The sequence below is a fragment of the Gossypium arboreum genome, chromosome 4 (genome assembly GCF_025698485.1).
Source record: "Gossypium arboreum isolate Shixiya-1 chromosome 4, ASM2569848v2, whole genome shotgun sequence".
Taxonomy (NCBI): domain Eukaryota; kingdom Viridiplantae; phylum Streptophyta; class Magnoliopsida; order Malvales; family Malvaceae; genus Gossypium; species Gossypium arboreum.
In genome coordinates, this window is record NC_069073.1 from 3,556,317 (window position 1) to 3,628,405 (window position 72,089).

The 72,089-nt window shown below is 32.8% G+C and overlaps 4 protein-coding genes, 1 long non-coding RNA gene and 1 pseudogene across 10 annotated transcripts in view; 4 read left to right on the top strand and 2 right to left on the bottom strand.

The window, feature by feature from the left end:
• Nucleotides 1-6,089: 6,089 nt before the first annotated feature.
• On the bottom strand, nt 6,090-8,718 carry LOC108459239 (protein argonaute 4A-like; annotated as a pseudogene).
• A 21,682-nt stretch (nt 8,719-30,400) lies between these two features.
• LOC108459570 (AT-hook motif nuclear-localized protein 1-like) lies at nt 30,401-39,148 on the top strand. Of its 3 annotated transcripts, none has more exons than XR_008281493.1 (7): nt 30,401-30,539; nt 32,552-32,709; nt 33,288-33,494; nt 33,712-33,779; nt 33,938-34,060; nt 36,736-36,967; nt 38,774-39,148. XR_008281493.1 is itself a non-coding variant. In XM_017758957.2 (7 exons), exons 3-7 carry the CDS (start codon nt 33,302-33,304, stop codon nt 38,861-38,863), a joined length of 633 nt encoding a protein of 210 aa, XP_017614446.1. In that variant the 5' UTR covers nt 30,401-30,539; nt 32,552-32,709; nt 33,288-33,301; the 3' UTR covers nt 38,864-39,148. The 3 variants fall into 3 exon arrangements, 2 of the variants coding, with proteins under 2 accessions (XP_017614446.1, XP_017614447.1); XM_017758957.2 differs by having other exon boundaries at nt 36,736-36,894; XM_017758958.2 differs by lacking the exon at nt 32,552-32,709 and having other exon boundaries at nt 36,736-36,894.
• Nucleotides 39,149-43,400: 4,252 nt separating this feature from the next.
• LOC128291500 (uncharacterized) lies at nt 43,401-43,910 on the top strand. Its single transcript, XR_008281305.1, has 2 exons — nt 43,401-43,503; nt 43,575-43,910. It is a non-coding gene; the product is annotated as an uncharacterized LOC128291500 (long non-coding RNA).
• A 793-nt stretch (nt 43,911-44,703) lies between these two features.
• On the bottom strand, nt 44,704-47,743 carry LOC108459784 (GABA transporter 1-like). The gene is made up of 7 exons (XM_017759187.2): nt 47,498-47,743; nt 47,197-47,427; nt 46,680-46,777; nt 46,417-46,603; nt 46,204-46,334; nt 45,896-46,129; nt 44,704-45,305 (listed from the first exon to the last, which is right to left on the bottom strand). Exons 1-7 carry the CDS (start codon nt 47,610-47,612, stop codon nt 44,925-44,927), a joined length of 1,377 nt encoding a protein of 458 aa, XP_017614676.1. The 5' UTR covers nt 47,613-47,743; the 3' UTR covers nt 44,704-44,924.
• Nucleotides 47,744-54,600: 6,857 nt separating this feature from the next.
• On the top strand, nt 54,601-55,603 carry LOC108460069 (uncharacterized). Its single transcript, XM_017759449.2, has one exon. The coding sequence runs from the start codon at nt 54,786-54,788 to the stop codon at nt 55,176-55,178; it is 393 nt and encodes a 130-aa protein (XP_017614938.1). The 5' UTR covers nt 54,601-54,785; the 3' UTR covers nt 55,179-55,603.
• Nucleotides 55,604-71,722: 16,119 nt separating this feature from the next.
• LOC108457743 (phosphoglucan phosphatase DSP4, amyloplastic) overlaps nt 71,723-72,089 on the top strand; it is a 6,525-nt gene continuing 6,158 nt past the window's right edge. The window contains exons 1-2 of one of the 4 annotated variants that reach the window (XM_017756858.2): nt 71,723-71,874; nt 71,978-72,068. In XM_017756858.2, coding sequence (XP_017612347.1) covers nt 71,849-71,874; nt 71,978-72,068 — 117 coding nt within the window. In that variant the 5' untranslated portion in view covers nt 71,723-71,848. The remainder of the gene's footprint in view (nt 71,875-71,977; nt 72,069-72,089) is intronic. The other 3 variants (XM_017756861.2, XM_017756859.2, XM_017756862.2) reach the window with 3 other exon arrangements.

The following is a 72,089-nucleotide window of genomic DNA, read 5'->3' on the forward strand; positions in this document are numbered from 1 at the left end:
TGCATATCACATCTAAGATTGCATATCATTGAAGATTATATTTCCATATGAGTCAAACTTGTAGATGGACCTTAAATCTTTTCAAGTAATGGGCCATTCCGATCGGGCCAAATTATATTTGTAATTCTAGACTGAACTTGGACTTTGTTTTTTTTTTTGGGGTTTATTATTTTTGTTTTTGGACTTATTTCTGGGCCCGGGCAAAATTGAGTGTCTACAGCTGCCCCTCTTTGCTCATTACTGTGTAACAGGAATAGAGCAAAGACTATAAAAAGACCAATTTTGCCCGGTCTTGTCGAGTCTTGAGTTCTTGATCTTCTTTAAATGGCCACTTAACAGCTTCAATCTGCTTCTTGCAAACTCATGATTGTCATGTTGATATCTTCGATCTGCTCTCCATCGAACACAGAGACGCCAAATCTGCTTCTTCAATTTGTTCCCTGACAATACAGAGATGCCAAATCATCTTAGATTTGCTTCAGAGTAAACACGCGAAAGCCAAATCAGCTATGTCTTCGATTTGCTCCTTGTAAGCACAAGGATACCAAACCATCTTGGATCTGCTTCAGTCTAATCATCTGAAAGTTAGATTTGCTATATGTATGTCCTCCGTCGAATATGGAGACGCCACACTTCAATTTGTTCTCTGAAAATACAGAGATGCCAAATCATCTTAGACTTGCTTCAATGTAAACACGTGAAAGCCAAATCAGCTATGTCTTCGATTTGTTCCTTGTAAGCACAAGGATGCCAAACCATCTTAGATCTTGCTTCAGTATAAACATCTGAAGGCCAGATCTGCTATGTGTCTGCCCTCCGTCGAATATGGAGACGCCAAACTTTGATTTATTCTCTGACAATACAGATATGCCAAATCATCTTAGACTTGCTTCAACGTAAACACGTGAAAGCCAAATCAGCTATGTCTTCGATTTGTTCCTTGTAAGCACAAGGATGCCAAACCATCTTGGATCTTGCTTCAGTATAAACATCCGAAGGCGGATCGCTATGTGTCCGCCTCCGTCGAATATGGAGACGCCAAACTTCGATTTGTTCTCTGACAATACAGAGATGCCAAATCATCTTAGACTTGCTTTAACGTAAACACGTGAAAGCCAAATCAGCTATGTCTTCGATTTACTCCTTGTAAGCACAAGGATGCCAAACCATCTTGGATCTTACTTCAGTATAAACATCTGAAGGCCAGATCTGCTATGTGTCTGCCCTCCGTCGAATATGGAGATGCCAAACTTCGATTTGTTCTCTGACAATACAGAGATGCCAAATCATCTTAGATTTGCTTCATCATAAGCACATAAAAGCCAAATCAGCTATGTCTTTGATCTACTCTCCGTCGAATATGGAGATGCCAAATCTATTTCTTCGATTTGTTCTCTGACAATACAGAGACGCCAAATCACCTTGGATCTGCTTCAGTATGAACACCTGAAGGCCAGATCTGCTATACTTTAACCTGTTACCCTACTACTTAGGGGGTTAAGGCGCATCTTTGATCTACTCCACTACTGCTTAGGGAGATAAGATCCGCAATTTTGACCTGTTACCCTACTACTTAAGGGATTAAGGCGAGTCGTCGTTGATCTATTCCGCTACTGCTTAGGGAGATAAGATCTGTAATTTTAGCTTGTTACCCTACTGCTTAGGGGGTTAAGGCGAGTCGTCGTCAATTTGCTCCGCTACTGCTTAGGGAGATAAGATCTGTGAACCTGTTACCCTATTGCTTCGGGGATTAATGCGAGTCTTCGATCTGCTCCACTACTGCTTAGGGAGATAAGATCTGCAAATTTAACCTGTTACCCTACTGCTTAGGGGATTAAGGCGCTGAATTTTGTAATTTTCAATCAATCTTGCTACATTGTCCACTGGGGAATCGACTTATAGAATTAATTTCCTGGAATTTATGCTTATGCCAAATAATTAAGATGCCATGATCGAAATGAGTCAAATGCTCTTAATTAGACATATTATGATGCAAAATGTTTATGAAAATAACTCCTATTTCAGACGTCATCACTTATTCATCTATCGAGCTTTCCACCTCGTTCTTCTCGACATATCAATCATACTCTGCTCGTATGCCTCGAATCTTCTCCATTAATTTGGTCTACCGTACCATTCCCCGAATGTTACGACCCACTGAAGATGTTTATGAAATGATCCTTTCTTAAGATCAATATTGCTTAAAACGTCCAACCACATTTTGGACTGAAGAAGAAAATCTCTCGAGTATCTCCAACCCATACATATGAGAATTCCTTAAACAATTGTCTTGTTTCAGTTTCTTGTATTATCTAGAAATTTCCAGAGTAATATGCAAAACTTCATTTGTAAAGATATTTTAGTTCATCTATCATTATTTCAATGCAACATGCTTTATGAATAATGGGAGACAAATAAATGGATCCTGAGGATAATTAGATTTGGACAAATTATTGGAAGGAATTCGAAAATATTAACCTGAGAACATATCTTTGCAAAGAAAAAGAATTCAAAGATAGTAAATAGGACAGAAATCAGATGCCCTAGATATCGCCGTTTGAGCGTCTATACACCAGCTCCATGAAGACTTTTTTTGAGTTCAACATGTATTTAAAATATCCAAAGTAATTCGTTGATGCCTCGATATGTAACATACTTCACTTCGTCGAATCCAAAGATAGCAAGGTCATTGCATGACTTTCCAAATTTGAGTCGCCTTTCGGGTTTTCAACTCAAAACCCCTTTGGTCTCAAGGCGCCCTTTGCGGGTTTTCACCTTGGCCTCTCCATTTTTTCTTTTTTCTTTTTTCTCTTTTTTCTTTTTATTTTTTTCTCTTTTTCTTTTATTTTTTTGCCTTTTTTTTTGAAATAGAAGTCCCAAAGTGCCCTTTGCGGGTTTTCACCTTGGCTTTCCTTCTCCTTCATACAAAGTACTCCTTGACCGAGTCCAAATTCACTGGATCAGATAAATTCTTCCTATCCATTTGTAACATCCCGAAATAGGGCCTAAACGGAACAGTGGTTGCGAAACCACAAATCCGAGGTAGAATGTAACGGCTTAATTTTCCGTGGTGTCAAAAATGGTGATTTGAGATCACTAAATCGGACAAATAAGATTGAACAAGATAGTAACTTAATATTTATGAGTCAAGTAAGAATTTAGAAGAATTTGTGAAATGGTGAAATTAGTGAATTAAAATAATTTATTAGGTCAGACGGGTCAAAAACGAGGTATCGAGACCTCGAATTTGAAAATCGAGCTATAAATATTTTTATAAATATTTATGAAATGTCATTGAGTTAGTATTAAATTTTCGTTAGAAAATTTTGATGTTTGGATAGCTAATTAATTAAAAAGGACTAAACTAAAAATAGCTCAAAATTTGTTAAATTGTGAGTAAATAGCTTAAGTATTTAAAAAGATGGATTTAAAGAGCAATTAGACCCAAAGGTTAATGGCTGGACGGTTTGGGTATGAAATAAGCAAGAAAACAATGTGAACAAGGGACAAAATTGGAATTAGCATAAAAGTTAATAGTTAAAAAATGATGTAATTGAAAATCTAGACATTTCTTCATCTTTCTCAGCCGAAATGCCGTAGCAGGTCTCCTATGCTGGTTTTTCATATTTTGCACCATGTAAGTTCAATTTTACTATTTCTTAGTAATTTTTATGTTTTTGTGACTTTTACAATTAGGTCCAATCATCTAATTCATTAGTTTTTGATTTGGTGGGTGAAATTGGAAGTTACCCTGGCTGAGTAAGGGTAGTTTATGATTAATTATTATGAAATTGAAGTTCTAATTTCATATTAAGGTTGTTTTATTAAGTCATTTTGATAGAAAATGGTATTTAGGACCTAATTGTGAGCAAAATTGTGAATTAGATGTTGGTGTTGAAATTCAGAATATCAAAGGCTGTGAAATAGTTTATAATGATAAAATAAAAGTTTTAATTTAGAAAAATTAGTTCAATTGATGGGTGAATTGAGCAGGGACTAAATTGTAAAAACTGTAAATTTTGGGGTAAAAGTGCAATTTCGAATTTTGAACAGCATAAATTGTGAAGTGAAATAGAAATCAAATAAATGCTAATGAGTAGAAATATTTTATATTATAGATCAAGAATCCAAAGAAGAACGAGGAAAAGAAAAAGTAAAGGACTAAATTGTAAGGTTTAGTCACATTTTGTATCAAGGTAAGTTTACAGTAAATAAATGCAATATTCTTTTATTTTACATTATTATTGTCAATTTCAGCATTTATATATTTATGTTATGAAAATATTTAAAGTCTAATTTAAGGTGAAGTGACAGAGGAAAAGTGTTAGAAAGCCCGGTTGAACCCTAGGAATGTTAGGATATTAAGGTTGACAGGACAGAACAGAAATGAGCCATGTAAGTCCATATTAGAAATATGGCTTTGGAGACAGGATTGAGCCATGTAAGTCCATATTATATATGGCATTGGAGACAGGAATAATTCATGTAAGTCCATGTCAAAGATATGGCATTGGCGGGATATTGATGAGACAGAAGCGACCTAGTATCCTTAGTATTCCGAGTGGTTCAACGGGTCAGGATCTGAGTTAAATTACAGTGAATTAACAACAAAGGAAAGTAGATTATACTTATGAAAAGGAAAGGTCGTAAGAAAGAAGGTAAGGGAATAAAGAAGAAGATAGAAATTGAGAAGTAAAGAAATTTATGATGTTAGATGATATTATGCATAATTATCCATTATGTTGAATGTTGTGATTTATTTGCTTGTAAGCTTACTAAGCCTAGTGCTTAATCTCTTTATTTTCTTCTTCTTATAGTACTTATCTAGTCACTCGGGATCGAAGGAAATGTCGGAGGCCGATCACACTATCAAAGAAATAACTCGGTATAACTAGACGTTTTGTTTTGGGTATGGCATGTATAGAAACTTAGCTACTTTTGGTATAATATGAATAATGAATGATGTGTAAATACTTGCTAGTGATTAGCTAAGAAAATAGCTGATGATATACATGTTTATTAATATGTATGATTGAATGATGATTATCACATGAAAATTATGAAAATGTGAAAGTAACCTAAAAACAGATTCAAGTAACAGAAATGATGTAACTTTGAAAATCACTAAAAATTGTAGAAACATAGTTTGAAGATGAATAATATATGAAATTAAAGCTTATTATGTATATTTTCTTATGGAATAAGAAAAACAGGTAAAAGTATTATATTTTATGATATATCTGAGTTTTAGTGAAACAGGGTCAGAGCGATTTCTGGATCCCCTGTTTCAACTTTGGAAATTCACCATAAATTGTACAAAACTAATTAGAAGGTATAATTTATATGGTTAGAATTCTTGTTGAATCTAGTTTTGATTGAAACAAACGACTTAGTCATATGAATTTTGTACAGGAAGAAAAATGGTTCGTAGTAAGAAGAGGTCAGTGCAGTCGAGTTTTGAAACAGGGGAAACTTTAACTAATAAACTGTACTAATTGGCTAAGTCAAAAATTCTAGAAAAAAATTAGTAGATATATATATGAGTCTAGTTTCATGAAAAATTTACGGATCTTAATTTCGAGTTTTGAAACTCGAGAAATGAATTTTTAAGTAACCATGACGCAGAAAAACAGTTTATTCCGAAAATTAAAATAAGTGATTTAGAGTTGTTTAAAAGGTAAGATAAGTTTAGCAACACCTCAAGCTTGACTCCGGTGATGGTTTCGGGCATGGGGGCGTTACACCATTTCTTGTCAAAATCAGTTCACCTCTAGAGAAAGCCCTCTTCGCAACATATGACCATTCCCAATTCGGCATCCTTTTACATGGGAAGGATCTCTTTCAGCACAAGGTTTTCTTTATGAAATTCTTTTGGACGAACCTTCTTTGTCATAAGTCTGTGTCATCCATTCTTGGTACATTTGCTTAGGATGAATACTTTCAAGTTAAGTTTACTAGAGGTATTCAATTCTTGACTTCATCAAAGCTTGGAGGAAAAATCTTGATTCATAAACCCATGAAAGGGATTGCCCTAGCAGCAGTCCTGGCTGTTGTTTGTCAAACCCTACAAAAAGATGGTTCAATGATTCTCAGCAGACAAGAATGAAGTTGCTGACTTTAACCTTCAACCTGGAAAGCTGAGGTACAGAGATTACTCCTGAAGCATACATCCCACCATGACTCGATGATGTTTCTGAAGCATCCCTAATCTTCATAAATTGCCCCCAACTGTGAAGCTGCCAAATGAGCGTAGCAAATAGGAGCCACAAAAAATATGGCTGTGGTGCTCCTTTGATACATATAGGATAGAGAATGAATAAACTCTTGTAGATCATCAGCCGAAAACCCAGCCCGGTCTAAGAGAACATGATAGTGGGTCTGCCTCGTGATTCCAATCATTCCAGCATGGGTACCAAGGTAAAAATCATTGTTCTTTGGATGGCATACTTTGTTGTCAATGACAGTACCATGTAGCACATTGTCAGGAGATCCCTGCTGAAAAAACTTGGTATGATGGTTTTTCGTACAACAATAACAACAATCTTTAGGGTTCCACTTCTCGTCAAGGAACTTGGAAGCCTCAATAACTTGATCAAAACTTGATTGAATTGAGACTCACTAACCCCATCCCTGAAAATAATGATTTGATCAAGTTTCCTCTTCCCTGAACTTGTATAGAAGTCTAAGAGAGCTTCCTTCATGATACTGTCATCCACTTTGTCAGAAACTGGTTTTGAAGAAAGAATCTATCATTTTAAGCTTCAGAGACTATGTACGGCCTGATGCTCCATAGCTGGAAATCAATGGCCACCGCCTGGAGCTAACCGTCGCAGCTATTGACGGTACATCAGACTACTCAGGAAAGCCAAACAATGCACCCATTCCAAGGATGATGGTTGGAACCTTTGAAACAACTGGAATTGAAGGTGTTTGCCCCAGCGTAAGTATAGAGAGTAGGCGGTAGTTTCTTATTCCAATTTTTACCAGTCTCGATCTTCTTCTGTAATTTATTTTTTCCTTCTTTTTCTTTTCTTTTGGCAACCTTTGTTGTACTGTGGTATGGTGCATTATCTTTGAACAGACTGCAAACTTTTGGCATTGTGCAGTTATATATAATCTCTCTTTTTTTTTTTTTGAAATGGATGACTTTTGACTTGGTAATATTGGCATATGAAGCTATCTCCCCCTCTTAATGGAATAGTTGACATCCACAAAGATGAGTCATTGTCAGCTTGAAACTTTTGACGAGCTCAGGCCCATAACATACATGCCCCATAAGTCTTGACTCCTTTAAATTTGGCATTCATTGTACAACTGATGCGATCCCTTTTCATGGTGGACCAACAGTGCCCCAAAACCTCATGTTTATTCTGGCAATTGCAAATCCTCCTGCATGCGTTTTTGGACCACATTTTTGAATTCCCATAATAGTCTCAACAAGGTCTTGTATTGTCTCCTCAGCTAATTCCAATTTCACAATCTTTCCTTCCTCTAAGGCTATATTTCCTACCACCACTTCATGGGGTAAAAACCATTTTCAACAAAAACAAGTCACAATTTCTGTCACCTTCAAAGTACTAAGATTCCTCTAAACACATATCGCACTCAAAAGGAACTTTGAATCTGTAGTATCGTTGCTCGTGTCATTGATATCTAGGGATCTATGATAGGCACACAAAATAATATACAAGGAATAAATGAATTCAAAAATGACTATTTACATGAAATAAAAATTTATAAAGAATGTCAAAGGTCAAAAGAATCAGAATGAAAGGGTATTTACTCGGATAAATAATAAAAGTTTGTTTTATTGAAAATAAAAATGTCTGAACATGAGCCCACTTCTCAAAAGAAATCTCATTACTCCTAGGTTTTAGAGCAATAAGAGTGTTCTGAATATTACTCTGTAAAATTCCTAAAGATTACAGGAAGTTCTTCTGCAGTCCAATTGTTTAAAGAACTTCTCGGTTCGTAAGGGTGAATGCCCTCAAGGTTTCTTTGCTCAGTGCCTTCCTCATGTATGACATTGATGGGATGATTTTCATCTCCAAACACCCTCTTCTCCTGGTAAGCTATCCCTCCTAACACAAAATTCGAGGATATGTAAGGGAACGTCATTAATTCCCCCTCAATTTCTTTTTCACTCAGCCGTGACCCTCTTCTTTCGCTCTCTTTTTCTTTCTCTTTTTAATAACTTTAACTAATTAGGGTCTTTCTATAACTTCGAATGCATATGATGTGATGAAATGCTATGAGATGCAAATGCATGAATGCAAAAGGATATCGATTCTAATTCAGTTTCATTTTAAAAAACGTTATTTAAGGAACAAAAATATTTTCATAAAATGAATTACAAATACGCTTTCACCCGTAGGCCCAGAGTCTTAACCCTATCTAATAACAAAGCTAACTTTCGACCACGATCTGACTGTAGCTCATATTGGTGCTCAACATGCTTGCCCTTTCTACCAATATCTATAAATGATCAGCTATCTCTTGAATTTGAATTACGGCTTCACTTATGAAGTAAGCTCTACAGCCAAAGACACCTCCTCCAATGTCTGTGAAGTTGCTCTGATTACCTTGAAAGAAAGATTGGCGAACAAGTAGGCATTCCAGCTTCGCAGCATATTGCCTTAAAATGATATCAAACATCCTCGGTGCTTCTTGAGAGTCTTTAAATTTCTGCCTCCACAGAACATTTCGAATTGCTTGCATGGGTATCTTCGCAGCATAGCTAATCTCCACTTTAAAGGTCTTTAAACGATACGATCTTCTTTAATCTCTTTCTTTCATGCTCATTTGGGCTGTCCCGGCCATCAGGGCTTGCATTTCCATTATTTCTGATAAGTACAACATCCTAAAGTACCACAGTAAATTCCAGCTTGTTGTTTGGTAGCGGTCCTATAGTAAGTGAGCCTTTCTATCATCATAAGTAAAATTCTTTCCATCCAATTCAATTTTGTAAGTCTTAAACCCTTACCATCCACGAGGTGACTATCTTCATCTGTAATGGTAGAAGTGTTCATCAATACTCCCCACGCTCACCTTGAATTGTTCATCTATCTTCATGTCAAGCAAATACTGCAATTCCCCATAACTGTTGTAGAACAACTACTTGGCTTCGTTACTCCATTAATCCCATATTTCCTTTAACTCTTGGAGGTTATTTTGCATCACACTAATGAGAGTGTAGTCCATAATTCTGATGTGTATCCTTCGATGACACTATTTCCTTTTTCTATCTGGGTTTTCTCTGACCAAGCACAAACGAAAGAGTTGTCCTCCACTTTATTAAGATATTCGTTCCCCATTACAAAACTTTCTAACTCAGAAATCAAACCTTGAATCGACACCTTTTAATGATAAATGACATGCAATGATAGCAAAATAAGAAAAACAAGTCAGTGTCACATATATAAAAAAAATATAATAAATAAGAACTTATAAAGGTAGGCACTAAAGGTCATCATCATACTACCTGGGGCAAGCACTTAAAGTTCACTATATGTAGTTCGGTTCTAAAGCAAGGGTACCTGAACCAGCAGATTCCTCGATCTTCACCAATTATAGGCTTATATGGACCAAGTTCGGTTCAGGGGGACACATTTCCCTATGGCCATGCGGAGATGAAAATCTCACGAAGACATAGGTACGGATGTATCTTGGAATCAATCCACTAGCCCATGCGGAGGTGAAAACCTCACGAAAGCATAGCTTCTCACTCTCACTTAAGGGTGTGACCACAACGGTCATGCAAATGCAATGTGTGCGTAAACAATAACAAACATATGCAACTAACACATGTAAAAATGACATATTTTAAAAATTTTCCAAATTTCCGACATTAAGACAGAATATAATCAATTTTCGGCTTGACTCTCTTATAGGTCCCCAGCGGAGTTGCCAAGCTGTCGAAACCATTTTTTAAAGGGAGGTTTGAAAAACGGGGATCGGCTTTTGGAACACGAAAACGGGAGTCGCTACCAATCTTTTAAGGTGTGATTAGATCACCTTATAAAATGTTTTGTTTTAAAACATTAATTTTGGTTTACGAAATTATGAGAAAAATAGGTTCGGGAGTCGGTTATGTATGAGGAAGGATTAGCACCCTCGTAACGCCCAAAATTGGTACCAAATTGAATAATTTTTTGTCTTAATGTCAGAAAATTTGAAAAGATTTTAAAACTTGAACAATTTAAAGTTGAAACTTGAGATTCCTTTGTTCCGAAAGTATACAAACATCACATCCAGCATGTTAGGACACGATGTTTTAAATCTTCGTAACTAAAATTATCTCATGATTTTGAAAATTTATTAAAAGGATATTTGGTTATTTAGTCAAACGAAAAAATCGCAACCCAGCATGTTAGGGCACTATTTTTCGAATTTCTAAACACCAAACATTGCCTTATTTAAGAAAAACTTTTTCAATTAAATGAAATATATTTTTTAAAAACAATGAATAATATATAATTTAATAAAAAATAATTTGATATAATACTAAAATTATTAAAAATAAAATATAAAAGTGAATTAAAAATCAAGGAGATAGGGATTAAATAAAAAGGTTGAAAACGAAGATGAAAAAGAATAAATAAGAACAAACCGTAGAAAATAAGAACGCAAGAGGGAGAGAAATTTGAGTGAATGCTCTCAAGAATTCTTATTGCTTCCCAAAACTCAAGTGTAGTCAAGTTGTTTTACAATGAGGGGAGAGGCCTCTATTTATAGTTGAGCCTCCCTAAATCTAACGGTACAGATCAATTACATCAACGGTTAAGATTAAAAGATATCTACAAATTAAATCTCCAAGATTACAAAATCATATCTTTTAAGATTGTATATCATATCTAAGATTGCAATCATATCTAGGATTGTATTATATCTAAGATTACAATCATATCTAAGATTGTATCATATCTAAGATTGCATATCACATCTAAGATTGCATATCATTGAAGATTATATTTCCATATGAGTCAAACTTGTAGATGGACCTTAAATCTTTTCAAGTAATGGGCCATTCCAATCGGGCCAAATTAAAATTTCATTTCGACTACCCGTAAAAATTTCACGCCTGCAACCATAGAATACCCAAGTAATGGTTGCAAGCTACTCACAACAGCCGTCAATAATGGATACGAGGTTCATCCACAGAATATTGTGGCATTGAATAAGATTTTTCAAAATTATCCTCATTTTGTTGAAAATTTTTTACTGAACTATCCAGAGTTTCAGAGCAACTTTATGAATATAGTTGCTGAAATTCATCAGAAATTTGAAAGTAATCTGTATGAGCTTGAGCTAACCAAGATAGATGATATGCTACTGAAAGTGAAAGATGCAGAGTTCATCGGTCTAGAACTCTCGTGGCTGAAGGAAAAATTGAGAAAATCTCATAAAAAATTAAAAGTTGAAACAAAGATAAAGATGTTGGAAGAAACCATCCGAGAAGCCAGTCTAGAGTTGGCAAAGTTAAGGAAGAAACGACGGTTGGACTAGCATATATGATCGAGACAAAAAATTGTCATCGAAGAGCGGATTGTTTCAAAATTGAAACAAAATTGCTTAAAGTAGGTTTGCTCAAAAGTGAAAATGCTAAGAGCCTTTTTTGTCATTATACATTTATATAATTATGCACTATAAAATAAGAAACTTATATCAAATGAAACAACTATACATTTTTGAATAATGGAAAAATTCTATGTTTATGAAAAAATATAACTTACATTCAATTTTTATTAGTAGAATCATTATACTTTAAAGGAGACTTGATTATGAGTCAGATCATTTGTCTAAACTCGAAAGTTTGTCTGAAAAGTGGAAGGGTTTAAAAAAAATATAGACTTAAAAAATGGGTTTAAACAAAGAATAAGGTTTGTTGCTCGACCCAAATTTACCTATTGTTTACTATTGTTTGTTATTATATTGCTACCATTTTGTTATTATTGTTTGTATATTGTAGAACTCTTATTTTATTATTAATTTTGCTACTATTCTAGAGACATTTACTTGTTAAGTTGCAACTATTTTAGTGCTATTTAAATATAAAGATTTAAAAATAATATATATTTTTAATTTGTTGAGAAACATTTATTTTAATGTTTTTAGTGTAGACGATGTAGTATATTTTTAAATTTATTTTATATAAATTATTTTTAATATGAGTAAATTTGAGTCGATCAATCTCGAATTTATTATATTTTATCTAGGCCAAATTTAGGTAAAATTTAAGCCCAATTTTTGAGCCTAAAATTATGCATTTGCCCAACCTGATACATAGCAAGTCTATTTTGAAGTAACATGAAATTTTGATAAAATATAATACTAAATAATAAAACATAATTGTCAAAACCATTTTTTTGAAAACGGGAAATCGACTTTTGAAAACGAAAAGTTGGGAGTCGCCACCAATCTTTTTTAATAGGGTGTGATTGGATCACCTCAAAACACGGTCGTTTTTAATAAATAAATAAAATTTTCAAAACGACGATTTTGGTCTGCGAAAATAGAAAATCGGTTCGGGAGTCAGTTACGTACGAGGAAGGATTAACACCCTCGACACGCCCAAAATTGGTACTTGATAGATTATTTAGTGTCTTAATGTCGAAAATTAAAGATTTGGAGAGAGTTCAAAACGCGATCCTCCTTTTATTGGCTTTTAAAAATTAGGTAAGTCAAATGTGTATTAAAGACCATCTCACCTCAAGGTAAAACATTACATCCAATACGTTAGGACATAACATTTTTGACCCTCAATTGTGAGCTTGGCTTTAAAACTTGCGTTTTAGCCTTAAGAGGATATTCGAATTTTCAAAACAAACAAAGAAAGCGAAACCCAGTACGTTAGGGCACGAATCTTCAAATTCTTTAAATACCGAACATTGCCTTTATTTTGAAAATTTTTTAGAGTGAACTGGTAAGAGGATATTCGAATATTCAAGACAAACAAAGAAAGTGAAACCCAGTACGTTAGGGCACAATTCTTCGAATTCTTTAAATACCGAACATTGCCTTTATTTTGAAAAATTTTGAGAGAAGATCAACGGATAAATGAATTAAGGACATAGATTTTTTTAAAAATGATGATAATAGACAACATGAAAATAATAATATAAGAATAATGCTAACCATATATAAATAATAAAAAATAATAGTAATAGTAATTAATAGAAATAATTAATAAAACAACAGTAATAATAAATACAATAATGTAATAAACATTGTGCTAATAGTATTAATAATAATATTAAAAACATGATGATAATAACAAAAAATATGTTGACGATAACATTAAATATGGGGATAATAGTAAAAAAAATTGGAATAACAATGTTAAATTAGTAATAGTGAAAATTGTAAATAATAATAATTTGATATAAAAATGGTAACCGATAATAAACAATGGTATAAAAAATAATATAATAAGTCTATGTATGATAGAAATTTATATTTAAAATAATTAACTTCGCTTAAAAATATATATATTTACATAATAAATATATAATAATAAATAAATAATATAATAATATGAAACATAACTCAAATTAATTAAATTAATAGAAAATAATAAAAAAACAAATATAAAAATAATGAGAATAAAGCTCAAATTAATTAATTTAACAGTAAAATAACAAAAATAAAAAAAAGGGTTAAATTGAATTAAAAATAAAAACTTTGGGGCCAAATCAGAAAGGAAATAAAATCAGAAGTAAACTCCCTCTCTTTTCCCTTCTTTCGTTTGTGTAAAGAAAAAATGTGAACGCCAAAGTAAACAAAATTGAATAATATAAAAAGTTACTTTAAAAATATGATTTGTATTCTCTTTAATTTCGTATGTGTATTCTCCAAAAAATTCCTCCCCTTACAATAGTTTTTCCATGGCTTTTATAGCCAAATTTTACAACTTATAACAAGTAGGGTGATGGAGTTAGTGGGGGTGATGGAGGTAGTGGATGGTTTAGTAGGGTGTGGGGGTGATGAAGGTAGTGGATGGTTTAGTAGGGTGATGGAGTTAGTGGTTGGTTTAGTGGGGTGTTTAATTTGGGCTGGTTTGATTGGGCTCGGGTAGAAATTGGGCTCAACAATTGCCCCTCTTTGCTCGTTGTCATGTAATGGGAACGAAGCAAAGATTACAAAGGCCAATTTTGCCCGGTCTTGCTGAATCTTGACCCTTGACGCTCATCTTCTTCGAGTAGCCTTATTCCAATCCATTGCGTCCTTCAGAGTAAGGAATAGGTATTTTGATATGTTTTAGTGGCTCTGCTCTGCTCTTGCTCTGCGAAGATAAGATTTGCTATAATTTTTAGCCTGTTACCCTACTGCTTAGGGATGAGATCTGCTATATTTAGCCTGTTCCACTCCTGCTCAGTGGGATAAGGCTTGTCGAAATCTGTAATTTTAATCAATCTTGCTACACTGTCCACTGGGGAATCCATCTGTAGAAGTGATTTCCTGTGGTTTATGCTTATTCTAAATGATTAGGATGCTATAATCAACATGAATCAAATGCCCCTAACTAAATGTATTATGAATGACATTTGTACGAATGCAGAATGTCATGAAAATAATCCCATTTTAATGCTTGGGCTACCATTACTCGCTGTCTGTTAAGGCTATCGCTTCACTAACATGAGTCTTTCTTGTTCAGCTGCTACTTTCCAACAGAAAACTCATAGAAACAATCCATTTTGTTCAACTGGTTTGCCCCACTATAATTTCAAGGTCCAGTCCACTGTACTTCATGGGATATAAGGCTCGCACCATCTTCAAACTCTCCTACTGCAACTCGGGGGCAACTCGGGGGAATATAATCTGATTCCTCTTCAATTCATTCCCCCCGCAATTTTAAGGGTACAGGATTTGACTCTTCTTCCATTAATTTGGTCTGCTACACCATTCCTTAGGTGTCATGACCAGATGTATATGCTTAATATTTGCATGGATACAAAATACCATCTTTCTCTCGAGAATGATCCCCTTTTAAAGCTTGGGTTGACATTCCTTGCTATTCGTCAAGATTGTACCTTCGATGCAATATTTGTCTCTGATATATTTGACAGAAAATCTTAAAGGGTAGTCCCTCAGACAATTCCAACCCTTAGGCTCGGTAAATTCTAAACAACAGTCCTATTTCAGGTTCCCGTATTATTTAGAAACTTCTAGAGTCATAAGCAGAATCTCCTTTGTGGAAATATTTTAATCTATATTTCAATGTGAAATGCTTGAAAGAGATCATGGCAAGGGATCAGAATGAAATTAATTAAGAGCATAGCTCGCAACAATTAAAGTAATCGGAGATATCTAAGGTAATAAAATAAAAATGATTGGGGCGTATCTCGAAAAGAATAAGGCAACCAAGGATAGTAAACATGGGTAAGATAGAAAATTAAGTGCCCCAGATATCGCAGCCTCTCTGTACAAACTTCTTGATGACCATTTGAGCTCAACATGTGTTTAGGTGATCCGAAGTACTTTGTCAATGCCTCAAGATGTAGCATACTTCCTCATTGTTAACTCAGGCATGTAAGACTACTGTATGCCCCACTTTCAATTCAAATTTAAGCCGCCCTTTTCGGGTTTTCAACTCAAATCCCCTTTGGTCTCAAAGCGCCCTTTGCAGGTTTTCGCCTTGGCCTCTCATTTGCTTTTCTTTTCTTTCTCTTTTTTGTTTTTCTCTTCTTTTTCCTTTTCCTTTTTTTCTCTTTCCTTTTTCTCTTTTTTTTTTTTGAAAGTGAAATATTCTTCGATTAAATCCAAGTTCACAGAGTCAGGCAAGTTCTTGCTATTTATCTTAATCAACATCAATGCCCCCACCAGGGATAAGGTCATTCCTAATTTGACATTCATTTTCACTGAGATCCTTTTGTATGGGAAGGATCCTTCTCAAAACTAAGTTTCTTTGATGAAATTTTCTGGAATGATCTTTCCATCATCACTTCATATCATTTGACCGTAACGGATAATTTTTGACCTTCTTTTTCAATCAGGTTCACTTGATCATCGGAATTGGATTTACTCAACTCTGACGAAACTTGTGAAGAAGAGACCTTGCCAAAATTGCATTCATTCCATAAATCAACGAAAAATGTTGCCCCGGTGGAGGTTCTGATAGAGGCTCCCATGATCCTTTTTTTTTGCACCATTCATTTTCGGGCGATATGGTATTTAATAGTGAACAACCTGGATGCTTCAGATATCGTACTGCTATTTAAATTTAGTACATCGTCAGATATGGTCCCTTTCGGTACTCCATACTAACATAGAAAATACTGGCTATTTACCTCGCATCATTGACATATGAGGCAGCTTCTGTCCACTTGGCAACATAATCGACGACCACAAAAAGAATCGATACTCGTCAGAGGCTTTTGGTGAAATCAGCCTGACGGCACACATGCCCCATATAGAAGAAGATTATGGGTTTCACTGATTCTTTGCAACATGAGGTTTGCTTCTCATCTTGTTCACCGTCATCAATAGATCAGGAGATAAGCTACAATCTTAGTCATCTTCAAAGTCTTAAGGTCCCACTAAACACATATCTCACTCAAAAGGAGATTCTAAGTTAACAACAGTGTCACTCATATCATTGATATCTGGAGACCTGTTATAAGGATGAAAGAAAATTTGAAGAACAAGAGAAACCAAGAATATTTACTCGTGTGGTATGATCATGAATGAAATGGTAAAGAACAGATGTTTGAAATAAGAAACAAAAGAATGTATTTCATTGAAATAAAGACGCTAGACATAAGCCTATTTCACAAAAGGATTCTTATTGTCTCTAGGCTTAAAGCAACAAGTGTGTTTTGAATATGACTCTATATTAGCCCTAAAAAATACAGGGATCTCTTCCACCGTCCCATCGTTTAAAACACTCCCAAGTATGCAAAGGTGAATGCCTTTCAAATTCTTTTCTCCGCATCATTGATTATTACGTTTACCCATCATCAGCATGGTTGGGTAACAAATTTTCTACGCCAGACCTGTTGTCGAACTTCACAATACCCATTTCAACGAGCCTTTCGACTAACTTCTTAAAAGGGATGCAATTTTCTATCGACTGCCCCGTGATTCCCGCGTGGTATTCACATTGGGCATTTTCATTGTACCACTTAGGGTATGGAGGTTGCACGGGTTTTGAGTAGAACGGTGCTACAACATGTGCATCAAATAATCTTTTGTATAGCTCATTATATGTCACTAGGATAGGGGTAAACTGTACCATCTCCGTATTTCTCTTTGTGCTGGGCTCCTACCTTGGTGCAACTTGCTGGCCTGTGACTACCGTTCTCGATTGATTAACAATGAAAGGCTTTGAATATCCTGAGCTCACATTACTCACTTCGTTTTCTCTCTTATTCGGAGCTGACCCCCTCGTGCTTTCTCCAGCTTCTATTTTCCCTCACCTTATTGCATTCTCAATCATTTCACCAGAGATCACTATATCTGCGAAGCTCTTAGTTGCGCTCCCCAACATGTGATTGATGACAGGTGCCTTCAAGGTATTGATGAAGAGCATGGTTTTTTTTTCTAGCAACGGTGGTTGGACTTGTGTAGCAACCTCCCTCCACCTCTGAGCGTACTACCGAAAACTTTCGCTTGACTTCTTCTCCATATTCTGGAGTGTAATCTTGTCGGGCGCTATATCCGTTACATGACCATACTGCTTCATGAAGGCCTGTGCTAAGTCCTTCCATGATTTTACTTGAGCCCGACTCAACTGATTGTACCATTTATCCGCGGCCCCAGTCAAACTATCTTGAAAATAGTGAATCAACAATTGGTCATTGTTGACATATCCTGTCATTCTTCAACAGAACATTGTAATATAGGCCTCGGGGTAGCTGATCCTGTTGTATCTTTCGAACTCTGGCATCTTGAACTTTGGAGGGAGTACCAAATCTGGGACCAAACTCAACTCCTTAGCATCTACACCGCATTGGTAATCAGCGTTTTCCAATGCTTTGAACTTCTCCTCCAACCATTTGCATCGATCTTCGAACTGTTTTGGGAGCTCAGCTTTTGCTTTTTCCTCTTCTGCTGCATCATCGAAGTCGGGGACATCGAGGATTACAGGATGGTTTCCAGGGTATGAACTTGAACCTATTGGGAAATTTACCAGTGCTGAAGTACCGGTTTGATACAGGGGTTTAACGTTAACAGACACCCTTGGTGGCTGTGCTTGTATGTTCATTGAGGCAAAGCTTGTAGGACAAACAGAGTCTTCGTTGTCATTCCCAGTATCAACCATTGGGCCTTTTCCTTTGTCAGACCCTCCCCTAAACAGCTGTGTCAGCTGACTTATCATGTTGTTCTGGGATTCTAGCATGCTTCTCTGGGATTCCAGCATCTTATCCCTTATCTCTTGTTGGATCCTGGCCAACTGTTCCTGCATCTGTAAATGCAGCTGCTCTTGCATTTCCTTTTGCATCTGTTCTAATTTTTCCAACCTCTGATCCATGGCTTTTGTCTTTCTTCGAGTGTAATAGCGATGTTCTAGGGTAACTAGAAATAACCTCTAGTTAATAGGGTTCTTTTTTGAATTAATGCACATGATGTGATGTAATGCAAATGCATGGGATGAATGTAAAAGAAGACGTCGACTCTGATTCAATTCCATTTAGAAAACTTTACTGGAAAACAAAATCTTTTACATAAAGTGGATTACATATACGGCTTGGCGCTAAATTTCATTACCGAGTTGCGGCTACGATGCTGGTGTAGTGCCTTCTCCAACTCTGCCGTCCTTTTCTGATCGTGTGCTCTCTGACCATTTCTGGATAACCACATTATCCTCTACTTTATCAAGGAATTCGCTATCCATGGCAAAACTTTCTATTAGTAACCGAACCGTGAATCGACACCTCCTTTTTATGATGAAAATGCTATGCAATGTGATGCAAACATAAACAAAATGAAACACATTAGTATAGGAGAAATAAACAACCTAGAACACCTATCTGGGTAACCACTAAGGTTTGGAGTAGCCCTAACTAGGGTAGGCTCCTAGGGTTTACTATATGTGGTTCGGTTCTAAAGAAAGGGTACTGAACAGTGATTCCTCAATCTTCACCCATTATAGGCTCATATGGACCAAGTTCGGTTCAGGGAGATACATTTCCCTATGGCCATGCAGAGGTGAAAACCTCACGAAGACATAGGTACAGATGTATCTCGGAAGCGATCCCCTAGCCTATGCGGAGGTGAAAACCTCACGAAGGCATAGTTCCTCACTCCCACTTAAAAGGTGCGACCACAACGGTCATGCAATATGATGCAAGAATATATTGAAAGACTCGACAAATAAAGTAAAATCCACATGATAAAAACCAACAAAGACACAGAAAATGCAATGAGAGGATCGTAGATTTAAAAACCAAATTTCCAATTTTTGACAAAAAGACAGAAAACAATCAATTTACAGCTCGACTCTCTGATGTCCCCAGTAGAGTCGCCAAGCTGTCGAAACCATTTTTTTGAAAATGGGAAATCAACTTTTGAAAACGAAAAGTTGGGAGTCGCCACCAATAGTTTTTAATAAATAAATAAATTTTTCAAAACGACGATTTTGGTCTGCGAAAATAGAAAACCAATTCGGGAGTCAGTTACGTACGAGGAAGTATTAGCACCCTCGACACGCCTAAAATTGGTACTTGATTGATTATTTAGTGTCTTAATGTCGAAAATTAAAGATTTGGACAGAGTTTAAAACGTGATCCTCCTTTTATTGGCATTTAAAACATTTAGGTAAGTTAAATGTGTATTAAAGACCATCTCACCTCAAGGTAAAACATTACATCCAGTACGTTAAGACACATCATTTTTAACCCTCAATTGTGAGCTTGCCTTTAAAACGTGCGTTTTATCCTTAAGAGGACATTCAAATATTCAAAACAAATAAAGAAAGCGAAACCCAGTACGTTAGGGTACGATTTTTCGAATTCTTTAAATACCGAACATTGCCTTTATTTTGAAATTTTTTGAGAGTGAACTGGTAAGAGGATATTCGAATATTCAAGACAAACAAAGAAAGTGAAACCCAGTACATTAGGGCACGATTCTTCGAATTCTTTAAATACCGAACATTGCCTTTATTTTGAAAATTTTTGAGAGAAGATCAATGGATAAATGAATTAAGGACATAGATTTTTTTAAAAATGATGATATAGACAACATGAAAATAATAATATGAGAATAATGCTAGCCATATATAAATAATAAAAAATAATAATTGTAACACCCCCTACCCGTATCCATTGCCAGAATAGGGTACGAGGCATTACCGGAGTTTACTGAACATTTCAGATAATTCTGAGTCATTTATTATTCAGATTTTTAAAATAATCATAACGTCTCTCTATTGGGCCCTTGAAGCCCCAAACATACACTAGAAACCAAATGGAATTAAATTGAGATTATAAAAAAAAATTCGCAAAATCTTAAATTTTATTTTCATCTAAGTACTTACCATTTCAATGCTTCTTGTAATTAAACATATTACCATTCAATCAATAGCTTGTCCTTTGTCTAAGTGTCAAGCCACATCATTGTTAGTATACTTGCATATATTTCATATAAATTCAACATTGATATACTTATTTTCTCGACATGTCACATTTGAGTTTAATAATTGTCTTTACTTACATAATTTCCTTGTATCAACGTATCAAAGATAATCATATATGTACATGTCATGAAACATATTAATTCTATTACCGTTTCTTTATAAGTATATATCAATCGTTTCATTATATCAATATTTCATGTTTCATCATTTCCATATATTTTAAGTATATTTATTCCGTAAAGTTTATATCAAGCTTAACATAAATTATATTCCATGTACTTATTCTTATTTTGTTTATCTATCTTCATAATTATTTCATACAACTATTTTGTACATATATTTCCATATGACCAGTTCTTGTAAACATTTCACACAACCATTTCATGTAACCATTCGTCATCTAATACGTATTACCTGAATATCAATCGTTCAATAGATATCATAGCGTCTCCCATCCACGGTCTTATTTATCTTTGACATGATGCCATAGTGTCTTTCAACTATGGTCTTACTCATTTTCTGTCATGTTGCCATGGTATCTTTCAACCATGGTCTTATTCTTTTCATGTCACGTTGCCATGTTATCTTTTAACCATGGTCTTATTCATTTCCCGTCATGTTGCCATGGTATCTTTCAACCATGGTCTTATTCGTTTCATATCATGTTGCCATGGTATCTTTCAACCATGGTCTTACACATTTCATATCAGGTTGCCATGGTATCTTTCAACCATGGTCTTACACATTTCATATCAGAGAGCACACTCCCGCGAACCTCATCCTTACAGTGGGATTACCGGTCAAAGCTAAATCCGTGTAATATAAACTCATAGAGTATTGTCGGGATTACCGGTCAAAGCTAAATCCAGCAACGACAATTACTCTAATGAGCTTGGATCTGAATTACCAGTCCAGGCTAAATTCAGACCCTAATTCGGATTACCCGTCCGAGCTAAATCTATTTTACACATATTCTTCGGGAGGGCGATATCAAGATAGGATCACCCGTCCGGGCTAGATCCTTTTTACTGTCAATTCCTTTTTAGAGATCCATCGAATTTTCCTTTTATTCAACCGGGATTTCTTCCCATTTTATCAAATATATCAATGTTTCATTAATTTTCATACAATGAACACTCAAATCATATTCACATCAATAACATACAATCTCAAGCATTTTAGAATATAATTCAAGTTACACGAACTTACCTCATTGCTTGTTTGTGTTTATAATTTCATTAATCGATATCTTTTCTTTTCCACGATCAAGTCTCATATTTGAGTCGTCTGGATCTTTATAAATAAATTTGATCATCATTTTCATTCATTTCATATTCTAATGCATTTAATTAATGCTCTAGGAAAAGTTACCATTTTGCCCCTAAACTTTTAATTAATGATGTTTTCATCCTTAGGGGCAGGAAAATAAAATTCTTGCAATTTAATCCTTATTTCCAGCTATTATTCTCATACATATTGATAACAATCCATGAATTCTATAAAATATCAGAATTTTTCCATAATTTCAACACTTTTCAATTTAATCCCTAAAACATGTTTTCCCCCTATCTTGAACTAAATTAATAATTTCATTCAATTTTGTAATTTAAATAATAAAATTAATCCATTTCATACAATTTGGTCATTTTTGAAATTTTTACAAAATTACCCATAAAGTTTTACTTTTATTCAATTTAGTCCTTAAGCCTAAAACATGCAAATTAGTCATGCTTGCTGAATATTCATATATATTTTCCTCCTCCTCTTCTCCATTCCACATCCTTAAATTTATATAATATGTTTATAAGTAACATTATCAATAATTTCACTATTTACTTATATGTATATTCAAAGCTGTCCATTTGAGTCATAGTCACTAAATTATTTATTTCTTGAGTTACAGAAGTCCAAATTAAGATATGTAAATTTTATCTGAAACTAGACTCACATATCTTCCTACCATAAAATTTTAAGAATTTTTGGTTTATCCAATTAGTACAGTTTATTCATTAAAGTCACCCCTGTTCTGCTGTCTGATAGTTCTGACCCTTCTTCACTAAAAATTAATTATCTCCTTGTAAAGAATTCAAATGATGTTCTAGTTTGTTTCTAATAAAACTAGACTCATTCAGGATTCTATACATATAAATTTAAGACCCTAATTATTTTTATTCATTTTTTTATGAATTTTCAAAGTCTGAATAGGGGAACCCGAATTCATTCTAACCTTGTCTCACAAAATTCATTATATCTCAAAATTTACAAATCCATTACTTACACTGTTTCTTCTATGAGAACCTAGACTCAATAAGCTTTAATTCCATATTTTTTTAATCTTCTAATTCAATTTCTACAATTTATGGTTATTTTTCAAAGTTAGAATACTGCTGCTGTCTAGAACTGTTTTAGTGCAAGATATTAATTACCATGTTAATAACACCCTTATTTTCTTTCTCTACACTATTTCTCTTCACTTTCTCTTATTTTCTCTTCATTAACATATCAAGAACATAGGACCATATGTAAGGAAACTCTACATTAACATCAATCCCAAGCTTTTTCAATAATATCAAACTTAAAAATATATTGAAATCATGATGTTCTTACCTCGTTCTATTGATTCCAACCTTCATCTTGATTTTCTCTCTCCATCAGCCTCCATTTCTTGAATCCAACTTGATATTTTAACTTCCCATAGCCTCCTTAACATTTTTCTCTCTTGGTAGCTAAGGAAATTCTTTTGATTTTTGGGTGAAAATGGTGAATTTTTGGTAGAAGAACCAAATTGTAAAGAAAAGAAAGTTTCTTTCTTCCTTTTCTCTTCATACGTTGGGTGAATGGGAAAAAGATGATGATTCTTCATCTTTCTTTCCTTATATATACTAAATAAAATAATAATAAAATAATAAAATATTATTTAAAAATTAAATTAAAATATTAATAAACTATTATTTATTTATTTAATCTAAAATATCTCCAACATCATCATTGCTTTCTAGATTTCTCTCTCTTCCAATTGACCATTTTGCCCTTTATTATCTTTTAAAATTCCATCCTTGAGTCATCATTTAATTTGGTAAAATTGCAATTTAGTCCCTCATAGTTCTTCACCTATTCAATTTGGTCCTAATTCATCCATTTTCCTTAGTTTCTAGATCATTCCACTCTTAAAATATTTACACTATTGGTCCTTCAACTTTTTCATATTTACACTTTAACCCCTCAAATTTTGAGTATTTACTCTTGTGCAACAAAACTTTTCTCACTTTTACAATTTAGTCCTTTCTTGAATTAATATATCATAATATACTTCTCAATTTTGACATAACTCAAAATTTCCCTTTTTGTCACTTTATTTCCTTATTTTACTATATCAAGGATAATATCTTACTGTAAAAGTTTTAGGTATTACAATAATAATAGTAATTAATAGAAATAATTAATAAAACAACAGTAATAATAAATACAATAATGTAATAAACATTTTGCTAATAGTATTAATAATAATATTAAAAACATGATGATAATAACAAAAATATGTTGACGATAACATTAAATATGGGGATAATAGTAAAAAAAAATTGGAATAACAATGTTAAATTAGTAATAGTGAGAAATAGTAAATAATAATAATTTGATATAAAATGGTAACCGATAATAAACAATGGTAGAAAAAATAATATAATAAGTTATGTATAATAGAAATTAATATTTAAAATAATTAACTTCGCTTAAAATATATATATATATATATATTTACATAATAAATATATAATAATAAATAAATAATATAATAATATGAAACATAACTCAAATTAATTAAATTAATAGAAAATAATAAAAACAAATATAAAAATAATGAGAATAAAGCTCAAATTAATTAATTTAACAGTAAAATAACAAAAATAAAAAGGGTCAAATTGAATTAAAATGAAAACTTTGAGGCCAAATCGAAAGGAAATAAAATCAGAGGTAAATTCCTCTCTTTTCCCTTCTTTCGTTTGTGTAAAGAAAAATGTGAACGCCAAAGTAAACAAAATTGAATAATATAAAAAGTTACCTTAAAAATCTGATTTGTATTCTCTTTGATTTCGTATGTGTATTCTCTAAAAAATTCCTCCCCTTACAATGGTTTTTCCATGGCTTTTATAGTCAAATTTTACAACTTATAACAAGTAGGGTGATGGAGTTAGTAGGGGTGATGGAGGTAGTGGATGGTTTAGTAGGGTGTGGGGGTGATGGAGGTAGTGGATGGTTTAGTAGGGTGATGGAGTTAGTAGTCGGTTTAATGGAGTGTTTAATTTGGGCTGATTTGATTGGGCTCGGGCAGAAATTGAGCTCAACAATAATAATTTAAAAATATTTGCACCAAAAAGTAATATAAAAATATATTATTTTAAATTCCAAAAACATGATATTTTCATATATTAATATTTGATGACATAACCAATAACCTAAAAGTTTAAACCTTATAGATTTTGGCTTCCTTAAAAATCAAATAATTACTCTTTTATTATATATAGTTAATTTATTAAAAACTAATTAAAGCATTTATAAAAATATTTTTTATATTTTAATGAAATCATGTTTAAATTGGGCAAATTACCAATAAAAGCCTTTTTTTTTTAAATTTACCGAAATGGGCCAGGTCAGAAATTATTTACCGGAATGGGCCAGTTTTTACAAAACGCGTCCACGTCAGCACGTTGTCAGGAGAAAAAGCAGGAAAACGCTTCCTCAAGGAAGCGCTTTGCCTACGTGGACAGAAAACGCTTCCTTGAGGGCGCGCTTTCTGTCCACGTAGCCAAAACGCTTCCTTGAGGAAGCGTTTTCCCCGTGTTTTTATTAGGGTTTTCTTCAATTAGAGTTAGGGTTTTATGAATTTTGGGTTTTAAATTTTAGGGTTTTAAGGAAAAAATTAAATAAATTAGGGTTTAGTGTTTGTTAATTAAATTAATTACTAATTTTAAAAAATTAGATTATGGTTTAGTGTTTATGGTTTTTAAGGAAAAAATCAAATAAATTAGGGTTTAGGGTTACTTGAGTAAATTAATTATAAATTTAAAAAAAAAATTAGATTAGGATTTTAGGGTTTAGGGTTTTAGGGTATTTAAGAAAAAGAATCAAATAAATTAGGGTTTGGGGTTTAGGGTAACTTAATTAAATTATTTGTTAATCTAAAAAAGCTTCTACGTGGACGCTCTTTTGCTACAGTAGTCTCTAATAAAATAAATTTGAGAAGACGTGTCTACATAAATAGTGTCAAAAACGCTTCAAGCAGGATGCATTGTCAGCAAAATTACCAAAAGAAGCTCCCACGTGGACGCTCTTTTGCTACAGTAGTATCTGAAAAAATAATTTTGAGAAGATGTGTCTGTGCAAATAGTGTAAAAAAGGCTTCAAGCAGGATGCATTGTCAGCAAAAGTACTGAAAGAAGCTTCCACGTGGACACTATTTTGCTACAGTAGTCTTTAAAAAAATAATTTTGAGAAGACGTGTCTGCGCAAATAGTGGTAAAAACGCTTCAAGTAGGATGCATTTTTAGCAAAATTACTGGAAGAAGCTCCCACGTGGATGCTCTTTTGCTACAGTGGTCTCTGAAAAAATAATTTTGAGAAGACGTGTCTGCATAAATAGTATCAAAAACGCTTCAAGCAGGATGTATTTTCAGCAAAAGTACTGAAAAAAGCTCCCACGTGGACGCTCTTTTGCTACAGTGGTTTCTGAAATAACTTGGGCTATAAATGAGCCAAATTTTGTTCTCAGGTTGCATAACTTACAACAAAAAAAAAATAGAGAGGCTAAGAAGGATAAAAATTAAAGATGAGTGAACGCATTAGTGCTGTTATTTACTATGATGGTGAGGTTCGTCACACCGAGAACGATGTTGTTTTTTTTGGGAGAATACAATACGACTGGTTTTTAAACAGAACATAGATTTGACAGAACTTCGTAAAAGGATTAGGCATAAAATATTCGAAACGATGCCAATGAAATTGTTGTCTATTAGGTATCGATTTTGTGCTTCTATCGATCCAGTAACATATGACTCGTTTGACATCAAAGGTGCTCGTAGCTTGGAGGCAATGGTGCAGACTCATCTTGCTAGTGGAGCACCATATATTGAGTTATATGTACAATTTGAATCGCTAAATGATACATTTGCGGCTGGTGTTCGAGAGGAATACACGACCCCTGCCCGACACTCCGTTAGTGGGTTACATAACACGGAACCGCCGGTTTTTGGTAGTGGTATAGAATACACAACCCCTGCACGACACTCTGTTAGTGGATGAGACATGCACCTAGATGGGTCGATGTTTAATGCTGGAAATACATACTGGGGAACAACATCAACTTATAGTGCTTGGCAATCTACATCTAATTGGGGATGTTATGAAACGCCCAGAAGAAGGGATGATGTACTCCCCATGACGTCCACCGGTGAGGGGACCTCATACGTCGCAGATGATGGTGGGTTAGATGATGAGTCCGATGTGGATCCACCTCGAGAGCCCGGCCGTGATGGTACAGAAGTTGTATTATTTTCTGAACCGGAGCCTATTCCAACTGAACCTGAAGATGTTGAAGGGGGTTCAGATGAAAAAGAAGATCCACGATTCAGGGCATACTCGCCTCCAGCCCACATGCATAATGTTGATCTATCTGGAGATGATGCATTGGAGTTTCCAGATCTACCACACAGAACGCATGATCATACAAGTTCGTTATTAGATTCGAGTGAATTTGAAGTTGGTAAGGAGTTTTCCAATAATGATAGTTTTCTTGGTACATTAAAACAACATAGCATCAATAACGGTGTTAACTACCACGTGGTTAAATCTAAATCCAATAAGTTTGTGGCGAAGTGTGCAGTGCAAGACGGAAGTTGTTTATGGAAAATCTACGCCTCGTTGAGGAAAAGGACAAGGTTATGGGAGATAAAAAAGTATAAAGGTCCACATACATGTGCTGCAAGTACAGTATTTAAGGTTTTTGAATAATACTGTTATTATGTAATGTTAAATTATTTAACGTACTTCGTTGACAGGTATTTCACATGATCATCCCAAGATGGATTCAGCTATGTTAGATAACTTAATACTACCCACGGTGAAGGTAGATCCTAGAACTTCAGTGCCAGTCTTAATTGCCAATATTCGTAACCAAATGGGGTACACTCCCTCTTACCGAAAGGCTTGGATAGCTAAGCAGAAGGCTTTGGAGAAGATGCATAGTGGGTGGGACGCTTCATATAATAAAATATGGTAGTGGTGTCAAGTGCTAGAGAGATACATCCCAGGTTGCATAACAGACCTTCAAACAGAACCTGCATACTACAACGACCGATTGCTCCGTGGATGCCAAGTATTTAAGCATCTTTTCTGGAGCTTTAAGCAATGCCGAGACGCATTTGCATATTGTAAGCCATTGGTACAAATTGGCGATACATTTATGTACGGTAGATATACCCATCGGCTATTGCTAGCTGTGGCACAGGATGGCAGTGGGAGAATCCTTCCAATTGCGTTTGCAATAACACCAGGGGAGTCAGTTGATGACTGGGATTTCTTTCTTTCTAGGCTAAGGAGGCATGTTTGCCCCCAACCTAATATCTGTGTCATATCAGATCAGGGCACCAGAATACTAGCCACAATTGCGCGACAGGAAGCATGTGGCATTGAAACTATATAAAAATGATGGAAATATTAATTAAATAAAAAATACTAAATACTAAATACTAAATACGAATCCACTATTTTATTATGTATGTATATATATATATTTTTAATACTTACTTGTGCTTCCGACCGTTGCTCTAATAGAAGCCGTATATCTTCAAGACAGGTAGGTAATCGAACATAACTTGCCGAATGGTTTCACCTAATTAAATAAATTTTTAGCATACGATTATATTTTAAATCTACGTAATAATTGTAAAATCTAATATAAAATTTACCTCGTTATGAGTGGGAATGCATATGGGTGGTCCACTCGAGGACGTAAAAATGGAAAGCGAAACTGTGCCCATGATTGCAGTAGTGATAGGCAACCTTTGATTTTCGCTTTATTCGGTCGCGTAGCCCCGCACATCTCCCGGTACAGTGTTGCCAACACGGCAAACCCCCAACTAAATTCACCAGCTGCTCTAAAATCAACGAGTTTCAGCAGCCATCTCAGATGTACAAGGTTTCGTGACAAGTCCAGCATCAGATAACCTCCAATTATCTGAAGAATGTATGCTCGAGCATAACGAATTTTTTCTAGTTTGGTAGAATCATTATCCAGCTCCAGAAATGTGTCTCGTAACCAGCCCATCTCGATCCAACCTCCGTTAATATTATCCGGAATAGCACCCAAAAGCTCGTAGCATACCGTTCCCCAATCAGCAGAATGAACGGGCCCAGTGACTGCGTCCCCGTCCACCGACAATCCTAATTGCAAATGCACGTATTCCAAAGTGATAGTGCATTCTCCACATGGAAGATGAAATGCGTGCGTCTCGGGTCTCCACCTTTCTATCAACGCACTAATAAGTTTCGGGTCCAACTTGCACCCCTGGCCTATCATCGCCACGTGCCAAAAACCCGCTTCCCTTAGGTAATCCTCTATCAACGGTGATGGAGGACCAGTCATGTTACGAATATAGCATTGCAATATCCGATCTACAGACTTTTATAAGAAATAATAAAATAAAAATTATTTAAATTTGCATAAATGACAGAAATCTTAAATAATATTTAAATATTAAATTTAACACTTACCATTTGCATTTGTTCGACGGATATGTGTTTATCATCAAGCGAATTAATTCTCCGGCCATTACTAACACGATCAAATTTTTTTTATTTTAAAAAATAAATTTAGAAAAAATAAAATTAGAGCTTTTTTGAAAAAATTAACGAAAGTTTTGAGAGGAATTTAAGAGAAATTTGAGAGATTTGAGAGAAATTGAGAGAATATTGAAAGATTGAAGATTGAAAGGATTTAAGTGTGAAAAAAATGAAAAGGGTGAGGGGTTTTATAGTTTTTTTTTGGACCGTTGGGGGGTTATCAACGGTCAAAAAAGTAGCCGTTGCTACTGTTCAAACACGGGGAAAACGCTTCCTCAAGGAAGCACTTTGCCTACGTGGACAGAAAGCGTGCCCTCAAGGAAACGTTTTCTGTCCACGTAGGCAAAGCGCTTCCTTGAGGAAGCGTTTTCCTGCTTTTTCCCCTGACAACGCGCTGACGTGGACGCGTTTTGTAAAAACTAGCCCATTCCGGTAAATAATTTCTGACCTGGCCCATTTCGGTAAATTTAAAAAAAAAGGGACTTTTATTGGTAATTTACCCGTTTAAATTAATATTATCTATATCGAATTAAAATAATTGTGAGGAGATGTAAAATTGGTTGACTTATTTTATATTTTAATATATATATTTAAAAAAATATTTTCTTTAAATCATTTAAACTTATTCAATTTCAAAAAGTTTGGAGAGTTTTTTTGTGTCAAATTCTTGGCTAAGGTTCATTTTGAACTTTTGTGTGGCATAATTAGTTATTGGATAAATTATTAAAATGATGAATTTTGTTTTTTTATATTACATTTTAATTACTTACGTTAACATGTTGTAATATTAAAAATTTAAGATAATTTAGGTTAAAAGAACATAAAAAAAATTAAATTACTCAAAACAAAAAAAAAATCAATTATATAATTTAACTTAAAATTTTCATTTAAAATAATAAATTAACTTGTGACTCGTGTTTACCATAATATCCTTAATGGTAATTAATACTTAATAAAAGTGTTTAGCCTTAGTTTTTTATTAATGGCGTGCATAAGAGTAGTTTATTTAAGCGTAAATATATTCCTGGTACAACTGGGGCAAAAAGAGCAAGAAAAACAAAAATCTTTTCTGCTCAGTTAAAATGAAGGATTCCAGTCTGAATCTCCCATTTTTCTCTGCATTTTTACGGTAATTCACTTCGAAATAAATATATTAGTTTTTCTTTTAAAATGCCAGCTTGAATTCTCATTGAAACTGTTAGTCAGGAATTACGTTTTTTTTTTTTTTTAATCTTAGGTTTTCTTTTCTCTTTGAATTTCGATCATTTGTGCTAATATAACGAAGAAAGATGCTGCTGAATTGCTTTTAAATGCCTACCAACTTTGTGGCAAAAGTTACTTAAAAGAAAAATAATAGTTAAAAATTGGGCACTATTAATTTACTTTTCTTCAAACCTATTATTTGAAGAAGAATACTTCTTATGAACTTGTAAATTCCATTGAATGTTTAAAAAAAAAAAGAAAAAGAAAAAGCTGCTTGCAAGCTTTGTGTGTGTGTGTGTGTGTAGTTTTACTATTACTTTTCTGCACAACCTTTATCTCTATAATTCGCAGTCATGGAACCCAAAGTCATAAATTTTGGACATATGAATGGTTATATAAGTATATTGGAGGGCAATAGATTCTGATTATAGTGAGCTTGCTGTCAATTACAAAAGCAGGTAGAAACCTATTTTCACAATTGAATGTGCATTTCTATAAAGAAAATTATATAGTATATTGTTATTTTAGTTATCTTCTACCCATTTGTTAGAAATACTGATTATGTTTGGTTAAAATCCACATATTTTCTTTTGGCACAAAAGGATGCCAAGGCCTAGGAGGAACTAGGAAAGGGGAATTTGTAAATGCCAGGGATCGAACTTCTGACTTACTGAGTCCATCTCCTAAAGGATGTTGGTGAACCATTTAGACTAAGCCCTAAGTTCTCTAATTGAATATTTTCAATTCAGAATGTGAGTGTTCTCTGATAGTATCTTCATTACTTCTTCATGACTACGATAGGCAAATAGGTAATTATGGTGACATTTGTACCGCAATGTGTGTAATTGTCTTATTTATTGTAGTGATAATTGTGTAGCTATAGACAAGGGGAAAAATGAACTAAGTGCAGTTCCTATTCATAACTTCTAATTTGAATTATCATGAAATGGGAAATTTTATTCCTATAGTCCTACAAAATTATCCTGGTGGATTACTTCAAGGTATGAACACAGCTGGGACTTGGATTTAATCAACCGTTCTTCCGACCTCATCATTTTTTGATTATTTCTAGCTATTTAAAGATATTTTCAATTGGGGATACAATTAAAATGACAGTTCAGTGGAATTTGGGATATCAGAAACTCAAACTAAAATGCTTCTCCTTTTGTAGTGAAATTGAAGCATTTTATGGAGTAAATAGTGAGAGACTAGAAAAGAAATTTAAACATTTTGTGCCATTATTCAAATGCATTTTTGTGCTTCTATATGCATGCACATGTGGACACATGGTAGTGGTGATGCTGATGGTGTTGGTGTCGGGGGGGAGGGGGCAGCAAAGCAAAAATGATGAAGTTAACATATGGACATTTGGGGTGAAAATGTTAAAAGATGGTTTGGATGGAGGATTATTTGATACATTTTGAAGGGAAGAAGAGCATAGTACATGGTATTATGTAACTAGGAAGGACTGAATTTCTCAATACCTTTTAGAGAATCCGGGATGGAGTGAATGGAAAGGATTCATGTTAGGTTGAGCTTAGTTGAGTTGATTTGGTTAGTAATGTTAAATTATGCCAGTTTACTTTTGTGAAGTTTTGTCTCTGTCCCTTGACTCTATTTAACAATGTCCAATAGGACTCCTGACATCAAAATTTAGAAAATTGATAGTGAAGTCCTAATTCCAAGGTAAAATTTGCAGGAAAAGAACATCCATCTGCGTAAACAGTACTAAATAGTTTTGTATCTTGCCCTTCCATTTCTTTTCTTGTTGTGTAGGTTAATATATTTTTTAATCATTTTATTTTTCTTCCAATATTGGAAGGTATCAGAATATTTATCACTACGTATGCAGAGATATAAGTCGCAATTGCAGATTTTGTTTACCATTAAGATGTCTGATTGGCACTGACTCATTTGCTAACATTTTACCTAATTTAGGTGACACTGTAATTACTCAACTTGTCCACGTTGAGCAATATGAATGGTGGAAAGTTTGCACATTGATTTGTAATGCCTTTCTTGACACTGATTGGACGAATAGTTGTTTTTGCTAACTATAAAGCACCTGAATCCAAAACGTAACGGATATGGGGCTGGTAAAGAATTCTCCCTTTTAAACCTTTTATCTCAATATGTTACCATATATTTGCTGTTGCTGAGTTATTATGTCTTCCGTAAACATGTTCAAGTTTTATTTCTATGATTATTTTCAGTTTATCGAATTTAAAATGAATAAAGTTGATGCAGAAAAAAAAACATTAAGACATTTTCCAATTGAAAAATTCAAGATAGATTACATGCTTATCTTGACATTATAGGTAAGATATGCTTAATAAGTCCTTTTGTATTTTAAATAATGAGACATATCAGAAACAGAAATTTCTAATTTCACTGTCTTATACATCAGTAGATGTTCAATAAAAATGCAATCTGGAATGTTACTGGTTTTTCGGAAACAAGCATTGCCAGATATGCCATTTCTGTATGTCTGACTGTAGTGGTGCTATTGGATACGCCCACCTATAAGTACATTCACAAGTATTTTAACCTAAAAGAATCAGGTGTTTAAGATATTCTCTGGTTTTCTTTATTGGTAAATGTGATAACTTTTTTGTCTTCTGTTTGTTCTTTCTTTTCTTTTCTCTTAACCATATAGTTTATCTGTGTATTACAGAAGCATAGATTTTTATGGAGGATAGGGAGAGTATGTTGGCTGCACTTTTTGGCATGGATGAGGACCAAAGGGAAAAGGAGCAAGAGAGGTTGATTGCTAGGAAAAGGAAGAGAAAGGGAATCCCGAGGAAACTTGTTCTTTGTAATGAAAAGTTATCAACCTCTGAATCTTTCCATCGCAGCCCCACTGAATACTTTTCAAATGAAGGTAAATTAGATTCTGGCTTAGACTAAGCATATTTATTTAGATAAGGATTAACATGAACCACTACAAATTTAATCCATTTCTTGGTGAGACTATACTAAGAAAATAAAAAGATTCAGATGTTAGAATTACTGGCATACATATTGTTAATTTTGACTTTTTAAGTTACGATTAACATGGTCTAATTGTTATTTTCACACATGGATTATCATATTTGCAGAGTGTTTCGATCTGAACAAAATTGGGGGAGATTTTGTTCCTTGTTCATTGATTGTCTGTTCTGGGGAGGTAAGTCATGTATAAGGCTACTTTACTTTTAACGCTATCATATTAAGAAATTTTTTTAATTTTTTTACTTATTAAGATTTATGGTAATTTTGTATGTAATTTTCTATTAGATCAAGGTTATTTACGAAAATGATGACGACAATTTTTTATGCTTGCAGGACATAATCTCAAAAATAACTTCATTTGTTGAGAGTTGTTCTTGTAACTGTTACATTGCTTCTGCTGCCGGATGTGTTGCTTGTGCTAGCATTCTTGAATGTGGTACAGCTTCTACACATGAGGTGAGATCTCAAATCATACCATTTCACTGTAGATTCTCGTACTAATACTGTATTTATGCATTTGAGTTTATGCACATTAACAACTAATTTCTTTCGCCAAGGTCTTTCATCAAGTGCTTTATATTTTTCTTATGTGATACTGTAGTTGTCTTCTTTTATGTGTATCACTAGTTAGTGGTAAGTGGAGGTGTAAATGAATGAATTCCGGCCAAGTAAATATTTTGTTTGTGTATTTATTGTTTGATTGAATTAATCAATAGGCTTTCCTTGGCGATAAGTTTCAATTATGTTATTGTTTTAAACTTAAGATAATTGGATGGTGATTTGTGTCTATGCTAGTCTATTGAGGCAAAGTATTAGATTGATGCCGGTTTGGATTACTTGCAGGATTTCAATAATTTTCTTGCTAACTAGTTAGTCTCCCCCACCCCAAAAAAAAAAAAAAAAGAGTTGCTCACCAACTTGGTTTTGCTGTTCTACCCCCATCTTGTTTTACTCGCTTCACCATAACCAAAAGTTTTGTATGTTTAAAACTATTTTCCTATAATTTTTCAACCTTTTCTTTTTCCCTTGCTCTCTATTTTTAATTTGACTGGTATTTCAATACAAATTTCTGTTACTTTTTTTCTTCCTCTTATTTAATTTAATTTTTCTCTCTTTTCGATGCTATGCATCATCTAAGGAAGGTGCATTGAGTCTAAATTTGCAGCTGCCCACTCCTTTTGGGCTGGGTGATTGACCATCAAGCCTAAAGCCCTACGGTTAGTGCACGTGTATTTGGGGTTCCCATGCCAGTTGTAATGTTCGTTTGGTACAATTGTTGGGCCATACATTTTAGGAAACCTATCTATCGCTGATAAAGCAGGATTCAATTTCAGTTCTTTGGTAAGCCACCAAAGAATTTAGGAACTAAGCTCACTGGCACCTTCCCATCTAGTTTAATATTGATGAGGGCTAATTAGAAACCATCAACTAGTCTTGATTGGATTTTGTGGTTCAGATATTGTAACATTTGTAATGTTTCTACACTGTTTTAACTCCATCTTTTGCTTGATTTCATGACAGGGCATGTAGTATGTTAGGCATTACAAAGTTCTATTTTTTCTCTCTTATAGGGAAACACCTGCATATAAGAATTCATAGATGCTCTTTAGTCATATTGAATGGGGAGAGAGAAAGGAAAACCTAACATTGTAATAGGGAGGGGTAGAAAGAATAATGTAAGGAATGTAGCCTAGATTCGAAACACTTGATTTCAAATTTATGCTGTTATTAAAGTAGTATTCATGGTGAGTTTTTTTTTTTTTTTTTTAAAGTGAGGTATTTTATTTTAAACTGTTCATAAGTGTGTTTATTTGGTGCCACTAGCCTGGCTAAGGGTAACCCTAATACTAAGCACATTAAGGCATTTTTAAGGGTTTAATAGGGTATTATTTGAACTATCTTCTTGTGTGAGTCATATCTGGCATTTTGTTTTCTGTCTCTTTGTGATATTTATGTAATAATTTTTTGTTTAAACAAGCCCTAAAAATGAGCTATGTTTCACTACAAGTTTTGTGCATTTAATTGCTTTTGAGAATGTTGCCTATTCACTTCAAAATCCTTGCACATTTTGAATTGTTTTTCGCGACTGCAGCTTCTTACATTTTTATATGCCATGATGAAGGCAACACTATTTAAAACCAATATTAGAAATATTTCAAAATTTCTTCTTTCTACTGAAGCCAATTATATCTAGCTGACAAATGGAGTAAAGAAAAAAAATTTAATGTATCCGGGAAGGGTGTGAGAAGAAATTATAGAAAGTGATATTTGTCAATCGAGTTACCGTTTGTTTACTATAGGCGTTCTGTTGGCCTGCCTTATTTTATGGTGCTTAGACCATGCTTCTAGCAGAGCATTTTGTGATAAAATGTTGTATCTTTATGTTTGCAAGTGTTCTTGATATAACAAGTGATTGGCTAGCACATTGGATTATCTTATTTTTAACGAGTACCCAGGATTTCTTTTTATCATGATGCACTTGTAATACTCCTTTAGACTAGTCAGCCAGAACAATGCAGTTGACTTGCAGTGGCATAGCATTAAACTTGAGACATGAGAAATTGCTTGTCTTTCTTGGTCTGGAAAGAGCTAAGTTGTGTGTATTTTTTTGCTGATAACTAGTTCAGGATCCACTTGTCATATGTCATTTTCTCCAGTAAATGATACAATGCAATGGCTTCTACCAGTATTAATACTAATGCTTCTCGCTAACAAACATAATGTAACTGCACATTAGTTGGCAGTGGTATTTAAGTAGGCCTTTATTCTTGCACTTCATCTTTGTCTTTCTTACTCTTCATGGGAAAATGTTTTAATTTAACTGTTTCCTCTTTTTTTTTTTTTTTTCCTTTTCCTTTTCATAGACCAAATTACTTCCTATTATTTTCATGGCCTTTTTTGAACTAATGTTACAGATTATGAGAGAAATGATAGATATGATTCCACTTCTTTATTTATTTTTTTCAGTTCTGTTTTAATCTTTATCATCTTCTAGACTTGCTTACACAATCTTTGTTGGAGATAGCGAGGCTTCTAAATTCTCATACCCACAGTTTTGCTTTATCCCTCAAAGCACCGTGTCGCTTATCTGATGACTTCTGGCGCTGACAATTTCTTCATTTCCCTTGCAGGGATCATATGAAATAGTATCCCTGACAGGGCATGTCTCCATGCCCTTAAACCTTGGTCGCAGTAATGGTTATGGAATTCTGATCACTTTGGCATCCAAAAATGATTCTGTGTTCGGGGGCTATGTTTCTGGCCCTTTGATAGCAAAAACTAATGTTCAAGTAAGGACTTGATTTCCCTGTCGGTTTATTATATCAGCCGTAGGAAATTCAGTCTTGTGTGAATAAATTTAAGGTATAGTGATAAATTTAGAATTCAATGTTTATATCTTTTTGTTAAATTGGCTATTTATTATTATTTTTAGCTAAATTAGGCCATCAACCTTTTAAAAAGAGTCAAAATTTAACCAACTTTTTAAAAAGAGTTAAATTGCTGTTTTTTAATAGATTTATATACTAAAAGGTTAAATTTTTAAACATGACAACCTGCATGATAATCTACTTGTACTTTATATTATTTTTTTTTGAACTTTTATGAACTTTATATATATGTATTGGACATTTAGACTTTTTAATTGTTGGGCATACGAGATAAATGGTGTCATATCAACATAAAATACGCGTGGACTTTCATATGGGTTGTCATACCAACATGGTAAAAAATTAATGTTTAATCAACTTTTCTATTAAAGTGAAGTGATTTGACTCTTTCTTTAAAGGTTAATGGTTAAATTTAGTTAAAAAAAGAATAAGGGCTAAATTGACAAAATTTATAAATGTTGCCTAAGTTTAAGTAGATCTTAGATTATTGGTAAAAAAATCTCTCTGATCCATTCCAATTTCGATATTGAGCAAATTGGTTACTTTAAAAAATATAGTAATTTAATCTTTGACAATTTCAAAATTGAGCATACAAGGACAACTAATCACATGATTAATGTTTTTAGTCAAATTTCACATAGTTTTGATTGCTATAATAATAAATTTAGCTCTAAAAGTTTACTCATTTTGTATATCTTATATGTTCTTGAAGCTAAATTTTTTTATATATTCTTTTAAAATTTTTATATTTTTAAAAATTTTATACAATTTTTCAGATAATTTTTTAGATTAGGATCAAATTGACTAAATATGCAAGTATTTAGAGCTTAGTTTTATTATATCAATTAAATTTATGTACATTTGACTGAAAACATTAACTGTCTTGATTAGTTGTCTTTAGTTGCTCATTTTTTAAATAGGTGGAGATTAAATTGCTTCAATTTTTTTTTTGAGAAGGATTAATTTGGTTAATATAGAAATTTAGTAACATTATTGTAGTTTAAGCATAACAGAAGGAAAAAAGAAAATCCTCTTTATTTAGTGAAGCATTATATGGGTTGTCCAATATGAGCTTTTATTACGTCCAAAGAGAAATTTTGTTCCCTTCAGAGGAAATTTTAGGTTCCATTTGGTTTACATTTTTTTAGAAAATGGAAAATATTGAAAAAGAGCGTATAGCTAAAAATTTTAAAAATGATTTTTAGAAAATGAAAATATGTGACAATTAAAAAACAATGAAAAAATTCATTGTTTTCACTAAAAATATTTTGTAAAATTGAAAAAAAGTTTTAAATAGTAAATTTGTTACCCTAGTTCAAATTCATATAAATGTAAGAATATTATTTATTTTATTTCTATTATTAAAATACCTTCAATCCTAAATCCTTAATATAATTTTGTACAAATGTGAACATAGACGATTGCTGTAAAGTTGGAGTGAAGTCTTGATTGTTGAGAAGTATTAATGATGAAAGTGTAATACATAATCTAAGTTTTATATATATATATATATATATTTGAATAATCTCATTATACATTCTGATTATATCTACTCTTTTTTGACATAATGCCTAGAACTATTTATAGTCCTTCCTCAATCTATAAATAGGAGGATAATATATTTTAGCGTACTTAAACCTACATCCTCTTGTATTGACAATAATACTTATATCAATTGAACTAAGACTCAATTGGCTAATCTGGGTTATACTTATAAAAGTTGTTGGAATTACTATATTAAACATTTAGTTATTAACAATTTGTATTGAATGTTTTCCAGATTGTGCTGTGGAGGTTTACTAGTCCTTCTGCAAGGGAAGCTTCTACGTCCGGTGCAGAATCTCCGGCGACCAAAATGGAGGTTTCTTAAAACTTATAGCCCTAAGGATATATTAAGTTAAATTTGTTGTTTCTGGTGGGGGTTATAATCCTTCACTTCTCTGACTCTTTCAAGCTTGATGATAAAACGTAAACATGGTTTTTAGAAACTTAGCTTCATTTTGGATCGTTGCGAATAAATTTAACTTTGGATTTGGCACTCTTAATTTGGATTGTCCCTAAGCAGCCTGGGTTTTGCTTTTTGTTGAATGGTATTTTGTTTAGGGGGTTTATATTTGATACTGTGTCAAATCAATCCTATATATAGTTGGATAAATGTCTTTCATCTACCATTTCTGATTTCGGATTTCCCCCTATCTTGTCTAGATTTTCTCATGTTTTGTTTGGAAATTTGGGGAGTAATTTGAATCTTGAACCGGATTGGACCAGATCAATCAATTACACCGGGAATCGATTGGTATGTTAGCATGAATAAAAGGGTTGTTAGCATGAATAAAAGGGTTGAATCAATTGAACTGTAAACCAAATCTTGTTTCTTAAAAGCATAAATGTTAGAACTGGATCGAATCAAATCGATCAATTGGTTCAAGAATCGATTGGTCCGTTAGTTTGGACAAATGGGTTGAACTGGTTACATTGTGAACCACTTTGAATTGGGATAAAAAATCGATTTGAGTTGAGGGTTGAATTAGATTTTATAAGTTTTATTTTTAATAATTTTTAATAATGTATTTAAACTCAAAATATTAAAATTGAATTATTAAATAATTAATATTATGCAATTTATGGAATATATAAACTCAAAGTCTTATATTATAATATATAAAAAAATGTGGAGAGAATTTACTTGTAGTGATGTAAAATTAAAGTAACTTTGCACCCTTTCATATATTTTATAAAATTAAAGTAGTTTACCGAGTAAAAAGTACATAAACATAAATTTTAGTAAAATTATAGGACTAGATGTGAAGTATTTTATTTTCACAATCTTTATTTTCACATGTAGTCGTGGTCGTTATTATGTTTTACTGAGTTAGTGTCACCCTCAATCGGGTCACCAACTCATTTAGAAAAATTATAGAAATGTCTTTTCGTAATTAAAATAAGTTATATTATTTGATGGTATTTTAATCTTTTTATTTTAATAAAATAAATAAAAATATGCATATGGTGAAATTTGAACCCGTGTAAATTGGATTGAGAAAATATTTAATTTACTACTAAACTAAAAATTTTATTTAATATACTTTATAAAGAATTGTAATACATTTAGTATTATTAATATGATGTATTTATGTGTTTAAATTTTGTTTAACTCACAATTTAATTTTTATTTTAATATTGTACATATTTCATGTGCTATTATGATTAATTAGTTTCAAACCTTACGGCTTATTATTTATTGTGTGTTATTTTTAAACACACATATGTGTTTTAAATCTATAGTTTCCATACTCATATGCATGTGATAAATTTCTAGTTATTATTATTATTATTATTATTATTATTATTATTATTATTATTATGTCATGCTATTGTTATTTTGGTATTACCAAATATTCACATATAATTAAAAAAATATTATGATATATAGAATATAAAATTTAAATATTTTTAAATAATTAATATAAATTATTTGTAAATTTTAATTTATAGTTAATATAAATGAGGGTAAATTTATATTTATTTTTAGATTTTTATTTTTAAATATATGTTGAGATGATATGTCACGTCAACACACTTGTCTACATGGATGTCACATATTAGTTTCTCGTTGCTTCCGTCAACCATGTTACATCCGTTAACGATCAAATTAGTCAACAACAAAAACTGTTAATAGAAGGACTTAATTGATTTCTCTGTTGTGTGTAATAAGAGCTCAATTTGGATACAATTTTTCTTTAAGGGCTCAATTGATTTTTAAATTTTTTTAAGAGCTAGTCTGCCTGAAAAGTAAGAGGGTTTGAGAAAAATTATAGGCTGAAAAAATGACTTTGGATAAAAAATAATGCTCATTTTCAAAACAGACCGAGCGTCGGGTAAGATTTTTTTTGCTTGGGCTTGGCCTAGCCTAAATCAGTTGTTTATATGTCATTTGGCTATTATATTGCTACTTTTTTTTATTGTTATTGTTTGGATATTATATAACTCTTACTTTATTGTTAATTTTGTTACTATTGCAACTATATTAGTGTTATTTAAGTATAAATTTTTTAATGTATTTTAAAATTTTTAGAAACATTTATTTTAATATTTTTAGTATACTTGATGTATTATATATATTAAATTAGTTTTTATATAAAAATAATAATCTAAAAATTTAATATGGACAAGTGGGTTGATTTAGGTTTAGCATTTTAATCGACCTAGACTTAGGCAAAATTTTAGGCTTATTTTTCAAACTAAACCTAAAAATAGACGTAAAATTTTAGAGTGACCTAACCCAAACTTAACTCAACCCATGATCATATCTAGAATTGAAGGACTAAAAAGAAAATTAAAATTTTTATTAGATTTTTTTTTCTACTTCTTCACTTTTGTAAAACCTCAAATTTAGTCGACACTAGTTATGGATTCTGTTTCACCAACCCTCTAATTACCATCATAAACTAATTAGTTGATTTTTGAGGGTTTCAAACTAAGGGACTTATAGGTCTCCTTATATATTTTTTTATTCAATTATAATAAGAATGTAAAGTTTTAACAACAATGCGATTAATACAATTTGAATTCAAATCACATTTGAGGTGATAAATACCCTGACACCGAATTCTCTATATATACTTTTTAAATTGTAGCATATGAGAGCTATTGATCGAAGGGTTTTGCCTTTTTTTTTTCTTTTTCACAAGAGATGAGGTTTAAGGAGAAAAATAGTGTAATTTTATCATTTCTTCTTGTATTATAAAATATTTTTACATTTTTATATTTAATGAATTCTTATTTTAATTTAATAAATAAGACATATGTCAATTTATAAGAGGTTAGTGGCGGTCTCATTAAAATATAAATCAAGTTAATGTTTTGGATATATTTGTGTAATAGAAAACAAGTTCAACTATTAATTCGGACAAAAGAAAAACATAAGGTGTTAACTTGGAAAAATATTAAGGGTTAAAATAGATAAATATAAAAATTATATATGAATTTTGATTTAATATGTAATGTCATATATGAACTTTGATTTTGTATAATTTTATACATGAAATTATGATTTGATTCAATTTTCACAAATCACTAACAAAATTATTGAGTTAATATCATTTTACGTTGATGTATTGTATATACAAACAATTATATTAATTCAACATGAAAATAAATGCATTCATTTATTTTTTTAAAATGTGTATAATTAAATTAAAATTAAAATTTCATATATATATATATGAACCCCAATTAAAGTTTCATATGTATAATTACACCAAAAATATAATCTATATATCAAATTACAAATTAACTAAAGTTGATATATAAATTTGATATTTATCTTTTTTTTTAAAAAAAACTTTATCCTTGTTAAAATTAGCGAGATCAATGTAAGCTTTGCTACCAAAGTAAAAACAATTAAAAAAATAAAGGAAATAATATGTCTAGAAAGTAAATGTATTCGTTTGGTTTCATGAAACAAAATTCACGAAAATGATTTTTGAAAAATAAAAATACGTGATCGGAAAAGTTGAAAATAAGAGTTTTTAAATAATTTTTTTGAACAATTTCGTTATAGATTCAACCCACTTCAATTCTTTTACCTATTAACATTTTAGAGGATTTCACAAAACCCTTATCATTTAGTTTTCGGCTTTTCAGGAATATATTAGCTGACGAATTAGCAGTTGTTGTTATTGTTTCTTTAGTACCTTCAATCGTCTCTATACCTGTCGTGTTGCTTGGATTATTTACAAGTGGGATTCAAGCTCTTATTTTTGCAACTTTAGTTGCGGCTTATATAGGTGAATCCATGGAGGGTTATCGTTGACTAGTTTTTGTTTTTGAAATAGTTTAACCCTTTTTTAACTTAACTCGGTCCAATCCAATATATGCGCAACTCAAGATATTATACTTCGGGACCATAAATATACAAATAACAAAAAAGATTACTATATTAGATAATTGTAATAAAAAAAAGGAAATTTTGATCGTATCTATTCTTTTTAACATAATGCTTAAATTATCTATAGCCCCTCCCAAACTCATAAATAGGAGAATAATATGCTTTAGTGTACTCAAGCCCACGTTCTCTTGCATCGACAACAATATTCATGCTAATCGAGTTAAGTCTCAATCGACAAGAAATTTTAAATCTTAAAATAATTGACTTTGTTTTAAACTCATATAAATGCAAAATATATTTTTTTTCAATAACTTTTTTTTCAAAAAAATAAAAAATCAATTTAAAAATTTCAAAAACTAAACCAACCTAGAAACAATCACCTTGATTTGATGATATAATCCAATTTATTAACAAGTATGTGGTAGTGAGTGTGAATTATGGTAATAAAGGATTTTTTGCACATATTTATGGGATTTTGTAATCTTACCATTCTAGTCCATATCACTATAAATGAATTGATCCTTCCTTGTAGTTGTATATTGAAAAAAATATGACGAGAAATCTCAAGTTCATGGCTCTTATTTTCATTTTATTTACTTCCTTGGTAGTTGTACATGAATGTAAGTCAACTAAACCAATCTTTCCCATGATTTATTCTATTTAATTATTAATATTGGTGTTTAAAACACAGGCCGTAGTATGGTTGAAACGGGCATAAAGCTTGGACCATGTATCCTGCACCCTGAATGCACCCCCAATGTTGCCTGTTGGTGCTGCTTGGGCGACCCCAAAAAGCAATGTTGGTATCAAAAAGACGATTGTCTCCGGCTTTGCTGATCTTTCCCACCTTCCACCTCCATAATCTATCTCATAAACATGTTTTCTTATTTATATCATCAATAAATACAGGGTGTCTTTTTACTTGAATATCATTATGTTGGCTAACCAGATTTTATGACATAAATTCTAGTTATTGTATTGATAAAAATTGATACCTTTGAACATGAATGCCAAGATTAATATAATATGTTTAGTGTGTGTATCATATTTGTTTACAACTCTGATTGAATCTCATTCAATCACCAGCAAAATAGAATGCAGCCATTGAGAAGAAGCAAAAAGCAACCAATACCGGCTGATCCTGAAAAAACACCTTTGACATGGCCCTTAGCATCTATTAGGACTCCTACACAACCTGCTGGACCCGGTTTACCCTGAGCCGATCCGTCAACACTGAATTTAACGTTGTTACCTACTGGTGGAACTCATTGGACACCCGATCTGACCGCAGGCTTAAGAGCACCAACATCACACGCCTCGTTATATGTAGCTTAGATACCCAAATGTGTTGTTCCTATAAGTATAAACTTGAGTCGAAAATGTTTGATATAGGCTTATGCTGACTCTCAAGCTTCGGGTGGATTCGGATAGAGTTTGAGACCCAGTTTTGATTAGTTTGACTCTCTAATTTGTCTGTAGCTCTTCACCAGCAAATGTAGCATCCCCCACCTGGTCAAGTCTCCAAACCGAGCACGGGATGTTACAGTAGTCTTATGTTAGATCCAAATCCTCCTCGGCCTCCACTTGTCTAAAATTGATTATGGCTGTGCATGATCAAATTGGCTGACTGACCACCAGGAGCATATAACTTGGCTGCCATATTATCATTGATTACATTTGACATCATCACTGATTTTTGCCTTGTTCCCATGTCAATGAGCATGGATGCCATAGTATCAACATCATATGGGTGCAGCAATAGACTCAAAATCAAAGGACAAACCATTCAAGATTGCTGAGATATGCTCAATACATGACACTTAGCATACAAAGAACATTTCAGATTCATGACTTTGGCTATGGAAGAAGAGGTCCAAGATAAGGTCAAAATACCCACAAATAGCAGCCAAGAAGCAAGGACTTGGCATCACGTTACACATCATATCAAAAATACATTTGGGATTTCAAGATTGATCTTCTTGTTTTTTAGCAATATAAGGTGTAGTAGCAGGTAATGTGGCTAGTTTATTATCTACTATTGTTACACGTTAGCAAACAAATTATATGTCTTGGCATCAAGAATTATCTGTCTAACTGAAGCTAAAGCTCCCATTGCCACTAATGCTGATGATGCTACTGCTATCAATGTGTTTGCCCAGAATACGATGCTCTGTCTTGATGGCTTGAAAGTGAGATTATATAAAACCATGGGCAAAATAAAGTCTAGAGGGATAACCCCAAATGCTCCAAACAATGCCATAATATCACCAAAGAAAGGGAACATTGCAGCCAATGTAGTGCCAATTATCACTGACAGCGATCTTAAAATCAATCTTGGCATCACGTTACGTGCAGAGAACTGATCCATCTTTGGGTTTGCAAACCATTTTTCAAATACTTCATTTGTGGGTTGCAAGTAAATCTGAAATGGACAATGGTCAAGAAAATGCATGAATATTTGTTCAAATAGGCTGATGTAACCAAACTAAACAAGGGACATGTTCCGGTGCCTCCCTGACCGAGAACCACTCCTGGGAACAGGACATGGTCACTCATCACACAGCAGTTTCGATAAGGAAACAGAAGATATGGAAAATGAGGAATGATCAACATCCAACTTTCCAAGGAGGAAAAAGAAGCAATAAGAGGCAAGTAAAGAAACACTTTAATCATTAAGGTGTTGGGGAAAATAACAGGCTTCAAATTTCTTTCCTTCAAGCTAAGTCAAATCTGGCAGCCTATAGACCTGGGACATGATTTCTTCTTGGTTAAACTGGGACATTATTGAGGGAGGGGCATGGTTCATAGATGGAAGGTTTTTAACCATCTGTAAATGGGCAACGAATTTCAGAGCTTAAAAGGCATCCTTTGATTCTTAGTAGGTCAAAGTTTGATCCTTGACATCTATTAGAACTAAACACTCTACCAATAGACCAAAATGAAATCCTTAGAATGATTTTAGAAAGTATTGAGTAGACCAATTCCAGAGTTCCACAAATGAAGAGTTCTTACCACAGTGATTGTAACCAGTTGCATAAGAGTGAAGATGTTGGTGAGCAATAGAAACCAAGAAGGCAGTAATGGTCTGTTTTCATCCATAAAATTTGAAAGAATTGATGGTTGAGATTGATTGCCAAATGCCCAATACCCAGAGATTGCCACACTGAAATATGTGCTAACTATCACACCAAAACACACACATAAACCTTTGAACATCTTCCCCTTCACTGGGGGAGCTATAGTTGCCTACAACAAACATTTTATTATTAAAACTCAACATAAAGCATATATAACAATTTGCAAAGTGAATGGAACAGTACCTGTATTTCTGGGATAATTCCACAACCATAGGTGGTGGCGATGATTGAAATACCATTGATGGCACCAAGAATGCTGTTTTCTTTTGATCCCTTTATTGAATAGTCCTTGTTAGGTGCATTCCTGGAATTACCTGTCAACATAGACCACTGTAAACACAATAGATCGATTAGATGGAGACTCATTGCATCCGATTAATTATACGGATTTCTGACCTATGTGTATTGAACCAGCAACGATGCATGCGCTGTAAGCAAGAACAAGGAGTAGAGAGGCAAGGTTGATATGTCTTAGCGAATGAAAGGATGGTATCTGTGCCAAGAATAGTGGTACGGTTCCAAAGATAGTTATAAACTGGTATAGCTGCATTTTCCCACTTGGATTGTAGAGCAAGTAAATGAACTGCAGATATCACACTAGAATACATAAGTGATAAGGCACAAATTAATGGTTAGTGAGGCAGAATGGAGAAACTGACTTTAAGACTTTGTCCTCCAAGAAGAATACAACCAATAACAGCACCATAGCATATTGCAATTTGAAGTGGACCAACAAAGTATTTGCCCCATCTAGGTCCTGCCAACTCACTCAATTGGTTAATAACAACGGTTTGTCCCGGTGTTGCCGAGGGCACTAAACGTATAGCTACTAAAACCATTATATACATATATATATTGCCCCAGACAGAAGGTTCAGAAAAAGACACGCCTAGGCAACATGGTGTATCTGTGCATGCAAAGCAGCAGGAAAAAATCTGGTTTTTCAAGTAATAATATAGAAGAAGAGATTTAATCCCTCCACCAGACGAGCGGCAATGCAAGATACTCTATATTTTCATGGATATTATTTTCTTGGGGTTGGGGTACCTACTGACCCCTCAAGGCTTTGTCACTAGGTGTGCCTTGCCAGATCTGAATCGAGGACATGCTACATATAGGGGTCCTTATCACGAAACTGGTACCATTTAATCTTGAATTCAGTCAAAGACTACTCACCAAGAATGTCTCTGGCCATGTCCCTAAAACGAAGTTGTCGCTTCCCAAGCTGAGCATGATGGTCCAATATCACAGAGAGAAGGTTGTAGGAGTAAAAAGTGATGAGAGCTTGAAGAGTAGTGATGAGAAGTCCAGGTGCCCAGCCTAGTAAGGACAGAGCAAAGGGGAAACTAAAAATAACAGGGCCAACAATTGAGGTGGTCAAGTGATACCCAGAGTGCAACCAAGAACCTACAACCAAAACATGATGTTTTAGATGAGCATGGGAATCGAAATTCAGGGTAATAAAGTAAAAAGTGACCTCGTGATTTGAGGACGAAAAGAGCTCCTGCATCAAGCTGTCCTGGAGACTCTGAGACACCATTTTCCTTTTGAGGTGAGGATAAGTGGATGAAGTTTGGATCAGCAGTTGCCATTCGTCTTTCCTAACGGAGTATCAAGGTTGAAGGGTACACTACTAAAAGATATTATTGTAATAACAGATTGAAGGAAGGATCAAAGCTGGTGACGGACGAAACATGGGATGTGACCCTTTACTTGGGGAGTTGAAGTCAAATTTGGACAACTAATATGCCCCGTTATAAGATGTCAAAGTCTATGATGTATGAATGCCATGGAAGTCGAGTTAATTCACTGTTATTTTAGGTTGATATCATTTTTGTTCTTTTTGACATAATGGTTATAATTATTTGTAGCTTCTCCTCCTCCACCCAATAATACGTTTTAGTATAATGAACTCACTTCCTCCTGCATTGGTAACAATGCACATGCCAATCGAGTTCCATCCGCTTTAAAAATTTATTTTTTATTTAAAAATATATTTGACAATAATATTAAATATTTAAATTTTAAATTAAACTTTTTAAAAATAATGTTTAACTAAAACCAAAATGAGAAAGATGCTTATGCACACTCAAATTAATTTCTTGTTTATTTATGTAAGAGTAAGGGTATGAAATTAAGTCAAGGTTGGATCAGCTCTGAATTCATATTTAGTTGGACTTGCTATTGTCATCGACTGTTCAAGCTACTTGGTTATCAAGGCAGCTGCTTCATTAGTTACCATTAGAAAGGCTGATGTTATGATTTTGAAGATCATTTGCAGCCCTTTAGAGCTGCTACCTTCTACTCTTGAATTTGCCATCGGTTGCTTCATTACCTTGCCGAGTCAATCTTTGGTTAATACCCTCTTTTGCTGTTTAAAAATTGTTTAAAATGGAAAGTCTTAAGAGTGAGTAAGACCTGTTTTGGGACTGCCTATGTATCGATACCAGCAAATCAGCAACCAACATAAAATAGTGGAAGGGCTTTCGTACCGATATCGTATACTTGAACTATAAAAGAATATGATGTGTTATTTTATAATGCAAAATCATTTTTTTTATGAATGTTTAATAATGTAATGTAATTAAAATTAGTATTTAATCAATATCAGTAGAATGAGTTAATTTAGAAAATTTAGTAGGCATTTAAGATATATAGCCTCAAAAATTTTAGTTCTCTTTACAGGATTTTTTCGATAATTTTATTCATATATCCGATGAGAAAATTTCAGTTTTGATAGAATTAATAATTTTTGAGATGTTTGGAAATAATTAAAAGCTTTTTGAGTCATTTTTAAAATTTTGGGTAAAAATATGAGTTGAGGGACAAAATTACCCTTTAATATCTTGTTTTTTAAAACCTTTTCCTTTCTTTTTATTCTTGAGAAAAGTAATCTCCTGCTGCTCTATTATATTTTATTATATATATGAGAAAACTAATATGTTTTATATGCACTAGATTTTGTACATAAAATGTTTTTGTCAAAGAATTTTTCATGCAAGGTAACAAAATAATCATTGCCATTTGAGAATAATTACTGTTGAAAATAGTTAAAATTCGAAACAAATTTTATTTAGAATAGTTATATTCAAGATAATTATTGTTTGGAATAATTTCTATTTAGAATAATTGTGTTTTTACGAAGAGTCGTTACTTAAAACAAGCTCTTACAACAAAAGCATCACTACAAAACAATTTATAATTAGAACACTTTTACATTGAGAGCAACTTCTGTTTGAAATAAGATAGAACAACTCTCACGTTATAAAAGCTCATAGTATTCATGGAAATTATTTTGATCCTCTAAAGTGGCTAATGGTTTGAAAGTTTTCTCATGGTGGAAGTCACGACATGAAAGGTGTTATTATTTTTGTTTTTGCATTATTTGCTTGTAAGGTGATGATGGTTTTGGATTAGGTGATGGATGAAGTTCTTTTGACTCTTAAAATTTTGTTTGTGGTATATGTTATGGATTTAACTTTAGATGATGATTTTTTTTTTTTGGATAATTTGAGATTATGGATATCTAATGATGGTGTTTGGTTTAGTTTTGGCAGTGAGGACAAGGTTATGCAAGACTCATATGTGTTGAACACTTGTTGGTGGTTTCTAATTGTTAGGTGTCATATATGTTGTTGGAATGGAAACAATGAATTATGGAAGCCTCCTTTGATGCAATTGATCAGAATTGTGCTCTTCATGTAGTTGAGGCTAAATGGCAGAAGATCTTTGCATTTACTGGTTATGGTGGAGCATGTATATTTATAGTGTGCGAGTTCGCATTTTTTTTGCATTGGTCTAATGTTGGTTTTTTAGGAGTTTTTTTTGCTGAAAATTTCCTTTTCTATGTTTTATTGTGGATTGCTTTGGGTTTTCGAGAGGAACTATTAGGGTGTTTCTTGGTTTGGGTGTCTCTCTTTCGTTTATGTTGTCTTTAGTTTTGTAAGGTGTGTGATTGTGTTTTGCAGCAGTGTAGTTGAGGCTTCAGGCTATTGGCTTCTGTTTTACTAACCTTTCGGTTAGTCTCTCATTTGGGGGTTTATTAAAGTTTTTATTTTGGTCAAGCAAAGAAAAAACGAACAATTCTTATTCAGGATCAACTCTCATTTTGCATTTTAAGAGATGTTTCGCAGAATATGTTTCACATGGTATAATTTCACTAAAATAGAAGTGGAAGTAACCTCAAAATATGACAAGATTCTTAGGTTACTTTTGGGATGTTTCCTCTTAACATTTTCATGTAAATTGTAATAACTCGTTTTTCATTGGTGTCGAAAACGGTGATTTCAGAACTCCATTTCTGACGAGTTAATTCGTAAATAGTATTATTCAATATTTATGAGGTCAATATAAAGTTTAATTAGAACTTTGTCCTTTAATTTTGTTAATTAGATAGTTAATTTTGGTATAAGGACTAAATAATAAAAGTGGTAAAAGTTTATTAATATAGATTTTAAATTGTTAAAGGACCAAAATGGGAAAAATACCATTTGGTTGTATAGCGGACGGTAAACATGTGAATTATATATTAATGTTGTCAAAAGTTTAAGTAAATTAAAGTTAAAATTTAAAATTAAGGTATAAAAAATAAATCAATATTTGGAAGTGGAGAGAAAGAAAAAAGCAGCATCTTCTTAAACTTTCTTTCACCGAAAATTCATAAGCTCCACGAGGAGGAAGAAAAGTTTTAGGATTTCAACATTTTGATCCTGAAAGTTTAAGGTTTTTTTTTTGTGATTTTTATGTTTTTGAGATTTCGAGAGCTTGATCTAACTAGCCCAGGGATTAGTTTATAAAATTGTTAAATTTCACAAAAGTTGCCATTAGTGAATCTTGAAGCTTTTGGTGTTAAATTGATAGATTTCGAGCTTAAGTATGAAAAATGACTTATTTGTAAAGTGAAAATTATTAGTTTTGAACCTAGGGACTAAAGTGTAATAATTTTGAATTTGACATGAAATTTTAGATATTAGAAGGCCGTAGAAGGATGAAATTAAGATCAATTTCAAAATTCAAGCTCAATTTTGAAAGTTATGACATTTTTGGTTTTAGGGGCTAAAATGAATAAAATGTAAAAATTGAAGGAATATTCGATAAATGAAATTGAACTGATATATGATAATAGTATGTTTTTTTGGAATGTTTAGAATTAATAGTTTGAAATTAATTACTATATAGATTGGGATTTGACTCAAATTATTGATTAGTCCCTACATTTCAACTCGTTAGCAATTTTTACGGGTAGGTTCATATGATATATTTATGTTTTGAACCTTTTTTCATATTTTAATGTGAATATCTATTATATTAATGAACTTTGATTTATTTACTATTTAGTACAAAAGGGGTGAGACTTGGAATCAATAGAAAATGGAAAATCTATGATCTTGAGTGATGGAAGTTACCTTGATGAAACTTCTTAAATGTATCTTACACATGACTATTGTTTGATTTCCGATTATACCGAGCTCCAATTTTTTTTTGCGGACTTGAAGATACATGTGACACAAATTTAGCCTATATTGGTAATCTATTGTTGTTTTAAAAGTTTAGCCTAGATTGGTAACCTTGCATGCTCTAGTCAAGCTATTTGATATATCGATAAAAAGATTTAGCCCGGACGGGTAACTTGACACGATTGTATACTTAGCTCAGTTAAACCTCTGATGGAATTAATACTTGTGTAATCGAGTTGTTTATTGAGTTTCATTGGGTAATACAGTAATATGAAAAGTGAAACATAATGAGATGTATTGTGTTTATGCTTAAAGATACCGTGGTGAAAGATCATTTGACAATTTTGATTATATGTATACTTAAGTATGATTTGGGATTAGTTTGAATATGAGTATAACTCACCTTATTGTATTATGTTTTGATGAATTAGGTAAACTTGAATATTCATATTAGTTTTACATACATACTTGTTATTTAAGGTAAGTTAATTGTTATTTACACATGAGCTTACTAAGCGTTTCGTAACGCTTACTCAATGTTTTCCTTTCCTTTAGATTTTGATTTTCGAAACGTGCCAATCAGATCTTCAAGAAGCTCACACTATTCAACTCAGATTTGTAGATTTTCAATCGTTTTATGTGGCATGTAACTAGAGTTTATCATATTACTTGGAAACATCTAGTTTGTTTTGGAAATTCACTCGTTGCTGAGCACCTTTAGTAATGGCAACTTGATCATGTTTATAATTAGTATTATGCTATATGTATATGCTTATAAATTATCAAGTCATATGAATGGTATAAATGGTATGATTTGGTTGAATGATTTGCTTGAAATATTGTTGTGAAATGGTGCCAAATGATGACATATTGGTTAGTTGAATTTAGGATAATTTGATGAGTATATGTATTATGTTATAAATGATTTTATTCATGTTTGATTGTGTCTAAGACACCATTTTAGGCATCATTTGGTTTGAGCATAAATAAGTACTAAAATGTGATGATTTTGACCTTTTTGGCATAAAGTATCGATACCTAGAATAAAAGTATCGTTACATGACCAAATGAATAGTATTTTAAAATGACAAAATGTAAATTTGGTATCAATACCAGTATAAAGTATTGATCCTTAAGGATGGGTATCGATAATTTTATAATGGTATCGATAATAAGTGAATTGTTTTAGATTTTGAAAATTGACAGAATGCCAAAATGGTGTCAATTCTGAATCTTAGTATCAATACCTTTACTTAGACTTTGAAAACTTTGCATTTTGATCATTTTTCATACTCGGGTCAATTTTAGAGCTTTCGTAAGCTCAATTAAGTTTTGATTTTGTTTACAAATCATATTATGTATGGAATTATAAGTGAATTGGAGTTTAAATGAATTACTGGTTATGAATTTTATATGTTTTACTTCGATAACAGTAGTAACATCCGATAACTCAGGTCCGACAACCGGACCGGGTGAGGGGTGTTACAGTAACATTGAGTGTTTTCCTCTTCTTTGAAAAACATAGTGAATTCTTCTTCACTATTCACCATTAACAAACAAATCCTTTTACTAAAAATTTAACTTCTAATGTCATTGTAACAAAAATTAATTTTATTACTCACATTAACTACTTAGGGTGGGTTTGGATGCACGGTGTGTTTACTTGTTGTTAGTGTGAAAATAGCGATAACTGTGAGATTAGATACTGTTGCTATATTGTAATGTGAGACAAAAAGTAAGCTAAACGCACTGTACCGTACCCTACCGCCTATCCAAACCCATCCTTAGTTTTTTAATTCCCATTTTCTAAAATCTATAAATAAAAATTTTTCACAACTAGTGAAGGGACTTTTAACACTTTAGCATTATGATTCTCAAAAACTAGTTAATTTCTCATAAGTTTATTTTTTATCCCTACGTACCAACATCCCCAACCATTGAATAGGAGGATATCCAATTAATTATTGTTCTTACGATAATTGAGAACTTGGGGTGATTGCAGTGCGTGTTTCTATTGTAACATGAGACGTTAAGAAAACTAAGGTTTTCAGAACTGGACCAACAGTTGAATTGGTAAAACTATCGATCGGTCAATTCAACCGCTTACAATTTGATTAAATAAATTATTAAAAATTTTAACCCTATTTAATTAGTTTATACCGGTTTGTGGGTCAACCGATGTAATAACTCTCTCTAAACTGATATCTTAGCTGATCTAGTATGATTCAAACAACAAGCATATCAACTTCGAATTATTATTTAATAATAATATGTTTGTTTGAATTTACTTATAAAATGCATATATGTTAGTCTAAAACCGACCATTGAACTATTTTAATATTTTATAAATAATAGGGATTTGTTTTTGGCAAGAAAAAAAATAGTGATTAGTGAGTTGTTTGGACTTAGTTTGAGCTAGACCTGGGGAAATTTTATTATTTGTTTGTTTATTAATTCTTGTGATTGAGAACTTGTAATTTTATTAAATTTTTGTGGTGTATTTTTTTTAGAAATAAACAAATAGGAAGATTAAATTAAACTAAGAGAAATCTCTTTGGAGGAATTTCGTATGCTTGTAGATCTTCTTCTTTCTTAAAGGTCATTTTAATTAAGCAGTTAGTATAATTATTATCCTCTCAAGAGACGTGTTATAAGATCCTCGGTCTATTTTTTAACAAAAATTGATAAACTTCGAGATTTTGACCCATAAACATTAATGAAAAATGGAATTTGACCCATGAAATAATGAAGCACTGGAAAGTGGGTTTAGCATAAACCTAGGAGATTGAGGAAGTGAGGCATCCAAAATGGAAGGCGGTGGTTGATGGAGATAGAAATTTTTAAAAAACTATGAAGAGTAGGATGAGATATGGTAAAGAAAAGGGCATTGAGGTGTAGCTGATTTGTGTACAGAAATTTCTCTTGTCCTCACCATGAAAAGTCTAATGCTCATTTTGTTTTTCAGTTTTCGCCAGGGAATAATAAGCTTAACATATATATAAATTAAATGCAAATGGCCAATTCAATGACAGACACCTGTAATGCATTCTTTTCTTTTGGTTTTTAATTCTATTTTCTTCTAAACGACCCTACTTACCTACCCAATTACTTTTCAATTACAAAACAAATGTTCCTCATGATATAATTGTAATACCCCCAAAGCTCTAAAAGTCTAAAGCTACCATTGTTTTCCCTTGGAAACCACTACGTCTTCTTCTGCCCACCTTTACATTCTATATAAAGCTTCCCCACTAAAGGGGTTGCGATTTTTTGTTGGTGTAAATAGTTCTAAATAGCTTGATCAGAAACATGAGCTTTCGTCATATGGGCTACACCAGGGTTGGGAAGAGAAGCAAAGGTTTGAGGCTTAGAAGATTCTCGGTTCAAGGTCTAAGGGCAAGATTCCTTTATTTGTTCAACCAAATAAGTAGATGGAGATCATCATACGGCCGAGCTTTGCGATCCATAATTAAGAAAATGGGTGGCGATATCATGGCTATCAAAAATAACAGCAGCCGCAGCTGGCGTAGCAGGACCAACCATGTACCTTTGACCAACAGCTGCAGCTTGAGATCATCGTTGGGCCACTCTAATTCTTTTTATTCCGAGGCCATTTCAGATTGCTTGGAATTCATCAAACGCTCTTCTGTTTCCGACGATGATCAGAAGCCAACTGTGCCTGTCACCATCTGCCAGACATGATCACAACTCGGAGTTGGACGATGGTTTCCGCGTTGTTCGATTTATAGAGTGAGAGTACCGTATAATGTCCGAACAAACGAAAGAGTTTGTACATGGCTTAACTCCACTCGACTCTATAACCTATGGTAACTAAGTCATTAATGAAGAAATATGTTACCAGTTGAGCAAAGTTTAGGATATTTGATTTATGTAATTTTTTTTTAAATGTGTTGTTTGATTTGATTTAATTATTTTTTTTTGGGGGAAGGACTGGAATTCAAAGAAGGTGTGGTATGGATTTGAAGATTCTAATTAGCACTACGTATTAGCCACCTACTCCATTGCCATTTTGTTTGACTAAACAAAAAAAGCCAAAGGGAAACGGGGTACGCGAACCTTTATAGTTCTGACTTCTATAAAAGTTTACTTCCTTCCACGTTATTAAATTCTTCCATTTTCATGTTTAACAACTAGATAAATTTATTTATTTGTTGATTAAATTTTAGTATAATTGATATGAGTATTATAAGAATACATAAGTTTAAATACGTTGAAACGTATTATTTTTCTATAAATAATTTTTAGTAATATGTCGAAAAAAGACAACAAGGGTCTATATTGAAATTATTAAAAAAGCCTAGATGTGTTGACTTTCAAATGTTTGACGCTTTGCTATTCCATTTGGTAATAATTAAGAAACATTATTGTGGAATCCAAAGTGTGTTGATATTTGGTGAAATAAAAGAGAGGGTTGGAGAATATGAAGGAACACATGGCTTATTTGGTGGGAAAGAAACAGACGCGTACTATAAAGTAATATCATGGCGAGTTTAACGGAGTCTTCAAATGGTTGCATCATTTATGCGCTTAATTTTATATTTGCTGTAGATGGTTCCATCAACCTATAAACCGACACAAACACCCTAATTCCCCAACAGCGGCAACATCACACTTAAAATCCAACAGCCTGCCTACACCAGAAATCACATCTAACTACTCTTTAAACTTGTGAAAACATAAAACCACTCTTACCAATTTCCCCAGAACAAACACAACTTGTGAAAACATAAAACCACTCTTACCAATTTCCCTAGAACAAACACAACCTAATATCATGATGACATAAATAATCAAAATATTAGATCGTATTTAAGTTATTTAACTCGAAAAAGGAAGATTCAGATTTAACTTGAAAAGAATAATTAAATAATCATACCTAATAAATACAATATCTAGATCATATGTAATATAAATTAAGTTTAAAAATCGAATCCAATATGATTTAAACTCGAATTAAAAGTCTGAAATTTGTAATTTCCGTAATAATCCCGTCCAAAAATTCTTCTTGCATAGTCTTCACTAAAACAATCCTAACGTAAGCTCCCGACCTCGAAATTGAGTGATTCAAAATATGTTTCAAAGCTAAGAGATAGATCTTCGAACAGTATGAAGACATCTCAACCCAAAAACGTCTACATCCCTTCCAAAAATGCACTGCAAGTTGACTGATTGTAACATGGCTAGGCGAGTGGGCTTGATTGGGGTCCTTCAAGTGTAACACCTAAGCTTGTTAACATCTTCCAAATGGGCTTGTCATCATGGATTGAGATTTTCAGCCCACAAATAAAATTGTTCTCTCCTAATTCATCCTCTCTCTGTATTAAACTCCGAAGTCCATCACCTTGAAGTTTCAACTCTTATTCTCGAAATTTCTTCATGATAAAGTCTTGAAGGAATAAGTTGAGTTTTGACTTCAACTGCTTGGATTTGGATCTCATGATTGGACTTTGGGAAACTAAGCCTATCTCCCTCATGGACTTTGAATTGGGTTGGGTTGCTCGTATTACTTTATTATTAGTTTTTAATATTTTATGTAGTAGATTAATTTTTTTTAAATCATTAAAACTAGATCTTTGAAATCAATGAGATGTTAACTTTGAGAACCTGAGTTTGAGTCGCACCCAATATAAATGTATGAGTTAATAATTTGAATTGAATTAATTATTTAATTCAATCTTTGTAACAATTAACCTACTAAAGTTAAAGTTAATATTAGCTTGATCCATGAACTTGTCCAAAAGTACCTAATTGGTACTATTTTTTTTTTTTTGACTTAGTTGGTACTTGAATTTGTATTTTGTCATCCAAGTTGATACCTTCACACTAACATTGTTAGTTTGTGCTGATATGGCAATGATGGCCAATCTGATGGTGGCACATGGTAGCCTCTTAATATGATATGTTGCAGATATAAATAAAATAAAATAAAACCTTTAAAATATATAAATTAATAAAAATATTTTTCCACTTTAAAATGTATTTTAATTTGGACACCCATTTGTCTAGATTCATTCTAGATGTATTTTTAGTAAGTTTATATGTTTTTTTATTATAAAATATCAATGTTGTTGTTTTCAAATTTAAAATATATATTAATAAAAAAATAAAAAGCTTTTACATAAAAAATGAACCTAGATAGATGGTTGTCCAAAATCAAATGCATCTAGACAACCATTGTCTAGATGCATTATAGATGTATTTTTAGTTATTTTATATATTTATATATTTTTATAAATTTATAAATTTTAGTTCTTTTATAGATTTATACATTTTATAGATTTATAAAATTTTAGATTTTTTATTTATATATATTATATATCGTAATTTTTATATTTTTAAAATATTATTTGTTTTCTATATATTTTTAATTGTATATATTTTTATATTTTATATATTTGAAAATAAAATAACCTAAAACTTATATTTTATTTAAAAAAATATAGAAACTTGTTAAAAATAATTCTAGAATTAATATGAACAAAAGGATGTCTAGATTCAAATGTATTTGGACAACCATTTGTCTAGGACCATTCTTGATGTGACTAAGAAATATACTTTTTTATTAATTTATACATTTTAAAAGATTTTTTGTGAAAAATAAAATAGAATAAAATAAATAAAAATAAAGAACACAAAAATTTTACGTGAAACCCTTTCGGAAAAAAACTACTAGCGAGAGGAGAAGAAAATTCACTATGTCGAAAAATTTTTACTCAAATACAAGAGGAATAGACTATGTCTATTTATAGGCTTGCAAAGCCATATTCTAGTAGGATTGAAACACCTTATCCTAATCAATATAAAATAGATGGAGTTTAATAAGGTTTAAAACCTTATTCTAAAATAAAATAAAAGAAGTCTAGTTCTATATGGATTTTACTTTTATTTTATTTTCCATCGTATTTTATTTAAATAAGAATTTGGGTCACTTAATTCTAACAATCTCCACCTTGACACAAATTCTCAATGAACAAGTTCTTCATCGCGAACTTTCAATAAACAAGTTCTTCACCTCTTCCAAAAACCCTTAAGGGTTTAACTTCAACAATGAACACCAACCAAGTCTAAGCAATGCTCAAACTTGGTTATAGGAAGTGACTTAGTCATCATATCTGCAGGATTTTCATGAGTGCTAATTTTGCTCACAACAATATCACCACGAGCAATAATATCACGAACAAAATGATACCGAATATCAATGTGTTTTGTTCTCTCATGAAACATTTGATCTTTTGTAAGAAAGATGGCACTGATTGTCACAAAATCTGTGTCTGATTTGAAGGTCTTCATTGAGTTCACTAAATAGTCCTTCAACCAAATAGCTTCTTTACAAGCCTCGATAATCGCCATGTACTCAAACTTCGATTGGTAGACAAAGCGGTCGTAGTTTGCAAAGTGGCTTTCCAACTAATTGCACAACCTCCGATTGTAAAGACGTAACTCGTGAGAGATCTTCTTCTATCAAGGTCTCCAGCAAAATCAGCATCAACATACCCTATAACTCCATCTTTAGTTCTTCCAAACTGTAAGCAAACATTAGTAGTGCCTCGTAAGTATCTTAAAATCCATTGAAGCGCTTTCCGGTGTTCTTTACGAGATTCGCCATGTATCGCTAAGCTGACTTGATCGCATATGATAAATCGGGCGTGAACAAACCATAGCATACATGAGAGATCCTCTTGCACTAGAGTATGGAACATGTGACATGTACTCAATCTCATTATCGATTGAGGAGATAAGGCCGATGAAAGTCGAAATGGTCGCTAAAGGAGTACTAACAGGCTTAGCACTCTGCATATTGAACTGCAAAGAACTTTCTCAATGTACCCTTCCGACTTAGGTACAATTTACTTGCTTTTCTATCTCGAGAATCTCCATACCAAGTATCTTCTTTGCTGGTCCTAAATCTTTCATCTCAAATTCTTCACTTAGTTGGGCTTTAACCTTTCTTATCTCTCTTTTATCTTTTCTTTGCTATCAACATGTCATCAACATAAAAAGTAGATACACAAAAGAACCATCATTTATTTTTCTTAAAGTAGACACAACTGTCAAAACTACTTCTTTTGAAATCATGAGAAGTCATAAAGGAATCAAACCTCTTGTACCCTTTGTCTTGGTGTTGTTTCAAACCGTAAAGGGACTTTTTGACAAGCAAACATAGTCCTCTTTTTCGAGACTATAAAACCCTCTGGTTGTTGCATGTAAATATCTTCCTCAAGTTCTCCATGCAAAATGCGGTTTTACATCTAACGCTCAAGCTCCAAATCATGCATGGCAACAATACTAAGCAAAGCTCGAATCGAACTATGCTTAACAACTGGAGAGAACACATCTGTGAAGTCCACTCCTGGAATTTGATTGTAACCCTTTGCAACAAGCCTTGCTTTATATCTGGGTTCTTCAACTCCTGGAGTCCTTCTTTCTTTTAAACACCCATTTACAACGAACAGCCTTTTTACCTTTAGGAAGTTTTACAAGATCCCATGTTACTGTTTTTGTGGAGTGATTCCATCTCCTCTTGCATAGCAAACATCCACTTTTACGAGTCTTCACACTAATCGCCTCGAGAATAATTAAATGGCTCTTGATTCGCATCTATATCTTCACCACATTTAAAGCATAAGCAACTAGATCAACCTCGGCATACTTCTTTGGAGGTTTAATTTCTCTTCTTGTCTGTTTTTGGCGATAGAGTATTGCGGTGAAGAAGCAACTCTATTCTCAATTTTTGTCTTGGCTTGAGGAGTTGATTACGTATTAATCGATGCTCCACCCTTTTGGTTTTCTTTATTGGAAGAGTCTTTAAGAGATAAGTTAGGTAGCATAGCGGTTTCATCAAAACAACATCTCTGCTAATCACAACTTTTCTATTTTCGGGACACCATAACTTATAGCCTTTTACACCACTTTATAACTAAGAAAACGCATTTAATGGATCTCGGTTCCAATTTTCCATTATCAACATGAGCATCGCAGAACACCCAAAAATCTTTAAATCGAATAATTAGCGGGATTACGGACCATACCTCTTGTGGAGTCTTTTCTCAATGGCAACGGATGGAGATCGGTTGATCAAAAACATGCAGATGAGGTCGCTTACGCCCAAAATGACTTGTAAGTTGGCATTTGACAACATACATCGAACCTTCTCCATGATCGTTCTGTTCATTAGTTACTGCAACGCCGTTTTTTTGTGGAGTATGACGAATCGTCAAGTGTCTCATGATCCCTTCGACTTGCACAATCTATTAAACTCATCGAGCGAACTCTAAGCCATTATGCATGCGGAGGTATTTTATCTGTTTTCCCGTCTGTTTTTCAATCATAATTTTCCAAGACTTAAATGTGGAAAACACATCGCTTTTCTGCTTCAGGAAGAACGCCCAAACTTTTCTGGAAAAATCATCAATAAAGGTTAGCATATAATTAGCTCCACCTCTCGAAGGCACTCTGGACGGCCCCCACAGATCAGAATGGATATACTCCAACGTTTCCTTCGTGTTATGGATTCCTCTAGTGAATCGAACTCTCTTTTGCTTCCCAAGAACACAGTGCTCACAGAAATTCAGTTTGCAAATTCCTTGCCCATTAAGAAGTCCTCTTTTGCTTAATTACGCCATGCCATTCTCACTCATATGCCCTAGGCGCATATGCCAAAGTTTAGTAATATCATCATCGACAAGGAAGAGAAGCGGCAATTGCATCACCGATATGATAGAACCACATAAAACATATAACTTGGCAATCTTTCTTTGCCCTTTCATCACAACAAGGGACCCTTTGAAATCTTTAAAACCCCACTTTCATTTGTGTATTTGTACCCTTTTGAATCAAGAGTACTCAACGAAATTAAATTTCTTTTCAATTCGGAACATGCCGCGTCACTAAGTGTTCGACAACTCCATCAAACATCTTAACTTTAATTGTTCCAACACTGCGATTTTACATGAAGCATTATTTCCCATCAAAACAACACCTTGAGATCTTGTTTCATAAGTTGTAAACCAATCCCGATTGGGACTCATGTGGAAGGTGCAGCTGAATCAAGTATCCACTCCTCGCTTACTTTAGAATCATTGATGAAGCAACTAGAAGTTCACCATCGCTGTAGTCTTCTACAACATCGACTTCACCGAATTTTTACATTTGTTTTCCTTTTGATTCGCAGACCTCCTTTTAATCTTATTTTGTAGCTTATAGCTTTTCAGTTTAATGTGCCCTTTCTTCTTGCGAAGTTGCAAGTTTTACCTCTGTTTGAAGATTTCGATCTACCCTTAGATTTACCACGAGGATTCCGTTCTCGTGTTCTACCACGATCATCATCAACATTCGGTCTTGTCTCCCACGAACAATGAGACCCTCTCCACGAGAGTTGGGTTTAACCACAAGATGCTTCATCTTATCATACGAGGTTAAAGAATCATAAACCTCATCAACTGTGAGAGACTCGCGGCTATATAAAATCGTGTCTCTAAAGGTTGAATAAGGCAGGGCAACGAACAAAGTAGAATCAACCCTAGATCTTCCTTATCATCTTGAACCTCCATGGCCTCCAAGTTTGAGAGAATTTCTTTAAACACTGTTAAGTGTTCGTGTCTGACGCACCTTCCTCCAAACGATGAGCATAAAGACGCCGCTTCATATGCAACTTGCTTGTTAGAGTTTTCGACATACATATTTCTAGCCTCTTCCATAATGCGTGGCGGTTTTCTCTTTCATCACATCCCGCAAAATTTCGTTGGACAAATGCAGATGTAATTGTGTTAATGCCTTCGATCCTTACGCTTCTTCTCTTCATCTTAATGTCGAAGGCATCTTATCTATCCTAGCAGGGGCATCCTCTAGATCCATTTGTGCAAGAAGCGCTTGCATCTTAATTTGCCACAACGCAAATCGGTGTTGCGATCAACAATGAATTTCATACTTTAAAGACGCCATTACCGTGATCGAGATGAATAACCGGAAGCTCGATACCAATTTGTGAAAAATAAAATAGAATAAAATAAATAAAAATAAAGAACACAAAAATTTTACGTGGAAACCCTTTCGGAAAAAAACCACGGGCGGAGGAGAAGAAAATTCACTATGTCGAAAAATTTTACTCAAATACAAGAGGAATAGACTATGTCTATTTATAGGCTTGCAAAGCCATATTCTAGTAGGATTGAAACACCTTATCTAATCAATATAAAATAGATGGAGTTTAATAAGGTTTAAAAACCTTATTCTAAAATAAAATAAAAGAAGTCTAGTTCTATATGGATTTTACTTTTATTTTATTTTCCATCGTATTTTATTTAAATAAGAATTTGGGTCACTTAATTCTAACATTTTTAATTTTTAATTTTATGTTTGATATGTGCCACATTGAGATGCTGTTATGTGTCACCATTTAATTGGTCATTAGTGTCACGTCAGTACAAACTAATGGTGTTAGTGCTAGGTACCAACTTTGGTGACGGAATATAAGTTTAGGTGCTAATTAAATAATTCGAACAAGTTTAAAGGACAAATTACATATTAACACTTGGAATTATTATAACTTTAAAAATAAAATTCAATTTTATTTCAAAATTTTCAAAATAAAAATTAATTGGAAATATTCAATTAAAAAACAGTTTTTAGTGACAAATGTAACCAAACAAAAGTAACAAAATTCAAAATTAAATTGAAGTATAATAAAAATTGAAATAACAAAGATTAATCAAACACATTTCAATTCCCAACTAAAGTTTAGTGCTAAACTCCCCCATTTAACTTTTTTTTCAAAATATCCAAGTTCCTAAAAGTTAAAATATTTTTATACAATAGAAATGTTTAATCCACCAAATATATTTTTAAAAAAGATAAAAATAAGCTTGTCTTATACTCATCGAGTTTGGATAAATGCTAATAACATAGCACTTGCCTAGTACAATGCATATGGATACTAGATATGGACCATTTATCTCAAATGCACATTATCAGAAGACATGATTCCCCTTTTTTGCAATATTGAGGCAAATGTAACGTGCGAACGAAAGTTCTCACTTTCGTCATCACTACAATAGAGAGCAATTTGTCTTATTTGAAAGATTGATAATTTATTGAAATAAATATTTGAGCCTTATTGATATAGTCGAATGATTTAAGCCAATCAAAGAAGATCAATTCACTTGGAGAAACATAACTTAAGGATTGGATCAGATCGAATCTATAATAGCTTGATTTTAGTGGTGATAGAAAAGGTGGTTTCGGAACCCCATTTTTGTAAATCGGGTCCGTAAATATTAAATATATTAAAGTTTGGCCTTTCAATTTTGTCTATTAATTGCTTAATTTAGGTCCAGGGACTAAATTGTAGAAATCTTATCACTATAGATTTTTAAATATCTAAAGGTTCAAAATGGTAAATAAACCATTTTGTTTCATCAATTAGTGGGGAATGATGTTAAAATCCACTAATTTTGAATAATTTTGATTAAGTTTAATTAAGTTTTAATTAAAGTATAAAAGGATGAATTAGTGGATTTTTGTCATCTTTCTTCTTTCATTCTTTCTTCATGTCATATGTTAAAGAAAGAAAAACCCTTTTTGAAGTTTTTCAATTGGTCCTCAAATTGGTAAGCCCAATCAAGTCCTTTTCTTGTGATTTTTATGTTTTTGAGGTCATGAGAGCTTGATTTAGCTAGCACATGTACCAATTTGTAAAATTTTTAAAGTTTTTGAAATTTCCATTGTTGATTTCTTAAAGAAATTGGTGTTAAATTGATAGATTTTAAGCTTAGATTATGAAAAAAGGACTAGATTGTAAAGTTTAATTGTTAGTTTTAAACATAAGGACTAAAATGTATAAATTGTGAAATTGAGGAGAAATTTTAGTAAAAACAAATAGTAAAGGGTCTATAATGATTTTAATTAAGGCTGATTTTCAAATCGAAGCTCAAAATTGAAAGTTTTTACTATTTCAATTTTAGTGACTAAATTGAATAAAATGTAAAAAATTAGCGGTATCGAAAAAATTATATGGGTTCATACATATCATGGCATAAAATGAAAATGTTTGGTATTGATGAATTGTTTAAAATAATTGTATAAATTGAGAATTGGATCAAATCAGAGATAATCAAAGAAAAGCCAAAATTATCGATTAGTCCTTGAAGATTCAACTTGTTTGTTGTTTTGACAAGTTAAGTTCATATAATATTTACTTATATAGATAGTTGTATACTTGGTTTGTAATTATATATGATTAATTGTGAATTGATTCAAAGGTGATATTTGGACTAAATTGTAAAGAAATGTTAATTTGTGTAATAGAAGCCCCTTTGAACTTAGTAAAGGTTAGGATATGATTGACATGTCAATAGGTTTTGTGCGCGCTAGTACGAGTTTGATCACAGATGATTACTGAGGTCCAACATTTGTTGCGGACTCAAAGATACATGTGACACAAATTTAGCTCAAACAAGTATTCTACTATCATTTTTAATGTTTAGTCTAGATAAGTAACCTTATATGTATATATACTCAGCTTGGACAAGCAATTGGAAGTGTCTTTTTAAAGTTTTAGCCTGAACGAGTAACCTGACACGAACGTACTTAGCTTAGACGTGCAACTAGTGTGATGTAGATACTTGTGTATCTGAGTCTGTTTACTAAGGTTCATTGGGCGAAACAGAGTATACGAGACGAGAAATTGAATTGAGAATAAAAGAACATAATGTCAATTAGAAAAATAAAAGTTGAAATGTATGTGATGGAATTATCCCCTGAATAAGTATAAATTTGAAATTGTTATCTAATATGTCATGAACTAGCATATTAATCACTTATAGCATCATATGGTTTGATTGTGGTATAATACTCACTTTGTTAATGTTGTGAATTGTCATGTTTAGCTAAACTATGCCAACATTGTGGTAGCCTAATGTATTTAACTGAAAGCTAAGGTAAGTTTTTTGTTTAATGCTCATGAACTTACTAAGCATGCTATATGTTTACCCTATTTGTTTTCCCTTTCCCTTGTAGATCGTTACCTTGCGGAATGCGTCAAGTTGGATCGACTCGAAGCTCACACTATTCTATCATTGAATTGGTAGATGTTTTATCATTTTGAACCTAGGGTTGTGACATGTATATAGGTGGCTTGGTACATATTTTAATGTTTAAAAGTCTCGATGAGTTGAATATGGTAATAAAATTGGCACGTAATGATTCAGATGTTGTACATGGTAAGTGAGTTGGTTAGAGCATGATTTGCCAATGTTTGATACACGAGAGTAGTTGGAATATGAACATAATTTAACTTAGTATATTACATTGGTAAGATGAGGTAAGTTGAATGGCTAAAATGATGGCTAGTTAAAATGGTAAGTTTGACTATATGTTTGAGATATGTATTGGTTAATTTCATTCATGTTCAAAGCCTAAAAGCCATTAAGTTGTAAAATGAACATATGTGTTTGAAACTAAGGTGAAATGGTATGATTCAATATGGCATATCATAGGTAAAGATAGGTATTAGAATGATTTTCTTGGTTTTGGTTTATGATATTGAAATGTTTAAACATAATTGATGAAATGATAATATGAGTTGAAATGGTATGTTTGAACCTATTTGATATGTTTTAGGGTAGTTTTAAGTCATTTGGAAATGGTATGTAATGCATCCTTGAATGGTTATTGTTAGAGCATTGAAATTGGTACCAAATGGTTCATTTTTTCCAAAAGCAGAGTTCTTGTCTCGACGATAATTTTTCCTCGTTGTAACGCTAGCCAATAATATGTGACGTCGTGATGTTGAGTGGCTTGACGTCGTAACGTGATAAATTGTTTGGCGATGTCACGACATGGAAGAGATGATGTCACAACATTGCCTTTGAAGTTTTAACTTTACAATTTGGTCCTATTTCGTGCTCGAGTTGAAAAAAAACTTTTTTAAGCTCAATTAAGTCTCAGATTTGATTGGTTAACATGAATTGAATGTGTTTGGAGTTAGATTGCATTTATAAATGATTGTTCGATGTTTGATTGATTGTAGTTGCTCCGATAGCAAATGTAGTAACTTATAGCTCGGACCCAACAATAGGGTCGGGCGATGGGTGTTACAGAATTGATTGTAACAAATCCCTTGGATCAAGGATGTTAGATCCTAATATGCCGCCAACTTACTCTATATGCATAATAGCCTAATATGCCACTCCTTAGGCGTAGCCCTAGCATCATCCTCTTGAAGCAAACTCATATCAATTCGCCTGTAACAAAACACACACCCATATAAGTTCATAAGAACTTAGTGAGGAAAACATCGTTTACCTATGTCATTTCTACACAACTCAACAAGTAACTTATTTAGATGATCATATCATTTTGAACCTTCAATTTAGTCATCGGCGAATACTCTCTTAATTTCTATTCTCATTTACATGTCAGATACCATACCTTGCTCAAAGCTCATTTCTTACCCATCAACATCTTCGATATGACACTTACCTCTCTCAATTTGATCTTTCATAAGTCTTTACCCATTTCTTTTACAGAGGTCCATATGACCGAAACATTGTTACTCTTGTATATGTAACTTTAAGCCATCATTCCACAATCTATGTTTGATCACATATATAGATAATAGGTACATTCCTTCTGATATTTAGTTAGAAAAATCCTTATTCAGAATACGTTTATTTTATGTTTACCCAACACCTTTTTTATATCCCATCACTTCATTATTCACAGTTGAATCATGGTCTCATAAAACACTTTACCGTAGTCTATAGAGACATTGTGCCTTACTAATCTTTCTAATCACATTTACAAGCCATGCTGAATGCTCCAAAGCAATTTAATACAGAACTCGCCAAGAATCATTCCTTTATGTTATGCCATTACGAGCCTTATTAGGATACGTCACAAGGGCATGCTTTCAAATTTCTCCATGTACGTCGTTCTTTCAGGTTTTCTCCACAAAAGCTTTCATATCAGAACTACCACACAGGCTATTGATTCATTGTTTGCCACAAAGGCGGTTCTTAAGAGTGCAGCACGAAGGCGTTCCTTACGAAGTTTGCCACAATGACATTCTTTCATATTACGCCACAAAGGCTTTCTTTCATATTACGCCACAAAGGCTTTCTTTCATATTACGTCGCAATGACTTTTCTTTCTTATTAAGCCGCAAATGCTTTTCTTTAGGCTTTCTTTCTTTATATTATGCCTGTCGAAACCCTTTTTTTAAATCGAGGTGTTGGAAAATGGGAATCGACTTTAAGAAAAACGAAAACGGGAGTAGCCACCAATCTTTTTAGGTGTGATTGGATCACCTTATAAAATGTTTTGTTTTAAAAACATTAATTTTGGTCTACAAAAGTTAAAAAAAAATGGGTTCGGAGTCGGTTACGTACGAGGAAGGGTTAGCACCCTCGTAACGCCCAAAAATTGGTACCTAATTGATTATCAAGTGTCTTAAATGTCGGAAATTAGAAAGTTTTAAGATGTAATCCTCTTTTAATTAGAATGTCTTAATTTTGAAAATTAAGGCTCACTTATTTCAAACGAGTTAAAACGTCACATCCAATAAGTTAGAACACAACATTTTAAAACCTTCGAAACTACGTCTTTCGAAAATTTCTATCTCGAATCAACAAAAAGCTATATCCAGTAAGTTAGGACACAACGCTTTGAAATCCCAAAATAGTTGTTTGTATTTTGAAAACTTCAAAAAACACTTAGGAGGTTGCTTGACTATTCGAACTCATCGAGAAAAGTCGCAACCCAATAAGTTAGGGCACTACCTTTCTCGAAGCTTCCGAACATCAAGTATTGCCTTTATTTTTATAAAACTTTTGAATATTGTTTTAAATCGATGTATGAGGATGACATGTCATATTTAATATTATGGAACATTAATACTAAGGCAATATGCAAAAAAAATAATCTAACATTTCCATGCTTAACATGAATAATATATAAGAAGAAGAATAAATAACATAATAATTATGCATGTAATAAAATAATTAAGCTAAAGCAAATAATAGGCAAATAAGAGCATAAATACACACAACATAATGATATACATGAATCATATATTAATTAATAGACATGGCAAATCTTAAACATAAAACATATATACAAAATATATAACTTGCATGAAAAATAAATAAGCAAAATAATCATACAAAATGGTGATTCAACATATATTTAAACAAATTTATTGAACAAAATGATGCATGATATACAATTTAATATATAAATGTACATACAAAAATCATGATAAAAAATAGTAATAATAGCAATATGTATATATCAACTCTAAAATAAAAACGTCACTTAATAATAATTTTAAATCAACCTTTGGTATTTAAATAATAAAAATATAAAAGAATTAATATATAATAAAGTAATTTTAAAAATAATTTAGAATAAAATAATGCATAAAAATAAGTAATTAATAATATAATAAACATATAATACAAATATAATATTTTAAAAATATATATAAAATAAATAATATACATAGTAAATAAAATAATTATATAATATATAATATAAAAGTATATAGGATTAAAATTACAATATATAGTATATAAGTAATTAATTAATAAAATATAATAGTTAAGGATAATAATATATGTATATAAATAATAATATAAAATAATAAAATATATATAAAATGTATAATACATAATATGTAATAATAATATATAAAATAAATAACATATAATAAAATAATTATAACATATAATATAAGAAAATAAAATAAATCATTATAAAAATAAAACATAGGGCTAATTTTAAATTTTTTAGAATCTACAGGGGCGAAATTTAAAAAAATAAAATAAATTAGGGACCCCAAAGACACGCACGCAAAATGTGAGGGACTCATAGGGTAATTAAACCATCCTATTTAAAACGACGTCGTTCCTTGGATAAACCTTAAAGAAGCTGTTAGGAATAAATTGAAACAAGCATAAAATATTAGGAGCAAATTATAAATACGATAAAATGAAATTGCAAATGTTGAAAATGCGAAGGGATCAATTGCACAAATAACCCTTTTGTCGGAAACACGTGGATCCTTCCCGGGTCACGGTTCAACGCGCGGATCTTAGGCATTGAAACGACACCGTTTTGGTCACTGAACGGTCACCCCAAAACGACGTCGCATCCTTCTCCTATATAATCCGAACTTCAACTTCAAAAAAATCATTTTAACCCCCTGTAAAAAAGTAAAAAAAAAAAACCCTCTGAAATTTCCCAGTTCTCTGAGCTCCGGCCCTGGGCCGATCCGCTTCGTTCATCGGACCTCCGTGTTCAGCCCCATGCGCATCACCAACTCTGCCACACACGGTGGTCGGAATCCGAAAAGCTTCGCTTTTTGCAACGAATCTAAAGGTACATCTTTCTCCTCTGTTTTTCAATGTATTATATGCATGAACTTGTGATAAAGAGAATGAAACAGAAATTAAAAAAAAAATATATCACCTTCGTTTCCTGTAAAAATCTCTGGTGTATTATTGCAAAAATATTCTGTGTACAGTATTTTTGGTATATCTCTCTGGTGTTTTTTTTCTCTATGCGTGTGTAAGTTTTTCTTGTGTAAGTCCTTTCTACAGCTTGAAAAGAAAGCTTTGTAGCCTCGATAAACCACTACAAGTTTTGGAAAGAAATCTCTGATTTCTTTTCGTATTCGCTTCGCATGTCTGTTGTGATTTTCTTTCCTTTTCTTGCAGGCGAATCGCGAGGATTTCGTTCGAGCACCAATGACTGCGCGCTGATGGGGCCAGTGTTGGATTGTAGCGCATGACAATTCTGGCGTGATTCGGGCGCCGATGGTGGCGCGATGCATGGTGGCGAAGTCGAGGAGTCACGGCGCACTGATGAAGGCGACGATTGGGCCATTGGACCTGAAAAGTCGTGACATTTGGAACCTCAAAGCATCTAGAATCCCCCTTTGCGGTGCCTAACTTCTCAGGAAACCCTAGGGTTTCCTGATCCGTTTACTGCTTTGGGCCTTTTGGGCCCTGTGTATCCTTAGGTCAAGGATATTGGATCATCCGGCGTAGATGGGTCTGAGTGTTTAAATCTGGGCTTGGGTATAATGGGTTGTCGGGTTTGAAGCTTAAATGTTTGGGCCGCAACTGTTTGGGCTCTGTAATGGGTTATGGGGTTAAGTGTTTTTTTTTTTTTGTACATGGACTCTTTAATGGACTTTTAAAATAAATATTTATTTATTCATTTATTATTTTTTTGGTTTTAAGGCCCGGGTAGATTTGGGCTATTACAATGCCACAAAGACTTTTTTTTCATATTACGCCACAAAGGCTTTTCTTTCATAACATGTTTACTATATAGATTTGCCTAACTTACGTTATGTGAGGTTTGCCCATCATCATCGTGGGACATGCAGGGAACCCCATTGGGTAATAACCTTCCTTTAGTTCTCTTCAGAGGGTGGAATGGTCATGGCTTTTCCTTCAATATTCATATCAGGGATCGTGTTTTTAGCCTCGACAAACCCCTTTAGACAACACTGCGGTTAATAGATATAGACTTACTTAACAAAGTCTTCATATACTGAATCTTATAGAAAGGCTACGGAAAATATTTTAAAAAAAAACTGAATTTTACAATAAACTTAGCTATATTGCGACTCTTATAGAAAAGACTTGACTGTATGGAACATAACTTAACTCAAATCGAACCAAACCCGTTTTATCTAAACTTGTAACCTTAGAGGATGAAATTGCAACGTCTTTAACTCAATAATAAATGAAGGCATAATGAGAGTTTTTGGCCCTCAAACTTTACAAAAGTCATTTTAGCCTTCCATTTGTGTTTTTTTTATTATGTTAAATTATCTTAAAATAGATAGAAAAGTTAACTTTACTGACATAGAAGACACGTGGATTGCCACACCAAAATTTAGTTAATTAAATATTAACATGTCATCCACCTAATAATTCACTTATATGCCACATTAACAAAGTTAAAAAAACCTAAATTTTTTTCTCCATTTTGAGTGATTTGACAAAAAATATAAATTAAAAAAATTAAAAAAAGATAAAAAATTAAATGAAAAATTAAAATAATTTTTTTTATAAAAATTAAAAAACAAATCATTATCACATAAATAAATGATGGAGATCTACGATTCTAGGAATGTGGACCCGACCGATCGGTCCGAATGGCATACTTGAGATTCTTTAAAAAATCATTACTCTTTTTAAAATTTCCCAAACCAACAAACTGTCTATAAAAGCCACCAAAAATAAATGAATAATTGAATAAAACTAAATCACAACTGTAACTAAGATTTTTTTCTTGGTGTCATCTCCAAAGATCTCTTTTCTTCTCGTCTGATCATCACAATGAATTGTCTTCAGAATCTTCCGAGGTCTGATCAAAATCTTTTCTTTTCAATTCTTTTTAATATCCAATCTTTATTTGTCTCAGAATCTAATCTAAAAAGCTTGCTAAAAGTTTGTTGTTTGGAATAGTTTCAGATCCTATGCCTTGCCATTTCAAGGTTTCAAGTGCAATCCAAGAAAACTACTTTCTTGTTCCCTTAATATGATGGTACATTTCCAGGTTTTACCTCTTTATCCCTGA

Bases quoted from the DNA above. Each gene is read 5' to 3' on its own strand.
- LOC108460069 (XM_017759449.2), top strand. From the start codon at position 54,786: ATGAGCTTTCGTCATATGGGCTACACCAGGGTTGGGAAGAGAAGCAAA.
- LOC108459784 (XM_017759187.2), bottom strand. From the start codon at position 47,612: ATGGCAACTGCTGATCCAAACTTCATCCACTTATCCTCACCTCAAAAG. The intron at 46,778-47,196 runs GTGAGTAGTCTT...GTGAGTTGGCAG, and splicing joins CATGGCCAGAGACATTCTTG to GACCTAGATGGGGCAAATAC. The intron at 46,604-46,679 runs GTCAGTTTCTCC...TGATATCTGCAG, and splicing joins TTGGAGGACAAAGTCTTAAA to TTCATTTACTTGCTCTACAA.
- LOC108459570 (XM_017758957.2), top strand. From the start codon at position 33,302: ATGGAGGATAGGGAGAGTATGTTGGCTGCACTTTTTGGCATGGATGAG. The intron at 33,495-33,711 runs GTAAATTAGATT...TCATATTTGCAG, and splicing joins TGAATACTTTTCAAATGAAG to AGTGTTTCGATCTGAACAAA. The intron at 36,895-38,773 runs GTAAGGACTTGA...AATGTTTTCCAG, and splicing joins TAGCAAAAACTAATGTTCAA to ATTGTGCTGTGGAGGTTTAC.